The following is a 67,491-nucleotide window of genomic DNA, read 5'->3' as shown; positions in this document are numbered from 1 at the left end:
AGTATTTATTCGTTTGGTAATTTATTTGATTCTGAAATCATGAATGATAGAACACTTAAGCAATTGGTTGCTCCTAATGTTGATAATGAGCAGCTCCTATGTATTCGTTATGCTAATCTTGTTGTACCTTTTAAGCTTACGTCTGGACTGATACACTTTCTTCCCAAGTTTCATCGTCTTGCAGGTGAGGATCCTCACAAACATTTGAAGGAATTTCATATAGTCTGCAGCACTATGAAACCACTAGGGGTGGATGAGGAGAAAATCAAGCTGCGTGCTTTTCCTTTCTCTTTGGACAGTGGAGCTAAAGACTGGTTGTACTACTTGCCACCTTCCTCCATTGTAAGTTGGAATGACATGTCAAAATTGTTTCTGGAGAAGTTCTTCCCTTCATCCAGGGCCACCACAATCAGAAAGAAGTTCAGTGGCATAAGGCAAGCTAATGGGGAGAATATGCATGAGTATTGGGAGCGGTTTAAAAGGCTTTGTGCAAGCTGTCCACATCATCAGATTCCAGACAATCTCCTGATTGTTTACTTCTATGAAGGGTTGCTGCCTATGGATAGGAACCTTTTAGATGCAGCTAGTGGAGGAGTCCTGGGAAATAAAACACCTGATGAGGCAAAAGAGTTGATTGCTGAGATAGCGGCTAATGCTCAACAATTTGGCACTAGAGCAAACAACAGTGCAGTGTTCCAAGTGAAAGCTCCTCCAATGCAAAATCCAATAGTGGCAGCAGCAGGAGCATAAAGCACAGATAACCAGAGAATGGAGAACAGACTTGATGAGTTGACATCAATGGTGAGGCAGTTGGCAGTGACACAGACTGTGCAACCTTCTGCTCAACAGATAAGCAACCTGTGTGGCATCTGTTGTGATCCTTCTCACCCCACGAATGTTTGTCCTTCCCTACAAGACAGCGGTTTCCAAGTTGATCAGTCTGTTGCTGCAGTTTTTTCTGCAAAGCCACAATACCAGCAGCAGCAGCAGCAAAACAATCCCTTCTCTAATACATATAATCCTGGCTGGAAAAATCATCCAAATCTCAAATGGAGCCAGAATCAGCAAAGTGCACCATTTCAGCAGAGGCAGCAGTTTGTACCTTCACAGCAGAGGCAAAATTTTCAACAATTTTCACCTCCACAGCAAATGCAGCAGCCGCCAATGCAGCAGCAGTCGCCAATGCAGCGGCCGCCGCCAATGCAGCAGCAAGCCAGTAGCAATGGTCCTTCTTTGGAGGATTTAGTGAAGCAGATGGCAATTAACAATCTGCAGTTCCAGCAGAGGACTGAATCTTCCATCCAAAATCTGCAAACACAGATTGGCCAACTTGCAACATCAATGAGTCAGAATCAACAAGCAAGTGGCAGCTCCCTTCCCTCATAGACAGTTCCAAATCCAAAGGGAACCAACAATGTTAGTACCATCTCTCTGCGGTCTGGCAAGCAATTGGAGGAGCCAAACCAATCTGCTGTTGAGTCATCTCAAGGAGGTGACACTGGTTCAAGGAAGCAAAATACTGATACTTCTGATGTCCACATCATGTTACCTTTTCCTCAAAGAGCCACTCAGTCTAAAAAGCAAGCAGCAAAAGCTCAAGATAAAGAGATTCTTGACACCTTCAGAAAAGTAGAGGTCAATATCCCACTCTTGGATGCAATTCAGCAAATTCCAAGATATGCCAAGTTTCTGAAGGAGTTGTGCACCAACAAGAGGAGGCTGAAAAGAGATGAGCGAGTCAGCGTCATCCAGAATGTTTCAGCACTCATCCAACCCATACCCAAGAAGTGTCAAGATCCAGGGACATTTACTATTCCTTGCATTATTGAAAATTCTGTTTTTCATGATTGTATGTTAGACTTTGGAGCATCCATTAATGTTATGCCTGAATTTGTGTATAAGTCTCTTGGTCTTGGTCCCTTACGTGCTACTGGTATTATTGTTCAGTTAGCCAACAAGAGTAGTGTTCATCCTTCTGGAGTAGTTGAAGATATATTAGTTAGGGTTAACAATCTGATTTTTCCTGCTGATTTCTATGTCTTAGGGATGGAGGGTGAGACTCCTAGTAGTACAATTATACTTGGTAGACCTTTCACGAAAACTGCTAGGACTAAGATAGATGTGCATGCTGGTACTTTTTCCATGGAATTTGGTGATAGCATGGTTAATTTTAATATTTTTGATGCCATGAAATATCCTAGGGAAGAGCATTATGTTTTCTGCATTGATATAATAGATGAAATGGTTGATGATATCTTTGTTGATTTGATTGCTGAATATCCAGAATTTTCATCCTTCCTTGATCTGATTCTAATTTTAATCATGCATTGAATGATGATTTGCATAGTGGTTATGCATTGAAGTTGAATTCTGAATGGTCTGTTGAAATTATTGATGATTCTGTTTCTGAGAATTTGATTGCAGGCATAGATGTTAATGTGTTTTCTGCAGAACCTGCACCACTAAACTTCTCTCATCCACTGAGCAGCCACCTAAGTTGGAACTGAAGGTTCTGCATGACCATCTGAAGTATGCATATCTGGAGGAAAATGAGCAGTTACCTGTGATAGTGGCCAAGAACCTTCTACCTAAGCAGGAGATAAAGCTTCTGACATTGCTGAAAGAAAATAAAAAGGCAATTGGATGGACTTTAGCAGATAATGTGGGAATCAGCCCTTCCATGTGCATGCACCGCATTTTACTTGAAGGTGTTAAACCAGTGAGGCAGAAATCAGGCTGTTTATTCTCTTAGGGAGTTCAGGGAGTTCTCTTCCCTCTTTTTCTTTTCTTTCTGTTATTTGCATTTTTATTTTTATTTTCTTTTCTTTCTTTTAGTTTTTGACTTTTATAGGTAGATTTTCCTCTTCTTTCTGGTAATTATTGAGTGGTACATGGAGTAGACTTAGATCACAGTGTTTGATAGCATAGTCTGTTAGGCTTTGATCTCAATTCTTGGATTGCAATACCTGTTGATTGATATGTGATGTTGATTGCATGATTTGGTTAACCCTTGTGAGGTTTTGAGCCTGTATACATGGCATATCTTCTGGCCATGCTTTCTTTCTTGTGTGCTTCTGCTCTTGATCTTTGTTCTTTAGCACTTGCTCTGATTCTTTTTGAAACTGCATTTTTCACTTACATGCATGAATATGATTGAGGCATTCATTTCTTTCTTTACCAACTTTAGCCAGATAGCCATCCCTTACATTATTATCCCTTGATGAGCCCCTTGAGCCTTTATATCCTTTACTTCTTGAGCCACATTACAAGCCTAAGTGAAAAACCAATTAATTCCACACCCTGGAGATTTACTGAGCAATAGTTTTCACTGTGATGTTGTGTTTAAGTGTAGGGGTTTGCCCGATGCATGCAAATTAAGTGTGGGGGGTGACAATCTGATTCTTTTCTCTGCTATGTGGTTCTTCTGTGTTCCTAAAAAAACAAAAACAAAAAAATGTGTTTATTTTTATCTTTTCATTATCTTTGTGTAGTTCTTAACTTTTGCTCTTGTAGATTTCTGAGGTGTTTTACCTTCTTTTCCATATTTCATCCATACCTTCACCTCAGCCCCATTACAACCCTGCATAAAGCCCTTTTGATTTGTGCATGCATCTGTTAGTAGCAGTGGAGAAGTAGAATTTGAGCAAGCCTATGGTATAATGATTTTCTTGAGTAGATTTGAGTGATACACTGATTACCTGTTATGCTTGAGAGAAAAATATTGAGAGCATCTTGTGAGAAACCATTTTCTGTAATTGGCATATGCAGCTGAAATTAGCAGGTCTTGTGATTCGAGATTAGGAAATTCCTGTCCTGATTGACTTATCTGTGGAAGACTTGTGATCTTTGTATATTTTATGTATGCTTGATAGTAGTTAGAAAGGATTGGTTGATCTTAGTCTTTGCTTTCAATTTTAGTTTTTGCCCAGGATGCAAAAAGATAAGTGTGGGGGAATTTGATAACTCATATTTTGTTACACTTATTTATTACTCTTGGTTGGTATTTTTATGATTTATTTGAATTAAATAAAGGTCTTTTGGGTCAAATCACAATTCTAGATTTTAATTGGGTTTAATTGATTTTCGTCATAATTTTCCAAATTTACACTACTTTCGTATTTTGACCATATCTCATTCTACAGATGTCTGATTGACTCCGTTCTTGTTGAGTTTTGCAGCTAACAAATAGGGATACAATCACTATTTCAGCTACTGAAGCCCAATTCAGACGACAAGATGGTCGAAACCTGAGCTCAAGATGACGTGTTTTTATTTTGACGTTTGGACTTGTAATTCACATTAGGACCCAATGTGTTTAGGACCCAAGGCCATGTTTTATTGATTTATTTTATTTTATTCAACTTTTATTTTATGTATGGGCTGAAGCGGTGAAACCTTAGCCGTTCTGAATGACGGCTATTTAAGGGAGACTTTAGGAAATCCTTCGGCAGTCAGTTTTTGGGAGTTTTTGACGACAAAAAAGTTTTCTCTAAATTTCAATTCAATTCTGTTCTTCTTCTTCATCTTCTGTTCTTATTCTTTTTAAATTTTAATTATGTTTACCTTGCCATGCGAGGCTAAGAACCTTTTAATCAACCTAAGGGTAACGGATTCCATGGATTAGTCTTGAGGATCTGCGCTTTATTTTAAATCAGTTTCGTTTCCCTTCCAAACTCGGATTGATATCGTGCGATCGTGGATATTCAATCTGAGGTTCGCGATTGCGATTATGGAAAGGGATTAATCATCAGATTTGATGATTAGATTGATTGACCTTATGACCTTAAATCAAACGGGCTGATACTCTGCGATTATATGAGTAAAAACATCGTATTTGATCAAATGCTAAGCGATCGCTTAGAGAGGGTTGTCAATTGGAAATAAGGATTCTGATTCAATTGACAATCAATCACGATTTTGATATCTCTTTATCCGAGGAAAGACGTCCATGGAACCCTAACCTTAGGTTGGTTAATTTTTAATTACGAATTTTAATTTCAATTTTATATTTTGCCTTTTAAATTATTAAACTGAAATAAAAAAACCCCCCGTTTTATTTTCTGTTTTCAAAAACGATTTTTACCCAAACAATTTCCTTCAGAGACGACTTAGGGTTTCCACTTTACTACAAACTTTATGAACCCTAATGAAATTTTTTTTAATTTGTGCGAGTTTGACAGCTCGTGTCACAGTGGCAGACAAAATTATCTGTCACAGATACGGGTGTAAATGAGCCGCGTGACTTGTCAAGTGCTCAAGGTTTGGCTTGCTTTAAGCTTGACTTGGCATGCCTTGTTTAATAAATGGAACGGGCTCAAGCTTTTAAAAAAGCTTGTTTAGCAAACAAGCTTAACCCTAATTTAATAAGGTTTTGCTTGAAAGCCCATGAACTAGCCCATATATTATTATAATAAATAATATATTTTTATATCATTAACCCTATTTTTTATATCAAATTGCTCATATGAAGGTGCTGATGGACTTTGGGGTAAGTGCTAAATTTCCCTGGAGTAGCATGAGGTCTGGTAATAGTGCTAATAGATAGTTTTTTTTTTCTTTGGATAGGTGTCGCCAGCGGATATTAATTGTTAACATCTTTGTTCCAATCTAAGGATGGGAATGATGGTGACATGATATGAAATTCAATTATTTATCGGGTTTGTTTGGTTATTTTAATAAAGGTCATAATAAATGTTATTTGTTTTAATATTATAAATTGTTATCACTGAAATATTTAAAGGTTAGTCTATATTGCATACTTTTATTAAAATATTCTTCCCCCACATTCTCTATTTCATGAGCTGGATTAATGTTTAAAAAAAAATTGTGGAACTCAACTATTCGATCTTAAAATATATGTGGACTGAGTGAGTTTTATGATTGTTTTTTAATCTGACGAAGGAATATAGAATTTGATGCATTAATTTATAGTCTTAACATTTGGACTTACGTGAGTTTGGAAAAAATATATTTTATAATTATAAATGAGTCAAGTCAAGTTCAAGCCAAGCCTTCAATTTTTTATAAACAAACCAAGCCTAGAATTTAGTTCATACCAAGCTGAAGAGCCAAGTCAAGCTCAAAATATTTTTCATATGCTTAGCTCATTTAAGCCAAGGCTTGGCTTGTTTAAGCTAAAACTTGGCTCGGCTCATTTATATCCCTAGCCACAACACAACAAATTGGGACTCACTCATTTTAAAAAAAAATATTCAAAATCTCAAGAGATCCTGGTGGACATAAAAAAAAATGTGTATGTGGCAGACAAAAGTATTTCTTCCACAAATGTATAAATACTTTTGCCTAAAAAAAGGGAGGATTATATTTACAAAATTTTTGTTTCCAAACCTTATAAACTATTTTATGTACTCCCGGGAGTACACTCGGTTATAAATATATTTCTAGGAGTACATAGTATAATTTGTAAGAGTTTGTAAATAACAAATTTGTAAATATAACTTATCCAACAATAAAAATTGCACGAGACTCTTATTTTCTAAACGTTAACTCGGGTGTCAATCTTTCTAAAAACGAAAAAAATAAAATAACGCTTTTTAATTAAATAATTACGCATTTATTGTAGTTTTGGGAATAATTACACATTTATTGCACAATGTGATGCCCCTTTTGGGCGTCACATTGAGGCGTCTCACCCTAAGGAAAGACGCCCCAATGGGGCGTCTCATGTGTGCCCTATATATACCCCATTTTTTACCATTTCACTTCTCACTATTTCACCTCTCTCTAACCATGGTTTGTACTCCCGACCGAACGCGAAGATTTTCGTAGCGAAGCTCTGCCAACTTAGGTAAGTTCGTAATACCTGCTATGTATACGTTTAAATTACAGTGTTACCTTGCGAACATGTTAGGATTTATTGTATATTAGAGACTTAGAACATTAGGATAGCCACTTAGAAATTTTGTACCATGCTATTATTTTGTGATAGTGATTTAGAAAATAGCGATAGTCTCGTTGCTTGGGGGAGAATTTGATGAGATTGGCCGTTTTAGCTGGGGATCTGCGGTTCTGGCACACTTGTTCAGGAATTTGTGCGAGTGTACAGATGTCGGTCGATCTGACATGGGTGGTTGCCATATTCTTCTTCAGATTTGGGCATGGATACGACTCTCACTCATTGCTCCACCCCTTCCTCCTCATCCAGAGCCGGGTACGCATTATGGATGCCGGTATGCTTTATTAAACTCATTCGATTTCGCTAATGAGTTATCATGTATACTAACTGTATAATTGCTTGAACCAAGATTGATCATGTTTGTTTCTGTTGACAGGTTTAATACAGTGGCAAAGTTTAAACCTCATGAGGTTATCCATTATCGGGCAACCATGGATACACTATGTAGAGATGAGGTAAGGTTGTGGATACTTAGTATGTTGTCACCCAGTTGCCACGGACCTTGTATTGAACTCGATCCTAAAACCGTACCATCAGTGCATGATTCTTGTTCACTCCGATAACTCCAATCAATGTACGAATAAAGTAGAATTCCTTGCCAAAAAGGAATAACAGCTTCGTCACCTGCATCTGATAATTAAAAGTTTTTAATACAAACTTCCTAAATCATATATTAAATCAGGTATCAATTTAGGTATATACAAATTATATCAATTACCTTGATGATTACATAATGGGGCAGACACAACGTCATGCAATTGCGGCATTTGCGCGACCACTGGTTCATGGTAGACTGGGATTTGAGACGCACCCATCTCACCACCTTCATCTCCATCTGAAGCACTAGCATCCTCCGCCAGAAGACGTTCTTCCATTGCGATGTTTTCATCATCATCGTCGTCGTCTTCGTCGTGCATTTCCCAAGTTGGATCATTTTCATCTCCCTCAGAAATGTTACCAACTGGAGACGCATGAGCGGCAGACATTGATGGAAGACGGGGAGAATTTAAATCAACTGACCTCACCGGTAATGGAACATTCTCCGCTGCGGCGATGTCGACATACAACTCCAGAAAATCTGTCCTTGACTGGTTGAAAAATTCTTCCATTGTCATCTCAACGTCTTCATCGTCAACCACTTGCAAACTAATGTATTTATCACATTGCCATAACCTTGTCGTGATCTGAGTGATACATTGGTTGCCTTGAAGACTTAACTTCTGCCGAATTCTCTGATGCAATTCGCCAATGGTTGCGTTGCGTTGGATATGTGTCGGCCTTTTTTCACCTTCAAACTTGACACATCGTCGACCTTCTATCTTCCTTCCATTGTAATATAACACAACACGAACAAAATTAGGATTTGAACTCATTCTTAAATAGAATAAGAAATAAAATTCAAATACTAAATTAAAGATGAAGGATTATGTATGTATGATGTTAGGAATTTTGGTAGAAAAGAGATATAAGATGAGAGAAGAGGTGTGAAGAGTTGTAAGAGTGGAAGGGGAATATATAGGGTGCACAATGTGACGCCACTTTTGGGCGTCACATTATGCAGTAGATCCGTAATTATTTTTAAAACTGTAATAAATGCGTAATTATTTTATTAAAAAGCATTAAATTAATTTTTTTGCCTTCTAAAAACTGCTTATTTCTTTATTTAAATTTCTCCCAAGCTTTAATTTTAAGACTTTATCAATCTCATGCAATAGGAGAGAACTCTCTCATGCAATAGAGATAATCATATGTGGGACCACTCATTATAGAAAAAGAATAAAAGAGTAACACAGAAATCGATGTATGTATAGAAGAGAAAAATTCTCTCCTACAACATAAAAGTATATTTTCCCTTAATTTTAATATGTTATTGTTCTCTTCACTCTGGATTTTGAACCTCTCTTGTTAAAACACACACATATATATTCCTTTTTTTCTAATCTTCAATATTCTCAGATTTTTTTTATACTCTTGTACTAAACTCCTTTATAATACTTAATTTTTGTAAACTTTCTGGCTTCCAGGTATTTTCCTAAATCAACAATCTTGACTCTGTTTTAGTAAAATCTCAATATTTTATTAAAAATCAAGGTAGTCTAGTTTTACTTGAATCTGCAAGAATTCTCAGTTTACCATAATAACTATCAGCATGATTTAGCTTCTTTTTTTGGTTGTTTTTACGTGACTTCTCACAGGAGAATAAGTCAAGTTGGGCGCTTACGTAAGAAGCTCAATCGACGAAGCAAATCATAAGAAAATGGAAACTGCGAAAGGAAATTAAATTTAAAGAACTTAGGTCCCCTGGTAAGATACAAGAGTGATTTTTTTATCCAAGGAAATAGAAATAGGTATTAATTTTCAATATATACTATAAACATTTAATTTGAACAAGTTAAGATTCCTCTTTAGACTCGAGCAATCATGATTCTTCCAAGATATTGTTCTCATGCAGAGGCGGAGGGAGGGGGGGCTAGGGGTTGGCGACCGCCCCCTCAGAATTTGATGAATTTTTTTTTTTAATGACTTTTTAGTGGTGATTATGGAGATGAATGTTCTGGAAGTGGGTATCGGAATGAGCATGAAGAAGGATATGGTATAGCTATAGAGACTAGACCATTGAAGGCTTCTTCTCACAGCACTATTTTAGTAAATATATATTATGATAAGGGCTATGTATGTATAGTCCATAAATACTAATAATTATGCTTTACTTTACGTTTGAGTTTTAGGGGGCGTTTGGTAGGCTTCTTTCTCCTATTTACCCATGCAAATGAGATTGGGTTTTCATCTTTACCATGTTTGGTAAAAGTGTTTGAAAAATTCAGCCATGCAAATGATTTCCCTAGCTATTCTAATTTATGTGGAAATTGTCATTCATTTCCCACTTCAATTTGACCACCGAGCAGGTGGTATAACGCGATGACTGGGAAAGAAAAACATGGGGCGTGAAATTATTGTCAAAAAAGACCCTGATTCACTGTTGCAACAAGTGATTAAAATGTATATTTTCGTAATCTTAACCTATTTTCCCATCAATATTTTACTTTTACCAAACATAGACTCAGCAAATTTAACTCAATTTTCCTAGTAAAATTTCAGCCTACCAAACAAATTTTTTTACATTTTCCTATCAAACTCACTTTTCAACCATTTCCCTATCAATTATATTTCCCTAGTATTCAAAAAATTTCTCCTCAACCAAACGCCCCCTTAAGCTTTTTAATTTGTATTTTGTATAATAGTTTACTACTATCCCTTTTTTGTTTGTTGCTTGTTACTTAGCAACATTAATTCTACCATGGCAATATATCTGTGTATTTCACCTTGTAATAAAATAAATCACGGGATTATTGTATATCTTGTTAAGGTTATTTTACTCCTTTTTTTTTTTAACTATTCCTGTTGTCAAATTCTGTGTTGTGTGAGGGTGGTTATTGTGTGTGTTTTCTTTTGTCCTAGCCTGCTATTTAACAAGAGCGTATATAGTACTAAAATTTATATTTCTCATTTTAAAAAATAACATCATTTTGATCCTTTTTTGGATTCAAAAGTAAATTGAACATATAATCTAATTGGCGGTATTAAATTTCAGAATGTTTATTATATGTTGCTATAAAAAAAAAATTCGTCACTCCTAATTAACAATCCTGGCTCTGCCTCTTCTCATGTATCAGAATACACAAGGTATATCCATTAAGTACACGACAGGACAGAAATTAGCTAGTAGTTTCTCTCCTTTTTTATAGCATATCTCATTATTTTCGGGATACAAATTTATATGCAAACTAGCATATTTCTAAAAACTAAGTAACGAGCAGTTTTGAACATTTCAATGAGTGAATTGTATGAGCTTTTATTCAAATATAAAAATAACTCTTGGTCTAGCCATGGAAAGTTGGTTATATAGAATTGACTTGCGGAAATAAAGGTGTTCCAAATAAACTTTTCACAAGTAAGCAACTAGTGGATATATAAAGACTGGGCTCTCCTTTGAGTTGTAGGGATGCCAGATGTTAAGAGAAATAGTCAGCGCAGTGCAATCTTCTTCATGCTTACTTCACGTTACAATTATATTATTATGTGAAAAGAATCAAACTATTCGATCCGACCTACTCGGAAGCAACCAGTTATGAGGAAATTCTAATTTTCAAATTTAAGGAACTGAAAAGTCAGTCTCAACTTCACCAGCGAATCCCTCTTGAGTCTTGACTTGAATTGAAGTCAGCATATGTACTTTCTTCATATATTTACTTTAGCTGGTTTAACGGGAATCTTGTCACAGAATTGAAGTGTTCCAAATATTAAGATTAATTATCAAAACACAAAATTATTAGTGCTCTCGGTTGGTAGCAAGGGAGTTAACTAAGTGAAGAGGAAATGGTCTCACTTTCATGTCACTTTTGAGAGGGGTTTAAATATTTTCATCTCTAACTCACCCCGCACTATGAATTAATCCCATAGCCGGCTCAAAATGTCGAAACTTGTGGGAATACTAAAAGGAGTCAATTCACCTCAAAGAGATAATTAGGGTTTGGTTAACTCCAGAAAAAAAAAAGTTATTAGTGCTAGGCCCACTAATAAAAAACAAAATTTTATAGATAAATTTTGGTATCAAGAAAATGTTTAAACACCAAATTATGGTAGTTCAGTTAGTAGCAAGGAAGCTGAGTAAATGAAAAAGAAAGAGCCTCGGTTTAATCCTCATATGCCATCTTTGGGAGGGGTTTAAATATCTTCATCTCTTACCTACCCCGCATTCTGGATTAGTCTTATAGCTAGTTCAAAAAGTCGAAACTTGTGAGATACCGGGAGAGCCAACTCATCTCAAAGAGGTAATAGATCAATTCCAAAAATTAAAAAAAATAAAAAACACAATGTTTAAACAATTTTTTAAACTTTTTAACAAAAAATAATGTTGTTTAATAAATAAATAAAAAATCGACCACGGTTTTAAAGTAAGGTCCGCCACAGCAATTGTACCTGTCAATATACGATTGTAAAGGAATCCAAATATAAATTAGGCCTTTTGACCTTGGCAATGTGATTTTTGAAATGTATGACCGGAATAATTTCTGGGTCAAATATTTTGTCAAAATAATGCATAACAACGCGGTTGAAGAATAGACATTTTAAGAGATGACACACTCTATACCGCGTTCAGTACGAACAGTCAGTGGCCCTAGAACGTGATTGCATGACTGCCGCGTCCCTTGCAAAATAATATGCACAGGACGCGGTTGAGGATATATCACGTGTAAGAGAAAATACACCATCCAGTCAGAGAGAGTACAAGACGCAGTTGTTACTCAATCTTGGCCTTTTGACCTTGGCAATGTGATTTTTGAAATGTATGACCGGAATAATTTCTGGGTCAAATATTTTGCCAAAATAATGCATAACAACACGGTTGAAGAATAGACGTTTTAAGAGATGACACACTCTATACCGTGTTCAGTACGAACTGTCAGTGGCCCTAGGACGTGATTGTATGACTGCCGCGTCCCTTGCAAAATAATATGCACAAGACGCGGTTGAGGATATATCACGTGTAAGAGAAAATACATCATCCAGTCAGAGACAGTACAAGACGCAGTTGTTACTCAATCTTCTTACCCCAATTTATGTCGTCTCCATCATAATGAACTACATTACTATTATTGTTATTATTGAAATTTAGCTTCAATAATGAGTACTCTGTTTTCAACTATCCACACCACACTTAGAACTACAAGAATAAGGGTTAAGAAAAAATGAATGTGGTTTTATTGTAATTTTTTAAAATGATCTATACATTATTCAAGTATTATTTAACCGTACAGAATATATACATTAGCAAATAATACATATATAAATTTAGCTTGCCTGGATCTCAATGAGCACATTAGAATAAGCATAAGTGAAGGCAATGTCACCAACAGCTTGAAACGTCCTCCAGACCTTTTCTGATCCTGTAACGTCCACTCCAATTTGCACCCCAGTTACGGATGTTCGTCCATGTCCCCCACCTTCAAGCAAGGATAAAAAAAAATTGTTTGCATCTCATATATTATTGTCACACTTATATAATAAATGTGGAAGTGAAAACAAGGACCTTAACTTATTTTTCTTAATTTAAGATCTTAAGTTGTATAAAAAAATAAATTAATTGATTTAAAATGACATGCTTACCTGCGACTTTTGCAACGGATAGACCTGGACTTTTTAATTGATTTAAAAAATTGTTTGCATCTCATATATTATCATTCATTTTTTCTTAACCCTTATTCTTGTAGTTCTAAGTGTGGTGTGGATAGTTGAAACCAGAGTACTCATTATTGAAGCTAAATTTCAATAATAACAATAATAGTAATGTAGTTCATTATGATGGAGACGGCATAAATTGGGGTAAGAAGAAGAATTGTTTAAACATTGGAGACGGCATGCTAAATAAACAACTATTTTGGTGTATAGAATAAGAATTTTAATGTCATTTTTTTTTATTAAATACAGAATTGATGTTATTTTTTATTATTGGAGAACTAAATTGTTGTCGATCTCATTTTTTAAAGACTAAATTAATGTCACTTATGTTTTAGAAATTTGGTTTGGCTAGCTATTTTGGCCCAACAAGATGAGTCATATGTCTTTAAAGTCCATATCTAAAACTTTCTAGAGGGCATCATACAGGATCTCACTTTTCCTCATGCATTGCTGCCCCAGCGTATTTAGCATGCCTAGCCTAAAAAAGCTTGGTTGACTAGCTGACAGCTCTTAAGACTCTCTCTCCCATGCTTGAGTGGGACTTCTTATCTAAATACCCCCTTCCTGGTGGGAAGGGGATGCTTCTTCTCTATTATACTCTTATGCTGATATTTTACTTTTATGGAGAGTCATTCTAGCCACTTACACACACTCCCCCCTTTAGATGCAACAAGATAGAAAGTCTGCAGTGCTTTGGTCTTTACCATTGCCACTATGAACGCCGCTAAAAACGCATTACAAACAAATTTTCACGTTTGGTCTTTCAAATTTATCTTATGTATCTTTTTCATCCTTAAATCATTTTAAAACTCATCAAATTTAGTAATTTTAAAATATTTAAGATAAAATCTAAAAGTATGATTGTTGCATGAAAATGAAACTCGAAGTTAAGGGAATAAAATTACATTTTCGTTAAATTTCCTACAAACAAAAAACAAATCATCAAATAAGTTGTTGGATTAAAGAAAAAACTTACATGAAAAATTTTTGGTGGAAAATCCGTAGAAAGTATTGACAAGCTTAAATTCGTTGAAAAATTCAACAGAAAATTATGTGTTTTCTTGTGAGGTAGGAATTCTACTTCTTTGATTATTGGAACAACAATGCAAAATATTCATAAAAAAATCCAAAACCTACCACTAAGAGACGATTATTGTAGTAAGCACTCACTCACTTCCCGTTTGCTACGGGACATTATGTAGGATTCTCAGGAAACTGAATTTTTCTAAATTTTAAATTTTTGGATATTATCGTAAACTGAATATTTTCATCATATTTCTGAAAATCGAGATTCATGGGTAAAAAAAATTTTCTCCTCTACCAAACAACGTATTTGCAAGCAAAAGACCCATATCTGAAAATTAGGTATTAAAACTAAAAGGAAAAACCGCAAAAATAATAAGAGAAATTAAGATTATTAACAAAGAAAAAGCAATAGCTGTTGGATTACAACATCAAAACGGAACGAGAGAAGAGCACAAATGAGGTTTCCTAGTAGACTCTAGAAAATCAAAAGGGAACAAAATTTTTACCAAACAAAATGTTATTATTCATTTGCTGTTATATATCCATACAAAAATATAATACCGAGGCAATGGGGTAGAATTCTATAGTGGCGGCTTATCTGAGACTAGGAGGTTTGGAATTGACGCAACTGAGATTTACATAACAACATATTCTTAATTTTGCATTCCTTTCCAGTCTAAAAATAAAAAGACCAGGCGATTGAGGATTCTACTCAGTAGTTGATGTCTTAATTTACTTAAAATAAAATAAAACCCCAAGACTATATATGTACCTGGATTGATTTAATGTGTAAAGTTATGTTATACAACTGTTTTCTAAACTTCATTACTTTTTGCATTATTTCTTTTTATTAAACTTTGATTCATTCATTTAATCTGATTAACTTGAGTTCAGTATTTCACCCCCCAAAAAAAAAAGTAATAATATTTGCGTACTCCCAACAAATTCCTCACAACTCTTAAGGTGAACTACCAAAATAATTATTAGAATAATTGAAATATTTTTATATAAGAGAAGGTTATATTTACAACCTATTTTCGTTTACAACTTTTTACAACTATATCTTAACCGTTGATTTCCGTCAATCAACGGTTAAGATTTTTACAAATCAAATTTATTAATTAATTATTAATTCACAATAAATAACAACCGTTGATTGGTGGAAATCAACAGTTAAGATATGATTGTAAGAGTTTGTAAACTATTTGGGTTGTAAATATAATCCCTCCCTTTTATATATATACAAAAATGTAGGAGGAAAGTAATTTTCTCCATTCTAAAACCAAAATGTCACAAAACTCAAAAAGGGCCTCTAGTAATACTTTCGAATGAGAGAATACTAACAAATTTAAATATATCTTACATTATATAAATAAATATTATATAAGTATATTTCATAAGCGAGGCTGTTTGTAAATTACATAAACAATACCTAATTCTTAACTTGAATGCATGCTAGTCAAGTTGAAAAAAAAAATGCAATCATCAATCACACTCCCTGAGGAATGGGAATGGAGTTGCACATGAGCTAGCACAGTTAGATTTCTCTTATTCAAGCTCTACATGGATAGAGGAAGGCCCATATCTTATTTGCAATTCAGCAATGATGAACATTCTATACCTATCTATATTATTCTAAAGTAAAACCGTTTATTGGAAACTTTGATGATGTGTCGCATTCTCCTTGAATCTGAGGTTTGTGTTCACACTTAAAGGAATTTGAAATGTTTCCTGTTATAGTAACTTTTTAAATTGTTTTTTAGGCTTATAATTTTAAAAAAATAAATTGAAAACCGATTAAAAAATAATTTTTGACACACATAATTAGATTTCCACTATCTCTTTATTGGAAGCTGCGAAAGTTGGAAGCTGCAACAATTTATTGAATCTTATTGGGAGCTGAAAAGTTTTTTAAATTATTGAATCTTATTGGGAGTTGAAAAGTTTTTCAGAGTTATGCCTTAGTGGAAACTGATAGGTTTTTTTGCAATAATTTTTTTTTCAAATCTTTAATACGCAAAATTAAGTTTAATTTACGAAATTATTTTGTGTATAAATAAGATATGTTTCTGGATATTTTCCTGTGCTAATCGTGCACATATTTTTTCCATTCTCTGTCTTTTTATCTTCTTCGTCTTCTAATATTGTTCTAACTAACGCTCTGGCAAACAGCTCTTCTCCACCTTGCAATCATAGGGCTTCGAACAACATCTTGGAATCGTAAGCGCCGGATCGATCGCTCTCACTCTGAAATCCTCAAGGATCTCGAAGCTTCTCATTCGCGTCTCCACAAGCATTTCAAGGTTTCTTCTTCTCACGCTTTCTTGCTCTCCTTGGTTGCATCAGTTCAATAGGGTTTGTGAAATTCTTTGTGTGTGGTTACTGATGACAAATTTTTTATGGAATCTTTTTTGTAGGGTTGAACCCCTAATAGAAGATATATTGCATGAGAGTTGAACCCCCAAGTTCGACGACATCGTTGAACTCCCTCTCTTCCCTCTCCCTCTGGTCCTTTTCCCCGTCGCCATTCTTCCTCTCCAGATCTTCGAGTTATGGTACCGGATAATGATGCACATAGATCTCATCTTCAATGCTCTCTATAGCAATGTTGTTTCGGGAATAAATGATATTGTAATTTGATGATTCATGTTTTGGGTATTGCTTAAATGTAGCACATTTTATTTATTTTTTGAGTTTAGATGAAACGATACAAATAATATAACTCCTTTCAAGTTATGTGTAAATAATAATATATTATTATAATAAATTAATCTCAATTTTCATTAAAAACTTTAAGTGGATTCAAGACGAGAATTCACCAGAAATTAGGAGTACAAGGCATTTTACTTAAATGTACACGAATTAAATAGGGTTAATTCTTATACATGTTATGATTAATAATTCATAAAAAAAAACCCAATAGTTATACATGAAGTTCAATCGACGGAAGGCAAAGAAAACATTTGGTTCGTTTTGCTGAAAAAGAAAACAGTCATGTCTACAATTGATGCCTCTCATGTTCGATATAATCAACGGAGTTAAAATTTAACAAAAGTCTGTATTAAATTTCAAAATAATCATGTTCGATATAAATCCCACTTCTTTTTTAAATTTCGAAATTTGAAGTTGAAATAGGTGAAAAAAGAATTTAACATCTTTTAGTAGGAGACAACTATATTAAATTTTCACTATTTTTTACATAGGAATTGTTAACCCTCATTTTAAAAAATATTGAATACTTTTTTACCATATTTATCTAAAAAGAAAAAGACCCAAAGAAAATAGTTCAACATTAATTAGTGGCAGACATGTGCATTAGTATCCCACTTCTTTTTTAAATTTTGAAAAATTTTACTATTTTCTAAACGGGAATTGTTAACTCTCATTTTTAAAAATATTTAATGCTTTTTCCATATTTATCGAAAAATCAAAAGACCCAGAGAAAATAGTTAAGCATTAATTAGTGGCTGACATATGCATTAATATCCCACTTCTTTTATCAATTTAAAATTTGAAGTTGATATAGGTGGGAAAAGAATTTAACATCTTTTAGTGGGAGACAACTGTATTAAATTTCTACTATTTTCTACATTGAAATTGTTAATCCTCATTTTAAAAATCATTTAATGTTTTTTTTTCATATTTATCGAAAAGCCAAAAGACCGAAAGAAAAGAGTTCAACATTAATTACGCTTTTATACGAGATATAGAATTTAAAATCACAGATGAATGAAAAACATTTTATTTTAATTCAAAATTTAAAATATTTAAACTAAATAGTTAGTGCGAGAAGAGTTTAGCATTAATTAGTGGCAAGCAAGTGTATTAATATCATTTATTATCTCATTACTTTCAACATGGATAATTGTTAACCATATCAATGCTGCATAAAAAAATTTATTTTGTTAAAAAATAATTATTAGAAAAACGAAAATGTTTTTAATAAAACGCAAATAATTTAAAATAAATAAACATAAAATAAAATCAAAATTTGTAAATAAATACAATAGAAAATTATGTGAACAATTTTTCGTGGCAAACAACTAATTTAATATCCCACTGCTTTCTACATTGAAGTTTTCAAATTAATAATAAATCATTGCTTTCTGAAATATTTGTTTTAAATTTTGAATTTCATTTTATTTTGAATTTTGAATTTTAAACTTTGTAGTGGTGGGAAAACATTTGGACAATTATTGGTGGCAGACAACTCATTTATTATCTCATTACTTTCTATATCGGTAATTGTTAACCATATCAATGCTCCATAAAAAAACTATTTTGTTAAAAAATAATCATTTAAAAAACAAAATATTTTGTAAAAAAACGCAAATATTTTAAATTAAATAAATATAAAATGAAATCGAAATTTGTAAATAAATAATAATAACTCATTTAATATCTTACTGCTTTCTACATTGGAATTTTCATATTAATAATAACTCATTGCTTTCTGAAATATTTATTTTAAATTTCGAATTTCATTTGAATTTGAATTTTGAATTTTAAAATTTGTAGTGGTGGGAAAATATTTAAGAATTATTGGTGGCAGACAGCTCATTTATTATCTCATTACTTTCTTTATGGGTAATTGTTAACCATATCAATGCTGCATAAAAAACAAACTATTTTGTTAAAAAATAATCATTAAAAAAACCAAAATATTTTGTAAAAAAACACAAATATTTTAAATTAAATAAATATAAAACAAAATCAAAATTTGTAAATAAATAAAATAGAAAATTATGTGAACAATTTTTTGTGGCAGACAATTCATTTAATATCCCACTGCTTTCTACATTAGAATTTTCAAATTAATAATAACTCATTGTTTTCTGAAATATTTATTTTCAATTTCGAATTTCATTTAAATTTAAATTTAAATTTTGAATTTAAATTTTGAATTTTGAATTTTAAACTTTGTATTGGTGGGAAGACATTTGGACAATAATTTTGGTGGCACAGAGCTCACTTAATGTCCCACTACTTTTCTTTTGTTGTATATTATGAGTAAAAAAGACCTTTACTTTTCTTTTGTTGTATATTCCACTATTTTTTGCATGGATAATTGTTAGCCCTATCAATGCTGCATAAAAAAAACAAAAAATTTAAAAAAATATTGCAAAATAACAAAATTATTTAAGATGAACATTTTAAATATACATGTATAACCAATTTTAAAAAACGTATAAAAATCATAAATTAAAAGAGAAAAAGTCATATAAATATGTATAATTAATACAAAAGAATTTAAATTTTAAATTTAAATAAAATTAAAATGACCTCTATCATTCTGTAAAAAATAGATCATAAAAATTTAATCACTATAAAAATAAATTTTTTAATTTAGTATGTGAGAAAGAAATTAAACTTTCAATTTTTTATTGAATGAGTATAATTAACACGGAAAAAATATGTCATGAATGAATAACTAAAAGCTATTATTTGGAGAAAGTACACAACCTTTTATGGATATTTTTCACTACTTTTTATATGAAAAATTATTATGTCTATTAATAATACTTACTATTGGGTGAGAAAATATGTACTATTTAAAATTTAAACTTTTCAATTTGAATTTTGAACTTGATAGATGGGAAAAGAGTTCAGCATTTAATATTTCTGTCGTGGGAAAAAGATATATATAATAAATTCGAATTTAATATAAAATTATAGATTAAACAAAAAATGTATTAGAAATTATAAAAATATATTTATAGTTGATAAAAAACAATCTAAATTTTAAATTTAAACTTCATAGGTGGGGGAAAAAAATTTAAAATTGAAAGTCAAACAGCTATATTAATATATCACTGCTTTTTGCATAGGTGATTGTTAAGCCTATTAATAATACCACAACTTTCGGCATCGTAAATTGTTAAGCCTATTAATAATTGGTGTTTTTTAATTGCAGAGTTTTGTTTGTGGTAGATACTTACAAAATTCTATAGCTTTTTCACCTCCCTAAATAGCACAAAATATTAACACGATTCTTTCTTTTAGCAATTAAGCGACGACAGATGCCGACAAATTTTTTGATCTTTTTCCTCCGTGCATCGCACGGGTACTGCTCTAGTAATTAATACTCTTCTACTCTAAGTCCCAAATTATAATTATTTTTAGGGGGTGGGTGAGAATGAAATGAAAAACTTGGTTGCGCGCTTCAATTTCCGTTACTAGATAGATCGAAAACTGCAAAACACAACGAATAACACATTATTTCAAGGTTCAAGGTCATAGACTACTTTATAGTAGCACAGAGTGATGTGTCTCGCTCATCATTGAAATCTACAATACGTAGTCGAATTTGTTCTGTCTGCACCTATTCTAATAGACTACTTCATATATTCCAGCCTATTGAAGCCTCATAAATATCATTTTAAGCCTGCACATCTTATTTCACCCTTTCCATCCATGTGGTACTAAAACATATGCATTCATCTCATCACTGTTCTGTATTCATCTTCCGCGAAGGAGAGTATATTACTTTTTATAATTAGCAGAGACTAGGTACCAAAACTGAGTCCAAACTGTGGCAACAACAAATTAGTCAGACAACTCCCCAATAGCTGGTAATATTACCCGTTCCAAATATGATGAAAACTAGAATATCTAAACAAAATAAATGAAGATTTTTTTACAATAATTTTTCCATATAAATATAATGGAGCACAAATGCCCAAGATTACATATAATACACACGCCTTCCATGAATACCAGCTACGGAGACCATCAAAGAATTACACTCCAATAAACTATATTTTCACAATAAAACAATAAAAGGGAGATTTTTACAATATCAAATTTTCCATGTACTGGAGAGCCAATACCTAAGATTACATGCACAATCCATAACAATTACTCTCCGCTAATCACAAGCGACTGGAAAGGCTCCCTCTTTATTTCTACGAATGTTGAGAAGTCCTTGCTCAATGGCTGTTTCCAGGGTTCTCCATCCATTTGCATATAGGCATTTTTCCACTCTCCACCTCTTGCTTCCAATCGAATAGCTGCTGCCTGAAAGATACAAATAGAACTCAACAGTTAAGAAAAACCAGAAAGACTGGTCATTGAGAAAGAGAAATTTCACAATGCCATATAATCAGATTTGTAAAGGGAGAATATTCAGATCCACAGAGGTGGGCTAAAATCAGATTTGTAAATAAATGCCATATAATAGAAAACAGAATGCACTCTGTATGTCAGCGGAAAGGAGAAAAGGTTTTCATAATGTCAAATTTAAAATGAAAGTGAACAAAAATATGAGGTTATAAATTTGGAAGTCCGGTAACAGATGTAAGCCATATTGCAGAGTTTATGGTTAGGTCCAAAATAAAATGAAGATAATCAACACAAACGCAGAATAGTATGAGATTTCTCAAATACAACAAGCCAGGAGCAACCAGAAAGTAGCACACTTTAAGTAATTATTTAAAATGTGCCAACCTCTCATACACCAGCAGTAAGCCAATAAGCGAATGAATACTAAGTTCAAAGTTTCAGCAATTGAGAAGTAAGCAATTCACCCCAAAACACAAACAATAAAAAGTGGTACCTGAGCTAAGTGCTTCGCAGAGATCAGTTCAACCATGACAAACGATGCATGCCATCCTTGCTTTAAACCAAATATTTCCAAGAGCCCATCAGCGACATCAGCTTCAACAAAGCCTCTCTGGAAGTACATCAAAAAGCCTACTCAGTCAAGCAGTTAAATTTGAAAACACACTACAAATTCATCAAGTAAGCTTATATTCAGTAACACAATATTGGGGCATATTCCTATAAATTATTAAAACAAAAAAAGAACATGAGTGAATGCTTTGATATCATCACTCCAAGGAGGTATTATCTAAGGCAACATGTATGCAATACCTTTTCCAAATACTCTGGCTTCAGTTTACCCCATGGGTTTCTTCCACTTCCATAGCTATGAAGATTCAAAGCAACTATTGCCCTTACACTGAAACGAAATAACAGAACCTTATCATGTAAAATTGACCAAACCAAAAACTTCACAATTCTCTACTACATTCACTAGGAAGTAAATTCAAAGAATTTAGAATTCCAAGAAATAAAACAAGTCAAAACTATGAATATGGACGAAATGTACAGTGACCTGCAACTACACTATGGTAAAAATGTAATGATGCCTGTTTTGAAAACATTGATTTGTTTACCAGTTAATAATATGCACCAACTCCACCAAAAATTAAAATAAAATAATATGCACCACCAACAATTATAATATGGATAAGAAATGTACCTTTTAGGAATTGCAACCTGTTCCCACTCTGAGCAATTGATCTTTTTGACATGCATCCGCAGAATGTTTTTAAGTCCCCTAATGCCAGAAATGATATTTAAGAATATAGGATTTTTAAGCCAGTCCTAGTCCTTCATTATCAAAAACACAGAACATACCCATAAAGCAAAAGGTTTTCTTAAGGAAAAAAATGCACCAAAAACAATTGCAAGCAAAATCATACTTCTGAGGACCTATGTAATGAAAAAGTAAAAAGCAGAGGGAGATAGCAAGAGACTGGGAATGTTTCCATTAGGAAAGTCAAATCAAAATTCAGATTAAGTGGCACATCTCTGCTAATTGAGCAGCAAAACAAAAGTGAATTCTGAAAACTTCTAGCCCAGTGACTATGTCTCAAATCCTCTTAAAAGAAGAAAATGAACAATTATACCCAAAGCAAATTTGATCTTCTCTAATGCTACAAACATCATCATTCTAGAATTAACCACATAATTTTCTCTATTAAAATTTCCTACAATAATACCTTAGATGACACTGCATGCTAAATGCCAAAGAAACCATCTCTTCAGCCACTTGGAAATGAGTTTCAACAACATAAATGATATTCATAATACAAGTTCAACTCTGATGAACCAGAAAATTATATTAAAGTAAAATATGAAGGCAAGCTCCTACCAACAATTTAATACAGCAATTGCTGGAAAAATAGACTTAAAATGCAGAAACCGAGACAATTCTGCAGACAAAGAAACAAAGAAAACACTCCTAGCTCCCCCTAAGATCAACAACCCAGATCTTAGAGTTCCCCAAATTCATATCCAAAATCAGCTCAATTCGTGCGTGTCTTATCCCATTTCCCTTTTCTGCTATATAACCAACCACCTTCTATCATCACAAACTTCATAAATCTTCTTTCCACGTTTCCACTACTATTCCCTCACCATTCATAGCTTGCCATATGACTTCCCCAATAACTAACTAACATTCCTCCTTCAACCTCTTTCAGCATCAGTTTATTATTCTCAACTTCCTCTTGGGCTCTCTTCTTTGGCCCCCAAAATAACACTGATAACAAGACATAAAGGCCCATCAATACTCTCCCTCCAAAACTCACCTTATCCTCAAGGTGAAGAGAGAGGACAGGTAATGTGAGAGAAACTTCTACTTGGGTCTCATTGTTTGAAGCATCTTGACCACATTGGTAATTCATGAGTCATATAAATGGCCAGATATACATAGGATGCCTTAGAGTCCTCACTAGCCAAATTGGGCCTGCTTTCCCATTCCCCATTGTCCTGATTACAAGTCAAGGCTGTCCTGGTGTAATTCCCACCACGATGACCTATTCCTCCTTGAATTCGTCAACCCACTGATTCTGCTCGACCCCAAACAACCTCCCTTTCTTCTGCTCTTAGGGCCAAAATTATCATCTAACTTAAGTCATCAACAAAACCCATCCTCACGTCTTCACGAATTTTTCCTCGCAACTCATTCAGTAATGTTGCTTCCATCACTACATCATCAGTATGGCAAAGAGGAATAGACAGCATCCCAAATTGTTTGCCCCTAATCGAGATCTGTAAATGGAACCTTAATAGCACAACCAAACCCAACAGCCCCCAAGCGATAATGGTATGGCGGGCCTCCCACCCTTGGAACCACACCAACACCTTCCCTTCCTTAAATCATCGTATACTTCGAGAAAAAAACAACACACCTGCAACATAGGTTCCTTCACCGGCGATCATCGAGCTTTTCTTGGGTTATTCGTCGAAGGCAAGTGGATCTTTGATCACCATTAGCAACGCCACCACGTGCGCCTCTGTTGTAGGACACTTGCGAAGACGACCTAGGATATGGGGTTCCTATCCAATTCATGTGAGATACGTTTGGATGAGTGTTATTATGCGTTTGGGCATGTGGGAGAGTATTTTGAGTTTGGGCTCCCTTTGCTCCAGGCCCACTTGTCTGGTTTAATAGAATTTAGACCCTTATTGGGTAGGGCTAAATGAGAACAATGACTAGATCCACCAATAATCCATACCCATTTCGTCCCATTCTTCCCAAAATCATTTCTCTTTCTTCTACCTATTGTTTCACGTGTAGTCTTCTTCCTTTTGTTATTGTTCTTCTTCAACCTCTGTTCTTTCTTCTTCGCACGCTTCTTCTTATTCTTCTTTGTCTTCTGCTTGTCTTTATGTCTCTTGTTCTTTCTTTTTTTTTGTTTCTTCGACTCTCTGTTTCTACTTTTGTTATTTCTGTTTCCCTTGTCTTTATGTCTCTTGTTCTTTCTTTTTTTTTGTTTCTTCGACTCTCTGTTTCTACTTTTGTTATTTCTGTTTCCCTTGTGCCTGATCTAGCAACATGCGGATCGACACGGTCTAAAAGCTTTCGAATGGTTTCTTGAAGCTGACGAATAGAGTCTTCAACTCCATCTATTTTGTCTTCCAAACAAACGCTCAATGCACTTTTCCATCCACTTCATTCTGTTTTCCTTTTTTTTTTTTTTGTAATGACCAGAAGCACCTCCAAGATCGAAGATGCTCTGATACCAAATTGATGAAACCAAAAAATTATATTAAAGTAAAATATGGAGGCAAGCTCCTACAAACAATTTAATAAAAAATAGACATAAAATGCAGAAACCAAGACGAATATGCAGACAAAGAAACAAGGAAAACACTCTTAGCTCTCCCAAAGATCAACAACCAGACCTTAGAGTTCCCCAAATTCCTATCCAAAATTAGCTCAATTCATGTATGCCTTATCCCATTTCCCTTTTTGCTATAAACCAAGTTCTATCATCACAACCTTCCTGAATCTTCTTTCCACATTTCCCCCACTATTCCCTCACCATTCATAGCTTGCCACGTGAGTTCCTTAATAACTAACCTTCCCCCTTCATCCTCTTTCACCATTAGCTTATTATTCTCAACTTTCTCTTGAGCTTTCTTCTTTGGCCTCCAAAGTAGCGCTGATAACAAGACACAAAGGCCCATCAAACTCTAATATCCACAAATGAACATAACTTACATCAACATCCAGCCATGTTGAAATCCATAGAAAGAAGCCATACATCACCACAAATGCAAAGACACTTCTTTCTCGCAAACTCAAACATAGGACTCATGTTGGATACAGAAGATCTTGGTCAAATTGACTATACTTGAAGACAGGGATGGCTCTGTTCAATTACAATTATCTAGTATTATACTAGGTTGTCAGTAGCGACCTGTAGTGCCGCTAAATTGCTACAGTAGTGGCGGCCGGACGCTACAACTGCAACTCGACGCTGGCCGGTAGCGGAAGGTAGCGGCGTGTACAGGTGTGCAACGCGACGCTACCCGCTATTTGATATTGACTGTGGAATTATGTATTTCATTTTGCGGAATTCATTGTTCATTTGCATTTAATTTTGGATCCTTCCTTTATGTTCCTTGTATTTGACATTGATTGTGGAATTATGTGTTTGATTTTATGTGACTTCTTATGTTTCAGTATTTATATTTGTGTAGTATTAGATTATTAGTATATATGGAATTAATACTTCACCGCGGTGGCAATACCGCTACCCGCTACACCGCTATACCATTTTCGGGGTCGGCCACTAACTGCTCCCGAGAAGTATGGTACTATAACAAGCACAAGCTACAAAGTCAAGAGTGAATTTCTCCATTTTGTTCCAGAAGTTGTGGCATTTGCTGCAGTTGAAGTGCCTAACTGCCTATATATTCGATTACAAGGACGTACTAATTTACCGGTCCAAGGTGAATTATCATAGGACTAAAAGAAAATATAAGTAATCACACCTTCTAGTTCCATGCTTAATACTGTAAATTTTTAAGTTTTCAGCTTGCACTAAAAGGGAAAACCATGTCAAGTTAATAGATGATCTGAAACTCCTCAGTGTCAGTAAAAGATATTTCTTTCCAAAGACAAGAGACTGTAATAGACATTTTGTCAACTCATATTTCTGATTCTTTTACAATAAGAAAAGGAGACAATTCTTGTTGTACGTGTGAAATAATCATTCTCTTACTAAAAGCAATTTCAGTTACACATATTGTAAAAACCAAGAAGCAAAATTTTCACAGGAACTTTGTTTCTTCTGATTTATCACAGGGACAAAACTGCTGTAGTTGGTATATCTTACCTTAGACCTGGATCACTTGAGCAAGGGGTGAAGAACCAGCCCTGAGTGCAGCTGTAACCAGAGTATATAATCTGCAATCAGAAGGAAAAAGATTGACCACAATCCTTTATTGACTAAAATATATTATACATATTACCAGGAAAAAAAAAATCTATTATATCATTTGTAGGAGACATCGTAGCTATGAGTATGTTAGCAAAGTTCATGGCAAATAAAGTGCACAGCAAAAAAAATAAAATAAATAAAATAAAATACAGAAGGTAAGTTAATTTATAAAACACATTCAACAAATCCAGAGAATTAATACCTTGTTTGCAATTGGACCCTTTGCAAGATAAGGTTTTTCATCGCGTAGATGATGGAAACCATAAGCCACTCGGGCATCCATTCCTGTAAAATATAACAGGAAGTTCTAAGAATGCTCACAAATAAAGATTAGAGACTCAATTGAGGTATCTGAAAAGGTTTACATTCTAAATGAACACCCTAAGCCAAGAAATTTATAGCATTTTAAGTATCATTATTATACACACACTCATGACATGCACTCACACATACAGACAAATAACCAAAACAACATAAAATCTCAGGTATAAAGGCATTCTCAATTCACTTCAGTGAGGCAATCCCAATGGCATGGTCACAACCTACTTAAGCTTCTAAAGCCATTGTTTCACAAAACAGATGTAGGCCCAAAAGCCAAACTTGAGACATGAAAAATATGTGCAGCGTGTATGTTAAGTAACTTTATTCTTGAAGTACTCTCGATACATGAATAGCAGGCTGATACGAATCTCAGGAGAGCCTCGCCTCAAAAGCTGGTAGGAGAGCCCAAAATTCATATAAACCCCACACCAGAACCATATGTTTTTGATGTGAGACTCCAAGTCCTATACCTTGCAACTAGATCGTAACATCCTACCACGCTCCGCAGCTCTGGGCCCACGCAGCCAGGCTTTGCGATAATTTTTTACTAGCTCTTGGCAAACACTGCAATGCCGGCGTCACCAGTCGCGCCGCTCGATTGCAACAAGGAGGCATAATGGAAGCTCTGATATCAATTGATAAGAACCTTGAAAGAGTCTCACCTCAAAAGCTAGCTTGCAAGGTAAGAGAGCCCAAAGTCCATATAAAACCCACACTATAACCTTATGTTTCAATGTGGGACTCCAAGTCCCATACCTTATAACTGGATCGTAACAGACAGAGAAATTTGGCTTTAAAATAACATTTCATACGATTCACATATAGCATATTCATGTAAAGTAACTTCATTCTCAAATCTAAATGATTACTCTCAACTTTGGACATGATATCAACCGCACAATAATCCATTTTAAGCACCTATATGACACTACATATGTACGGATAAAGCACCTATGCTGAAGTAATTATAGAACACGCCATCATAACTTGTAATATTCTCAGGCAGTTCTCCCTCAACTTCTAAGCCCTGCAGAGAGCAAACACAAGAAACTTCATATATTACAAATATGCTAATAAATTCGGTAATGAAAAAAATGAATGAAACGTTTAAAAACTAATTTTAAAAGTCGTTTGTTGACCCAAATAATTTGCAGCCTGTTCCAAATTTAATACTTCATTGTAGCAAGTTGAGTGTACTGGAAACAACCATTCATGACTCACAAATGAAATCCACAAGAATTTATCTTCTATTCCAACATCAATATGTTTACTTCAAATTATACAAACCAGATAAAGTGCTCCACAGTAATTTATTTGCAGAAGTTTTTAACACTTACTTTGACTATTAAATGAGAACCAAAAGAACATACAAAGGAGTTAAATCCAATAATGGATCAGTTCATTTGACTTCTTAAACAGAAACCTCAGGCACAAATGGCCCTTAAAATAAGTTCATAACAGTTATTCATCCAATTATTTACGAAGAAAAAAAAAAATTAACAGAGGTCATTGTCACCCTTAAAGCTATGATACTTCACATTTTCACCTATATAAACTATAAGATAATAGTTTTTTAAAAAATTGTTTTGAAAATATGGTTGGAACCAACTACGACCATAGTGACACTCTAGAAAAGCACTCGACATTGCCAATAATGTAAACAAGGGGGAAAGTGCATTGTAAAAGTATCTCATGATTAAAATCAAAGTTATCAAATGCGGATTGTGGCATGTTGCGGCCCTGGCCAACCCCGAAAAACGCTATAGCAGGTTGCGGTTACGGAAATAGCGGAATAGATTTATGATAGAAATAGTGAAAAAAAGAACATTTTTTAAAGGCAGAGATAATAGAAGTGATAGAGAGAGACGTAGATAGACTAAAAATCCCTTTAAAAATTTCTATTACACAATTAAATTTAGGACAAAATTGACATTTTGTCTTATGACAGCAATATGGTCGTGATTTGGCCGCAAATGCGATCGCAATGGCCACCATTGAGCTCCGGCGCGGCGCAGTACGGTTTCTTGCGGCCAGGCACCGCAACCCCATACGGCGCGGCTCGCGGCGCTATTGCGGCGCAATTAACTACTATGATTAAAATTTATAGTATCAAAATGAAGTTTAAGTTAAGCCATCAGAAACATATATCATATAACCTACAATCAAGCCTCAGTGATTCAATATATACACTTGAGAAAAAGTAATTCGATATAGACTACTTTGGTAAGTAGTCATCACTTCATGAAAAATTTGAAACATCACCAAAGACTACTACTGACGTTTTCCTTTGCGACCTATATATGAAGGCTATGCATATGCATTTGGACCCAAATACCCTATGTTCAAGGAAACATTGCCATTACAATAGAAGCCTAACCAGTTCATAGCACAGTGCTAAATAGATTAATAACAAGAAACCACACCCACAACCTGATCAAGAGTGAACTCTTCTGTGTGCTTCAAACAATAAGGTAGCTTCAAGGGTGTGCCTTCTGGCATTGAAAGTGAGACTCGCCAACTGCATTGAAAGTAAAAAGTTATACCAAATTTACATATGAACTACATAGCAAAGAGAACTGAATTAAAATATATCTCTGAATAAAACCAAAATTCTAGATGTTCATAGAAGTCCACCCATGTTGACAGAGAAGACGCAGAGTGAACTTTTAATTTTATAAAGAACCAATTCAACACAAAAGCTTAAGTTGTTATGTGAAGGCCATATTAATGATTTTATATGTCTCTAATATACCACCTCACACATGAGTCCATTGGACATGAAGGGTAGACAATGCACAGGAGGAAGTAAGGATCAAGCTCGTGACCACTTAGTTACTGAGGCTCTAATAGTATGTCAAGAACCGATTCAACCTAAAAACTTAAGTTGTTAGGTGAAAGTCACATTAATAGTTTTATATTTCTCTAACAAATTTATTGTCCTCATGTTTTTCATGAAACTACTAATGGCTAAAGTTGAAAGCTAAACTCAGTTGATTTAGTGAATTCCTATCCACCACCAAAATTAACTCTGTCAAGGAAAACATACACAGAGCATACGAATTCAGAAATGTTTCCAAAAATTACTATTTAGATTTGAGGTGGGGAACTTCTTCAGAAAAATCCAGCATTGGCCAAAAATACTACATTAAATAGGGAAATTATGATATATGTTAATTTTTTTACAGTAAATAGGCAAACCTTACGAGTTAAGCTATTCTCCAAGCATGTCAACCTACTTAGTAAAAGGACTGGCTCCATTTTTCTTATGAAAGCACTGGTTGCTAAATGAAATTGTAAAGAACCAATTCTTTTTGGGTTGAATTGGTTCTTTACATGGTATGAGAGCTTCAATGATCATAAAGTCACGAGTTCGACCCTCATCGGCCCCCATTTGTGGAATTAAATAAGCATAAGGTAAAAAAAAAAAAAAAAAATGAGCTTATGTAATATCCACGCTTCAAGCCCAAAGGGCTCTCGCGTGAGAGGGTGTGTCAGAGAATAATATAAACCATTAAAAAGGCACTTACCTAACACCTTAAGGTTTTAGGTTGAAGTGGTTCTTTACAAAAATTTAGGGGGGAAAAAAGGTGAGGGATGTTTTAAGAAACTATAGAACGATGATCCAAGAAGGAATAAGTTATGCTCACGCTAAGCGATCCGACTCACATTGACCTAGTACCCAGGTGGTTTGTCCAATAGTGGGCCAAGAAATATTGAATGGTGATGTAGGCGGTTAGGGGGCAGTGGGGTGTTTGTGAGAAATACAAATAACCTCTGGGTATTTTTCAGTCTGTAATAACCAAATTTTGTTAACACAGGACTCTGGTTGATTCAATAACAAATATCCATAACATAACAAGAGGATCATATTAAACATGAGGTAGAACTCGATAAATAGGAGCAAATCAATGCCTCATAGCTATGCCACAACATAAACCCTGCAGGCAAATGCCTCCAAGCATTAGGCTCTGATAAATATTATAAAAATTCTAATTTGCAGAAAACCACTTAAAGAAGTTTACAATAGCACACTTCAAAGTGTCAATTTAAAAGATAAGGCATACCTATCCAAACGATGAATTGGCCCAGTACTAGCCCTGAGTAGACTTCTCTTAATAGCCGCCTTCCATGCAAAAGGAAATGAACCCCCCTGATAAATATCAGAAAGACAGATTAGCATAGTAGACCCAACATTCACTTAACCCACAATTCCCAAACATATGAATGCTTACCCAACGGAAACTCCTAGACAGGTCATTTCCTGTCCCAAGTGGTATGATTCCTACCGGAGGAACTGGCTGTCGACCTTGTGTGCGAAGTTCTGTAAGACATCCTAATACCCAGCCAACTGTACCATCACCTCCAGCAACCTGTCCAATCAACCAGTTTCATTCATCCAATATGACTGCTACTATAGTAATAATATAATATCTAATATGTAAATTCAGTACACTTTATTGCCATTGTGGCTGAGCAACATCTTGACACGCAATCACATTTTTTTATTTAAAAAAGAAAGTGATAACTACATAACCATTCACATGTCAATCATACTTTGGCATATAATTATAGATAATATGAGGTACAGGAATCACAACAACTTGCAATTATATAGTGCAGTCTACCATTTGAAATATAATACATGTTGTAGTGCACCTATCAACATACCATAACCCTGATTCTTTCACGAGTTTCTTTGGCACAAGAATCACCAAGACCTGCCAACATCTCCAGGCAACCCAATCCATACCGTACAAATTCATGAGGCTTCACATCTGATAGGTCAAAAACCTGAGGTGTATAACCAAACATCAATAATGAACGGAAAGACGAAAAAAATTTAGAGAGGAGAATAGGAGTGAAAATTTGAACAACAAAACCACATCCAGCAATTCATGGATGTAACTTGAATCTCATATAAGTGCGAGATCGAAAGAAAAAAAAAATAACAGAGGATAGTGATTCTCAACGTAACAGCAGTGGCTAGTTCCTAGCCTACGCTACCAGAATGCTTCAATACAAAACTTACTTTCTCATATTCAGTCTCTTATGTTTCAGCATATCTCGTAATAGATCCAAACAAAAATTTCACGATTTCCTCTGTCTAGTGACGTTTGATTAAGAAAAACATGAGCTCAAGCGAGCAAGTGACAGAAATTGTAAACATGCATGAGAAATTTCATGAACGAAGAAAAGGAAGAGGAGAAAACGGAGACCTGCTCTTCACTCATGAGTTGCTGGAGCCTCTCCTTAAGAACGGGGCCGAGGCGGCCGCCGCTGCGGGGATTGATGAAGACGACCATGGGAGAGGGCGGAGGGGTGGCGTCTTCGCCGTCGCTGCGGTTCTGGTAACGTGTCTCGCCGGCGGCGGGGTCCTGAAGGCGTATGGAATCGCGCATTGCGAAGCGGAGGTACTGAGGCATGGTGAGCTGCTTCTTCAAGTCTTCCTTATCAATCCGAATCCCGGAGAGGCCGCAGCCGCGAAACGACTCCATAATCGACGACCTCATCGCTATCTTGTGGGTGTCGCCCGTCGTCGACGGCGTTTCCATCTCTCTCTCTCTATCTCTTCTTTCTCTCTCTCTCTCTCTCTCTCTCTCTAGGACTGGATTCTTTTCTGCAAGGCGAGGCTACCACTGCTGGCCCCGCTGGACAAGTGTTATAAAATCAAAAGAGGAATTTATTTATTTTATTTATTTAATAATAAATAGTAACAATGAAAATGAGTCTTAGCGAAGAGTATGTATCTCTGACTAGTATTTTTTGGACTTCATTGGCAGAGACGAGAGTCCAATGGGGAAATTTGGAGTTGGAGAGGGTGATTTCAGTTTCAAAAGGTTATTCCCCCGTGGAAGTGGAACCGCTTTTTATCGTGTTTTTTGAAGGAAATGCCCTTCCGTATGACCGTTATTTACGATACAGGCTGCTTCATCACCCCCGCACCAACAAAATGCCTTCCATTATTATTACTTCCTGTAAATCCTCAACTATTTGTCCTGTCATTAAATTTATTACTTTATTTATTTTTTTCATGAATATTAAGAAACGTGTAACGGTTCCAACTTTGAAAAATCAAAATCTCTACTCATTTTAAAAAAATAAATATTTAAATTACTTTTTAAAATATTATTTACTTTTTTAAGGACATGGTCATTTGATACTGGTATTAAATTAAAAAATTAATACAAAGATTCAAATCATTAATTTTCGTCAATCTGACTATTACAACTTATTGAGAATTAATAATTAATTAATAAATATGACTCAATAGATTATGACCGTTAGATTTTAGTAAATAATGAAGGGGTAGGATACTGTAACAACCAACTAGAGTTACTATCAATGTTACTACCAATCAATTTCACTGTTAAATTGATTATGTTGATCCAACGGTTATATTTACTTCTACATTTGTATAGTTATGATTCTCCATGTTTAATGTGATTAAATATGAGGAATCATAACTATACAAAGGTAGAAATAAATATAAAGTATTAAATATGGGAAATCATAATCATACAAAGATTTTTATGAAAATAAATATAACCGTTCGATCAATATAATCGATCTAACAGTAAAATTAATTGATAATAACTCTAATTAGTTGTTATAATATATTTTTCCGAAATAGAGTATAATTTTTTATTAAAATCAAAATTAACTACTAAACAAATATCAAGATAATAAAAAGCAATTTGGGACACAGTCCATGAAATGTGTCTGCACCCTTTCTTTTTCTATTTTTTATTTTATTTTAAAAATATTATTTTTAAATAATTTATTTAATTAACTTGTATTAAAAGGTTAAAATTAATTAATACTTAAAATATACGAGTGTTTATTTAAAAAATACATTTTAAATAAAAATAAAAAACTTAATAAAATACTGCAACCTCTTGCAACGGCCGGCGTCAATCAATGCCAAATGGTTCCGAGTTAAAATATTTTTTAACTCTAATTCTATTTATTAAAGGTATTGAAACTAATTTATTGAACTCGAGTCATTTAAACACAGTAACTCGTAACTACCACCATATGATTTACGTACATTTCTTGTACCTATACCGTAAACTATAAAAATAAAAGTGCGGGTGTGTAAATGTCTGCAACTGTGTTAAAAATGGGGATCCATTCTGTCCCATGCAAATGCGTCGTGGGGACTGCGGAGTGGGGAGTGCATCGAAGTAGGTGTTTAAACCCCCAACCAACAATATGGGCCCCCTTTTTCAAGCACGTGTATGGGGAAAAATAAATGAATAGGAAATATTTACTTTGGCTTTGGAATTACGGACACTAAAAATTGAGAGTAGATAATCTCATGTATTAGTTAATATTATCATATATTTACCAAAAATATATATTATCATATCAGAAATCATAACTATATAAAGGTGAATCAATAATGATGACAAAAGGGAGATAAAAAATATTAAAATATATAATTTTAAAATTATCAGCGTTTATGACCATATTAATTAATGTTAAGCGAGGCTCACGAAATCACATTCGAGTTTACACCATAATATTTTTCCAACCTCTAGTCGAAGCCAAACTCTAAACTTTTAGAATATCTCATAATTCAGCGTGAGTGTTGTTCACTGTCCTATCCGATAGAAATAGCTGTGCGCTATATTTATTAATTTAACTGCTAGCATAAGAAATTGGTTTTTTTTTATCCCCCAAGATGCAAAGAAAGATAAAAGAAATCACGGAGGAGAGACAATCATTTATTATTATCATTATTAATTTCTAAATTTTGAAATTTTAGTTAGTAGTAGTTTGGTGGATGACGAGATGGCCCAAATTTAATGTATTCTTCCTCTAATTAATGGAGATGGTGAGCGATTGGGTAGTTGAAGGTTAAAACTTAAGAATGATTGAATTTATTTTTTGTTACTAAATTGAGGAAAATTCGTACACGGGCCATGTTCATACTTGTTATTAGGGGTGCTAAATGAACTGGGAGTCTTTGGCTCGGCTCGTGAAGACCTGAGCTTACATGTCTAAAATTGATTGTTGTCACCAGGCTCCAATTCAAAAGCTCGGCCTTAGAGTCTCTTAGGCTGGCCTAGTATATTATTATTATTATTGTTTCATTTAATGTTTTTTATACTACTTGTAATGACTCTCTCTTTCTCCTCATCCATTTCATCCCATTTTATTGGTTAAACAGAGTTTTTGAATGATTTTATTCTATATTATGCTATCTGGATATACATTAAATTTATGAATATTTATGAAATTACTAGTGTTGTTGCTTGTATATTCTGTTTGGATAAATTTTTGTTATATTATTTTTTTTAAACAGGCTAAGTCAGGCTTTTATTTTTTGAAAATAAACCAGGCCACAGGCCCGATAATTGTATGTATAACAAGTAACAGGTTTGATCATGCTAGCACATTTAAACACAGACTTAACCTTTTAAGACCAAAACTCGACTCGACTCGGCTCGACTTGTTAACACCCCTACTTATCATGCCCATGCCATACGTGATCTATTGATTTCAGCAAATCCTAAAAGGGACGTTTGGTTAAGGAGAAATTTTTTGAATACTAAGAAAATATAATTGAAAGGAAAATGGTTGGAAAGTGAATTTGGTAAAAAAATGTAAAAAAAGTTGTTTGGTTGGAAAAAATTTTACCGAGCAAATTAAGTAAGATTTATAAAGTCTAAGTTTGGTTTAAGGTAAAATATAGATGGGAAATAAGTGACAATTACGAAAATATCTTTGTTTTCCATTGATTTGGTTATTCATTTTTTGTGCCTTTCTGATCATAAGCGTTGGTCTTAATTGTATAGCTTGGTTTAGGATTTACAATTGTTGAACTTGTGCTGTCTAGTAACAGTGACTTCTCAAAGTTGTTCTGTGACTGCAAGGACTACATAGTTGCCACGTGTCAAGAAACAACTTGAGTGAGAAAATTGATGACCTTCTCCAGGATGGTGGCATCAGTTATGTGGAGTTTATGGTCGCATCAGTTGGCTTCTTTTCTGGTTGAGAACCCTTATATATTTGGTTGCTTTCAGAGGGTATAATGGTCTGGAATATTTTGTCAAAAAGTGATTTACCCGGCTATCCACAAAAAACTATATCCAACATCTCTTTCTAAACAGTGAAAAAAGCTAGCATTCGAAGACAATATTGAAAATGCTATGCAAATAGCATGGCTGGGGAATCTGAGTGAATCTGTTGAACCAAACAAGTGCAAAGTAGATTGCTTACTTCATTTGCATAGAAAAATCTTAAAAAACCGTAAACCAAACACCACCAAAAGAATGTGAAGGCACGAAGGGCCTCTGGTAGTTTGGTTGAAAACACAAGGGTGATTATGGAAAAAAAAAAAAATAGAACAAATTCTGATTTCTTGGCTTGGGAGAGGTGGCACCGTGTCGATGGGTATGGCCCACGCGGTTGATTCCGTTTGTGATGAATAGGATTTGAAAGGCCCCCCTCCACGAGGATTCAGACTGATAGTATAAATACAGAGCATTCGTATTGTAAAACTCAACTAATCTAACCAAAATTTAAGTGATAAATATAAAATATAATATATTAAGATTATATTATTTTAAAATATAAATATAAAGGGAGAGGATTTATTTATTCCAATCTAAATGTTATACCCAATCTTATTTAAAAGAAATTGAATCGCAATTTTATAAATATTTTTTTTAAATATTTTACTTAAAATTTTGATTTATTTATATTTATTTAGAACATCTTTTTATTATATCACAAGTGTAACTTAATTTTTTTATTTGGACATATGTTTTTAAATTTACTTTTTAATATATTCTGAGAAATTTATTTGAACATGTATTTAATATACTTTAATAATTTTGTATAAAGTTATATTTTAGATGTATTTTGGTGAAATTATTTTTTTTGTAAAAATTATAATAAAATAAAACAACATATTCAATTCAAATGGATTTAGATTGGACTTGATCGAATCAAATTTACACTTTAAACCAAACCAATTAGACAAAGTTATAAAAAAAATCAATTAAATCGAATTTATTAAATTTTATTTAAAATTAATCTAATCCAATTCATGGACATCTCGATGAAACTGATACTTAAAAAAAATTCTTGAGTATTTTAAAAATATCATATTCAACTCATTAAATTTTAACTGATAGTATAATTAATTTTTTCGTTGAAATAAATTTAAAATACTATACTATAAAACTTCAATTGAATTTCAATCTATATTTGAAGAAATTAAATTTTTTTAAGTGACTGTACTTTAAAAAATATAAAATCATATCCGTTAATTAAAAATACCTAAAATATAATACTAAATATATATATATATATACATGTATAATAAATAATAAAACTGATACAATTTACGCTATTTATTTTTTTTAATAAATAATAATTAATTAGTAAAATGCATTCTCGGCGAGGCAAATCCATACTAGAGAATATACCTGCCAAACCAAGTACAATACTTGTCTTCTGTCAAAGTCTTAAATGTTGAACATTTGAATCGTCAGTTAAAAGAACAATTGCCAGTTGCCCTGACCCCGCGTCCACTACTCTCTGTCTTGTCCCCATCTATGGGTGATCAATGCCCATTCACTTGCGCTACTCATTTTGGTTGGCTTTCTAGAATCTTGACGTAATGATACTAATTTTTTTTTAAAGGATTAATGTTTATAATTTTAAAGGATATACAGTTATATTATTTTAAGTGAAAAAAATACATAGATCATAAAATCATGGGAGGAGAGAGTAAGGGTTTTTTTTAATTTAAATTTTAAATAAAAAAAATACTATTTTTAACTAAAAGAATCATCTCTTAAAAGGACAATTTTTTTCCTTTTTTTAAATCATTATAGTTTTTCACTTCAAAGCCATGTTTGTTATGCAACTTTTTAAATATCTAAACCAAATTTTTATTAATCAATTAGTGTCCTTACACACATAATTCTCTTTTTAAATGCAGTTCTGTCATCGAAAAATATCATAATATGTGAACCTTGGGGTAGTTGATTGCCAAAAGTCTAGACGAAGGGACCAACATTAATGGATCACTTTTATTTTTATTTTTTGATCTGGAAGGAATTTTTAGTCTGATAGTATGTAAATAGAAAGTTCTTTCTGAGCCTGTTGTCATGATAACCCAAACAACCTTACTGAGGTAATTTTCAAGCCCGAAATTGACTGTTTAGACCTGTTTTGTATTTTCTTTTCTTTTTTCCCATATTTTTTTTGTTAATTTTCTATAAATTAAGACTTCTAATTAGGATTAGTAAACTTTAAACATGTTTTGTTCAGAATATTTCAATAACCAATATTAAATACAAATTTTTAAATTTTTTTTTATCAAACCTTGTGTTTGTTTATTTCACATATACTACATAAAAAAAATCATAGTAAAATCTGAAACAGTATCATCATTCATTGTAGACTTGATTTGAAATTTTTTAAATTGCTGCGAAAATCTATGGTTGCAGTCTCATCATTATACATGGTTAAAGATGAAAGTTATATTTACAAATTATTTTCGTTTATAACTTCTTACAATCATATTTTAACCGTTAATTTTCATGAATTAACGGTTATCATTCATTTTGAATTAATAATTAATTAATCAATTTGATTTGCGAAATTAATAATCGTTGATTGATGAAAATCAACAGTTAAGATATGATTATAATAGATTGTAAATGAAATAGGTTAAGTATAACCTTCCTCGTTATTAAATAGCTTATAATTAATCATGTACTACTTGCCAACTTAAAATCATATGTTATAATGTTATACATCATGCACACCTGATTAATAAGACTACATACCAATCTGTGTAACCTAAGATGTTTCGAATAGTAGCTGCGTTATGAGATTAATAAGAATTCATAATCACCCCCTACTCACAGTAACGATGCCCTTTTTTTTTTCATGAAATTTTTTAAAAAAAAAGAGCTCTTTTAATTGTTGAAATTGCCGTATGTACATTTCAATACGATATTCAAACTCATTGTTCTTCTTGAATCTCCATCTGGCAAGCAGAGTCAAGCAGCATACAAATTCCAGATAATTTCTTTTATGTTTCCCCGCTTCTATCCTTTAAGCAAATGAAAAAGCAACCCATACGCTGATTTTAGATATTTGCATCCAAATGCCAATGTTTAACCAATAACAGCGTACTGTCGGGCCTAAAATCCTAGGTAGTAGCAAGAAAAAATGTTTGGCTGAAGGATAAAATTTAAATGTTTTAATAAATATCGAATCACTTCTTTCACCACATAAATGCAATCTATCTCTCGTAACAAGCTTCTGAAATACCAAATTTTATCTTATGAATAAATTTTCATAGGCTTGCAACAATCCAGCAATGCTAAGAGGAAATATATAACAATCTATGGAGAATAAATGATATAGTAATGTTTTATGAGAAACTATGGTCCTTGTGGATAGCTGGTCTCCAAAATTGAATAATATGATTTAGTCCAGAGTGATATCAATCAAGAGAATGGTACAAAATATTTATACAAAAATAAAAGAGAATGGTACAAAATATTGTTATTTGTGAGAGCATGCCAGAAACACCCCACAGGCCAACAAGTGTCCTTACCTTTGCAACTGTAAGTCCAATGGGGCATGGACGATGTGGGGATCGTGTGGCAAAAACTCCCATTCTTCCACCTTCCAATCAACTAAATATAAATTCGATAACCTTGAACCAATATTCCCATTGATATTATCAAACAACTTTTTAATAATATTTTCAAAAAATTCACTTTCTCACCATATTCTTGAAAATCATCATGATATGTATCCCCTATCAAACGCACATAAGAGAATTTGGTATTCCATCAAAATACAAAAAATGAAAACTAAGATGATATTTTCATAATTATAATGAAAACATATCAATAATAAAAACATAAAACAAGCCAAACCCCTTCTAAGCTTACGATTCTCCTTTTATAGATTTTTTTCTAAGAGCAAGAGCATTTATGAAATAGAAAATTAAAATTAATTATGCTTAAAAATTTATCAGGTACAATAAAGACATCACTGCAGCTTGTCTTTCCATGTCAAGTAATTGCAAGAATTAAGCTTATTGTCCAAGACAGCAGAAGTTGACACCTTTTCTACATTAACATTACCATCGTGATCAATTCTATAGGAGACATCGAGTCCCTCCAAAATCAGGTGATAAATTACTTCCTTAGAATTTAGAGGATTCTGCTCTCTTTCATGGACAAAAGTTGTTTCATCTTGGTGCTCATCTACATCAGAAGTATTACCCAATAGTTCATCGTTTTCTTTCTTCAAGAGAGCATCACGAGGCCGATTTCGTTGACTCAATGACCTAATATCCCAAGAAAGGACCTGCTTTATCAAGCTTTGGAACTCAACAGGTGATGCGTAGAGTGTTTTCTTTCCCTGAAGCAGTAAGGGAGAATAATCACCCATATGATGTGTATAAGAGGAAGAAAAAGAAAACTGAGAATTGTAGCTAAAGAGAGATAACAAACCATGTGTTCAATAACAAACTCATTTTGCCATATACAACAACCAAATCACTTTCCCACTAGGTAAGGTCATCTATATGGATCAAACAAAGCCATTGTGTTCCGCAAAGAACCAATTTTTTAGAGAGGCCATTTATATCTAAATCATTTTTAATAGTTTCACCGAGTTTTTCTTGGTCTTCCTCTACCTCTAATTAATGATTTATCCCTCATCTGATCAACTCTAGTAACTGGGGATTCTATTGGTCTTCTTCTCACTCATATTACAATATAAGGTAATGAAAAAAAAAAAAAAAAGTTTACCATCAAATTGTAACATACTTGAGTTTAGAAGAAAAAGGTTGGAAATAATCTTGAACTAGAAAACATCACAAGTAGCATGAAATACTTGCAAGGCTAGTTAAGGAGCTAAAACAATAATTTAAAATAATATGCCACCAACTGAAATATAAGCCAGTAAAATCTGCACTAAACAATTAGGGTTAAGGTTAAACAAAAAGTAAGATTAATCAAAAGCTAAGACATAAAGGAAGTATGACGATCAATGAGGTCGGTGGTCTTTGCTCACCTTGCATGGAGGTGTACCTTCCCCTAATTTAAACTTTTATTTACAAAAGAGAAACTATCATAGCCCTACCTCTTTAATTTAAAATATGTACCCTGGAAAGCAGTTGAAGCCATGAAGGTTTAATTATATGATCAAGACCAATGGCGTGCATCTCTTCCAGATTCCAACCAGAGTTTCAAACAAGTGATTAATCAAGTCTTAATTAAGTTTTTAGTCCCTCCCTATATTTTCAGGCAATGTTCATTTTAGTCCTTGATTTTCTAATTTATTCAATTGAGTTACTTAATTTACCATTTCTTCTTAATGTAATCCATACCTTTAACTGTTATCCAAATTAAACAGTTAAGGGCATGCTTCGCTAATGTTGTGAATTTGTCGGGTTAAAAGAAAAGACTTTGTTGTACATGATGCACGTGCTCAATATTTAAAGTAAGTCGTTAACAACTCACTGCCATCATCCAGCAACTTTTGAGTGTTGAAGTGAAGTCCTCCGAAAAACTAACGGAAGCTACTGAAAGTAAGTTATCCTCCTGAAAAAATTCAATTTTTTTTCATAGAATGAGATAATCATTTACTAAACTTCTATAAAGAGATGTGGCAGAAAAGTATAGTACTATTCAGACATATTGCATTGCTGACTCTAATGGATCATTACCATCAACCAATTTGGCACTGCAGCTTCTGGGATGCTGTCACAATATGGTAAATAAGGCTTGACATCAAGCACTGGCTGTTCATGAGATTCAGAAAATAGGCATGATTCCTCATTAAAGCATCATGATTGCAGATTCATGAAAAGCATCAAATTCATATTTAAAGCAAATAAACAATAACCGAAGTGGCACATAATTCAAGTAAAGTTAGCATCAGTAGCAGAAAACGGAGACTTACAGTTCCATCAACCAGGTCCACACCAGAGAGTAAAATCATATTTCCCTCTACAGCCTCTACCTACAGAACATGGATAGATCAAAAGAAAGTTATGAAACTAGGAACATCATTTAATTTTTATTTCTTTGCAGATTATAAAGTTGAAATTCTAGGGATTGGATGGAAAAGCAAACCAAGAGAACATGAGAAAATATAATTCATTAATGAGACTCTGAATAGGTGTTATACAAAATACTCTTCTTTTTTCTTTTTCTTTTTTGAGGAGGGGAGTGGAGTTACAATACATTGGTTGAGTAAACTAAATGGAGGATGACCTAAGCGCTTATGATGAAGCCAAATCAAAGAATCAGCAGTTGATTGACCATGAGACATCAAGATGTGATCTGTTACTTTATTTGCGGGAGATTGTGACACCAGATAGTACAGCCCACCTTGCTCTTTAGCACTACCAATCGTCTTCCCCGTGGCAAGATCCTAAAAAACACAATGGGTAGGATAGAAGGTTACAGTACAATTCAAATCTTTTGTAATTTTATGAATAGAAAGAAGATTCGTGGAGAGTTTAGGAACATGAAGAACATCCTTAAGATGTAAGGACTGCTGTAAGTTTATGTCACCAGAACCCGCAACTGATGTATGAGAGCCATCAGCTACGGCTATTGTATGAGTTCCAATGGTAGGATGATAAGAAGTAAAAGAGTCAGCACAACAAGCATATGATCAGTAGCACCAGAATCAACAACCCAAGAATGTTTAAAATCATTACATGAAGAAATGAAAGAATAAGTTTTGGAGCTCATACCAGTCATAGTCAAAGTACTAGTATCAGATGGCTTACTCAAAGAATCAAGGAGGGTTCGGAGCCGTTCCAACTCATCTGGACGAAATGTAGAATTTATTTTAGAGGAAGTAAAATGCTGTTGACCATGCATCCTATCCATCTTTTCTAAGACAGTTTGTTTTCCATGGAGGCGAAAGCATAGATCCTTGATATGACCTGTTCTTTTACAATAAGAACACCATCGATCATCTCTCTTAGGTCCAGAAGATGCACCATCAGAAAACTTTGTAAAGGAACTCCTTTGAGAAGAGGCCATACAAACAATGTCCGATCAAAGTGGAGAGCACAGATCCAGAACCGGCTTGGAGAGACGATCAGAACCGTGGTGGTCCGCGGCCAAGAACCACCGTAACGCGCTGTCACGCGCCGGTGAAGCTGGCGGCGCGTGGTATTCACGCGCAGAGACAAGGGCGGCGCGTGGAGGTGCGTCTAACCTCCGATGGTGCTGGGTTTTTCAGGGCGGCGTCGTCCAGCAAGCTCTGCTGAGTCTGTGGCTGGTCGGAGTGAAAAATCCACCGGAAAAGTGCCCAAACGTGATGAACAGGTTCTGACCTTTGACGTTCGTTGGTTGCTGTACGAGAGATAAAGATAAGGAGGAAGAACAGTGATAATAGTGATCTGCTCGGTCCAAGAGGTCCCCGGAAAAAAATTTCCGGTGGCGGCTGATGGCAGCGATGGACGAAAAAGAAGAATAAAAGGTTTCGTAGGCGCGGAAGCAGAGCCCTCAGGATCGAGAGCTCTGATACCAACTTGAAAAAGGGTATTCTGATATATTATTAATTGTAAATAATCTGTATAAAGGGGTCTCTATTTATAGAGAATACTTGACCTAATTTTGACCTAATGGGCTTGGCCCAATACAACAAATAAATAACTAAATAATAACTAAATAATTATTATTTACAACATGTAACTATCCCATACTTTTTCCATCCATTTTTAAGTGAAATGACATGAGATAGTCACAAGTTTACACAAATCAGCGATGTTGTTAGCCATTGAAGTGCCTCAAAACGTAGTAGTTTTATGTTGGATATGCCGATCATGTGCGTTTTCCAAAAAAAGGGACGATTAAAAGTATTCAATAGTTTCTTGATAACACACCACATCATATGATGGGAAATTGAATTTAACCCTAATTATAATTTATATTTCTCAACATTCCTACATATTGAATCCGAACTTTGTTTTTTTTTGGAGGGGGGAGTTCATTTAATGCATATAACCATCATAAGCGCTGAAACTGAAAATATTTAATAAAAAAAATTGAATCACTTCTTTCACCACATAAATGCAATCTATCTTTACTTAAAATAAAATAAAATGCAATCTATCTCTCGTAACAAGCTTCTGAAATACCAAATTTTATCTTATGAATAAATTTGTCATAGGCTTGCAACAATCCAGCAATGCTAAGAGGAAATATATAACAATCTATGGAGAATAAATGATATAGTCATGTTTTATGAGAAATTACAGTCCTTGTGGTTAGCTGGTCTCCAAAATTGAATAATATGATTTAGTCCAGAGTGATATCAATCAAGAGAATGGTACAAAATATTGTTATTTGTGAGAGCATGCCAGAAACACCCCACAGGCCAACAAGTGTCCTTACCTTTGCAACTGTAAGTCCAATGGGGCATGGACGATGTGGGGATCGTGTGGCAAAAACTCCCATTCTTCCACCTTTCAGTCTTGGAACCCTCACCTACCCAACCACTGATCCGTATGAAAAGATTTAAAGGAAATAAAAAATGAGGCAAGAAGATGCCACATTGATTAGATATTAATGAACACTAGAGCCACACACCTTTGCCTTGAACTTTGAGTTAGATGGTTGCTTCCATAGCTTCTCAAGATCTGTATTTAAATGAAATACATATAGAACCCAAATATGAGAATATTCCGCTAGACCCTCAAGAGATGCTGGCGGAACACGAGTTGTATTAAAAACCAAACATGCTCTGGCAAGTGGTACAAGTAATGGTTGCCTTGGCGTCCCGTTCCTGTACTAATGTGAAGCAATGGTTCATGAATCATGAATGGGGTACTAAGCAAAGAATTTCATAAAGAAAAAGGCAAGATGTGCACAACTGGATGTGCAGTTTACCTAAGGACTAAACAGAGGAGGAATCCAATAGGAATTATCTACCTAAAGATGTACCTGAACATGAACTGAGTACTACTACGAAACCCCCAAAAAAGAAAAATAAAAAAATAAATTGATAACTATTATTAGTGGGGTTGTCCATAACCACCTTCTGAATCTAAAGTAAGAAAAGGGAGATTATGATTGTCACACAAACAAATAAATGAATAAATAAATAAATAAATAAATTGCTTGAATTGACAATTCTCGAAGATTAAAAATTTATCCACCTCCCACAAGCTGGCCTTTAATTATCAAATTTGAAATGTACAATTAAAGAGGATGAGCCGTGGACCAAAAAATCCGCGAAAGTTGCCCTTGCCCCTACCCCTACCCTCGCTAGTTGGGGTTTAACAAGGAGTGGAAATGTACAATTAATGAATAAACATTTTACCTGGTAGAAAAGCATGACTGGATGATACCAATGGGGGTCATGGGATAATAAGTTAGCTTTACATTTTCAGATTTAGGTTGCGTTAGTTCTTTTCTCAAGGCCTACAAATACATTAAGTAAATGAATCAGCCAAAGAATTAAGAAGAAAAAGAAATAAAATGAAAGCACAAACACTTGATGCAACAACGGACGATTGAAGACCCAGGAATGCATAAATTAGCATAGAGCCAAGTTAAGATAAAATAAATAAATAATAATAAAACAAAAAGAATTCAATTACCAATAAGACATGAGCCAATTAAAATCTATCTAACAGAGGTACGAGGTTAGAGTTGAGAGAGAGAAGCATGGTTACCTGTTGAGCCCTAATTCGGCCTTGCCTCTCAGAGGCGCATTTGTCCAATGAAGACTTGAGAGATGCCTCAAGCTCATGAATTTTGGAGTTCAAAGCATTCGATTTTCTCTTGAATATGTATGCTGCCAAATTCAACAGCAAGACGGGTGGTAAATTCAAAAAAAGAGGGATACGGAGACAAAAGAGAAAGAGACGAATGAATGAATGATTATGGTAATTATAATTGATAGAACATTAACATACCAGAGATGGAAATAGCAGCGAATATCAAGGTTATGCTCACTGTCAACCATTTTGCTTCTGAAATGTTACCACCCATCACCACCTTCACTCTCCAATTCTCAAAACCTCACTACACCAAACACTAAACCTTAACCTCCTCAAAATTCGGATTTTCTAATAATTTATATAAATTAAATTCACTAGTTATGCTTTCCAAAGTGATATATTCACTAGTTACTAATAAAACATGTTTAAATAAATTAAAGGTACCGGTGAATCTATTAAAATACTTTACTCAATAATGTCATATTATTGACCATGTCACTAGTTTCTATTAATAATTAGATGACAAATTTATAGAGAGAATTGATTTTTTTAAATTAAAAAAAGTAATAAATTATTGAAAAAATTATTAAGGAACAAAAGTTGCAAATTAACTTCATTTGCAATTAAGCCAAACTATTATTATAATTATTATTTCTTTACATTTTTTAATTTATACAAAAAATATTCAGATTATTTTTTTTTCAAAAAAATACTTTTAAAACATTTTCTAATTAAGTTTTTTTCTTTTATAAAAAAAATACAGGGTTTTATTTCTAACTTCTTTTAAAAAAAAAAAATTAATTCAAAGTATTTATCCTCATTATACATTCTTTCTATGGCGTTTCTCTGTGTTCGAAACGGCAACCGAGATCATCGGATCTATCTGAAGGGGCGAAGAACTATCATCTGGTTCGTGAATTCAGTGTCGATCAGATACATTGACACTCTTTTTGCTCTCCACATTGCAAATCCATTACACTCGTTGTCTTTTTCATTTTATTTTATTTTCCTCTTTCCGTCACTTCATTCTCCGTTTTCTTTTCTCTACTTCTATTTATTATATGATTTTTTAAGTTGATGCATTCTGACACTGTAAAACCTCATTTTAGTTTTTGGAAAATCAAACTTCGTCTAATCTTCTAGTTGTTCATTAAAACCTGAAAAGCCTATTTTTATTTGACTAGGTAGAAAATGGGAACTTCAAAAATTTTGAGATGAATGTCATTCAAGATTAGTCAGTACAACATGCATGTAAGAATGTTGAATGTGAAGTGGAGTGTGAGTGTGACTCATTTACACTTCACTCCGCAATTTTGATTAGTAGGAAATTGAATTGAAAAGTGATTTTGGACTCTATCAAGCGACAATTAGTGCAAATCAAAACATTTCTATTCTACTCACTCCATTTCGACTATCTATTTTTTTACATTTCGATTTTCCAAACGAGTATGACCTAAAACTAGAAGCAAAATTTTGCAGGAGATTGTTTCCAGCAGCACAAAAACACAGAAACTTCTGAAGTTCAACGTTTAGGCATGAGGAACAATTGTCCATTGGAGGGACCAATAGTCGAGGAGTTCACTTTTCATGCAGGATCAGCTCCCTTCAAGAGTTGTCATGCTTCTACCATTGTTGAGGTCATGGAGCACAAAAAATTATTTGCCCATGAAAAGAGATATTATGGTTTTTTTATTGGTATATGAAGTCAATACTTATGTAGTTTTATTTCTGCAGGTTGATAAGGATCATTTTTTGGTTGCCTATTTTGGAGGCACTTATGAGGGGGCACCTGATGTCAAAATATGGTTGCAGACTTACAAAGTAAATAAATACCGCTGTACCCTCATGTCTTTCAATTCATAGGAAAGTGGGCATTCTCAAACAGTTAAACTAATTTTGGTGTCTAATTTTGTCATGCAACCTGTAAAGAAACTTGGGATACACTACTCCAAAAGCTAGTTCAAAGGGTGGGAGTGTCCAAGGCCTTATAAACTCCACATTAGTTGCACATACAACCAATGTGGGACTATATATCTCAACACGCCTCCTCACGCAAGAGCCCTTTGGGCTAGAAGCGTGGAATTGCACAGGCCTAATTTTTGGTTTACCTTTTTGTGCTTTTTATTTTAATTCCACTTTAAAGTGGGGGGCGGTGAAGATCGAACTTGTGACCTTGTAGTCACTCAAGCTCTGATACCATGTAAAGAACCTTGGGATACACCACTCCAAAAGCTAGTTCAAAGGGTAAGAGTGCCCAAGGCCTTATAAACTCCACGTTAACTCTCCCAAAAATTTAAGCTGTTTGGTGGAGGCCAATGAATGTTTTTATTATATCTCTGACAGATTTATATTATATTATATCTAACAAATTTGTCACTTAACTCTCGTGCTTTTGGTATATTCTACTGCCAGGGTTATCCCAGCATAGTTTTCTTTTCTTTCTTTCTCTTTTTTACGTTGTGACACTAGTTGACTGCTTTGCCTATCAAAATCAGCATGACATAGGGAGTTTAGGTTTTGTCTTGCTGGTCAACTATTGAAATATTTTTTACTGTACAGTGCAGCTGAAATCAATTCATACAAGCACGTGGTAATGTAGTTATTAAATAATTTTACAATGTGCCTAAAAAATGTGGAGACAAATTTTGATTTCTAATCAGTCATAACTTATGTCTGTCTTCGTACCTTCGACATCTGTAGGAGAGGAATACTGAACTTTAAATTTTGAATGCTCCTTTAACTTTCTGAACACAAATTTGGTGGATAGAATGGCAGGTGGCAATCACCTGTAATTGCTGATGAAGAACCAAATGTTCCTATGTGGAACCCTGTACTGTTCAAACTTCCATCAGATGTGCTACTTCTGTTCTACAAGATAGGCCAAGAAGTTCAGAAGTAAAGTTTATTAACTTTTTGTCTTTTTACATCTATTTTTCTCCTGTGCAAGCTATCATTGCTGCAATGCTTTCATATATGGTAGTTGAGACCTATGAAGCACGGACACTTCTCCTTATTGAGGTGTTGGAGTGTTGAACATGCTTCCAACACCTCTGCGACATGTGTTGGACACTGTTTATCATGTGTCCTATTAAAAAATTATTTTTGGTCATCTCAGACACATATATGTCTGTATACCTGAAGGACATTGGTCTTAACAAATTTTTTCAAAAAATTAGCATTTTTTGGTTTCTCGGTTGCTAGTTTTATGGAGTCTTGTATGTTTAGGAGGATGGCTTCTACCATGGTGCTCAAGTGGTGCTGTGTCTGGACACGAGAGTGTTGACACTTGCGGGATTGAGTCTTGATTGGAAACTCTGGGGTTGAAGTTCTTGTGTTTAAGCATAGAAGAAAATGGATGTGAGATGTTGTAGTTTTTTATGACACGGGTGGTGTTTGTTCAAGTTGTTTATATAGCCGTGTCCTATATGTTGGCAATTATCTGTGTATGTGTCTGTGTCCGATTCCATATTTCATAGGTTGAGATAGCTAGGTTTCCCCTATCCACTTTAGCATACAATTATGAAACTTTTTGCCTCCAATTTCACTATCCTACATGTCATTGTAGACCTAAATGCATATTTGGGATTTCCATTGTAACTCTTTTTAGTGAACCTTTTTCTTCCAACTATTGTGGCCCTGTTTGTTTATATTTTTTTAAAGAGAAACTCTTTTTTAATCCAAAAAACATGTTTAAAGAATTTCATGATATCATCAGTTTCAAATAAGAACAGTTTATGTTTTTCTTCAAAGACAGAAAGAATAACTTTTGAAAAATGTGATATCTGTGCTTTTTTTTAAAGCTTTTCGAAACACACCCTATTCATTGCAGATTCATGAAAACACATGTATTTGTAAATTATGAATCAGTTTATTATGATATAACAGAGCATTTTATTATCCCTAGTGAAATTCATTAATGGTATTGACTTTGACTCCAGATAAAATTATGCTGTATAGAACATCATCAGCATTTTCTAATGTGTTACTATGTTAATGTCAATCCATGCTTTAATCTTGTTACTTCTCCTTAGTATAATCTAGGTAAGTAGGCAGTTAGTGTTGGGTATGACTCATACTTCACATCCAAGTAAGTAGGCCTGGTATTGTTATGGGTCTTTGACTTATTGTAATTTTTTCTTTTTCTTAGTAGTTTGGGCTTGGGCCCATGAATAGTTGTTGTTAGGGTTTTCTAAATCCTATTTATATTCCCTTGTAAACCGAGTGACTTGTAACGAGTGGCGGTGAAGTGAATATCAATATAGTACAGATAAGCTGGACATAGCCTACATTAAGTGAACCAGGGTAAATCACCGTGTCAATTTTCTCTCTCCCTTGTCGATTTGTGTGCTGTGCGATTGTCGATTTCCAACAGTTAGAATGATATATTCTTTGAATACTAGGAACAAAAAAGTTTCAGCAAGAAAGTTCGTCAGTATAAATAAAATTATTTCTTACTGGTAAGAGAAAAACTTGTGACTTTATATGGAAATACTTCCAGGATGACTAATATATTGGAAAGATGTATTAACTTTAATTTATAAATCATTGTAAATGGACCCCTGACCCTGAGTGTGAGTTGCAATGCTGCCATTAGATTGAAATTTTTGAATGGGGACTTTTATAATGAAGTTTTTTATCTCAGTAAGTCATAATACACCCCTCCTCTCTTATATATAAGACTTAAGGTAATTTTAAGTTTATTATCTGCCTACTTGCCATATGAGCAGAATGGGTTTGTTTAATTTCAGATGGAGTGGATTCATCAAACGCTCATATGATAAAGGCATTACTTGGACAGGGAGAGAACAACTTCCTCCTGGTATATTAGGACCTATTAAGAATAAGGTACTACAGAATCTTTCATTTTATTTTATCTTTAGCAAGAGGTTTGGAATTTATAGCTATATAAAATTTATTCTTTGCTAGTTCTGAATTTGATTACTATTTCTCAGCCCATTTTGCTAGAAAACGATCATTTACTTTGTGGATCATCTGTTGAAAGCTGGAACTCCTGGGGCGCCTGGGTGGAGGTTTTAACTGAACTCATCCCAGTTGATTGGTTGTTTCAGAGATGTGTTGAAATATTAGCTTGCTTACATTTATTGCTTCTTGTGTGCGATAGGTCACAACAGATTTTGGCAGGTCATGGAGCAAGTATGGCCCAATTTATGTTGAAAATGAACCTCTGAGTGTGATTCAACCAGTTCCTTATCAGACTGCAGATGGGAAATTACGTGTTTTACTACGATCCTCTGATGGCATTGGTAGAGTATGTATGTCAGAATCATCTGATGGTGGCAAGACTTGGGGATATGCAAAACCTACTCAGCTCCCTAACCCAAATTCAGGTCAATTTTTGCAAACCATATTACTTGCAGTTTTTGCTGCATAATTATGACAAGTGTATTTAACTGAACTGTAAGAACTAAGTTGATCATGGATTAGTTTAATTTTGAAGTTCTTTACTGCACCCTAACTATATCTTTTTTATTCTTTGCCTTAACTATTTCATGTACTAATGGCGTATCTCTCTGATTTCATTAACTAGGTATTGATGGGGTTAAGCTTAGAGATGGCCGTTTATTGCTTGCTTATAATACTACATCAAGGAGTATGCTTAAAGTTGCACTCTCTGAGGATGATGGTGATTCCTGGTCCGAGGCTCTCAAATTGGAGGGTACATTGGGAATGGAATTCTCGTATCCTGCTGTTATCCAGGCTAGTGATGGGCGAATTCATATTACCTATACATATAATAGGACACAAATTAAGGTACGAACTTAGATTTTTTTTTATGGTAGTTGCCTTTAAATTGTAGGTTTCAGTTATATTTTGAAAATAGTTGAATTTCTTTTAATGATTTAATCTGCAATTCCTTTCATACAATTCCTGATAATATCAACCCCCCACCCTCTTTTTTTATTTTGGCAGCACGTAGTTCTTCGGCCAAAGTGATGTGGAGTAAATTGTTATAAATAAGCAGAAACAACTAATCCTATATGTCTCTAATCATATGGCCTTTTCTATCATCAGTAGTTAGTTGTAAGCACATGAGCAACTACTAGGCATGGATACTCTTGGTTTATTACAAACTCCTAATTTCCAATTTGTATATTCGGTAACAAAGTGATGATACAGAGATAGCAATAGACATGGAAATAGTTGCAACTGTAAAATTTATTTTCGACAGTTTTATAGTTTGAAATTGACTCTCTGCCTAAGTTGTAGATATATTTGCTAATTAAAAAAAAGAAAAAAAGAACTGGCAAAAGATTTTAGCCAAAAGAAGAAAATAATCGCAAAAAATGCTGAAAAGACTTTGCGAATAGTGCATAACTTTCAGCAGGTCCAAAATTCAAAATCATACAGAGAAGGCCAACTTCGTTACAGATTTGCTACACCATACTGCTACTGAAACAAAATCAACCGAACAAGTTATGATTGGAATTTACCTACGCTCTCACAAGGGCTCTATTTAGGTATGAAGAATCCATTCTCTGTAATATGAAATAGAGATTTTATTTTTGAAATTATGATAATATTTTATTGTTTAATTATTATTAGATATGTGACTTTTATTGATGAACACTTCTCTTTTCTTCTGTTTTATTATTATTATTTTTGTTTTTATTAGTACTCTCAACTTAATTATTTTCAAATATAATGTTCAGATTCTTTATTGTTTATTCCTTCTTCTTTTTTTATCTGTTTTCAAATTTCAATTTCTTATTTTTTAGTGGGAGTGTTTTCAAATTTAAAATGAGTAGGTGTTGTATATAAATTAATTATTAATTACTTTTTTAATATATATTTTTAAGATTATATTTGAATTAAATATTAATTTTATATATCTCTTTTGTAATTTTAAATAATTTTCTTTCAAATATTTTTTAAATTTATGTATTTCAAAATTTTACTTAAATTTTAAAATACCTAAAATACCTTGAATAATAGATAGTTACTTCTTATTTTAGCCTATCTTGGTAGCTTATGGGTAAAATTTGACCCCCAAAACCGACCTTCGTCCGGTTCAAGTTTGTATGATTATTCTGTTTCTCATTTTACGTGGATATGTAGTTTAATATTTCTCCAATATCTTCCCTATGTCAAAAAGTAGTTTAAAACTTGGCTAGTCTTGTCCTCATTTTTCAAAGTTATCTATTTTCACATTATTAAAACTAAATATGATGGTTACTCATCTACTCTTGTATAATAAAATAAATAAAATTTTAATTTTTTAAAGTGAGATAATTTTTTATGATATTCTCTCATTTCTTAAGACGCATCAGATTATCTTATTTTTTCTATTTTTTTAAAATTCTTAAATTATTAATTATATTTAATCTCAAAGTTATTATAATTATAAGGGATAAATGATAATAGGATAGGATATCGTGTTTATTTTTTTATTTATATTTAAAATACACGCACGAGAAAGTGTGGAAATCTCTTCCAACGTTTGTACAAACAAGAAAAAATGTAATTAGTTAGTAAGCATAAAAAATGGTACTTTTTCGATGATAAAAAATAGGGTTGAAGATTAACGAATTTTCTTATTTTAATTGTATTAACCCAACCTTGATGATAAGTAGTATGCAAATATAACTTGACAGCACATAGTACCATGAAACAACGTCGTGGGGACATTGATTTAAATGAACGGCAGATGATGACATTTGAACAATTCGAGGGTTGATATTCAGTCAACTCCCTAACTCAACACAACAAATGAGTCCCATGTCGTACATAGTTTGCGTTGCAGAGTGCACAGTGGAAGTGGAAGTGTGGAACAATGTCTCAGTTCTCTTCCTTTGTCCATTTGGTGTTCTTAATCTCTATTATCATTCATAGAGCTTACTCATTTTCTTGGTATGGATGCGCCTTACCTCTTTCACAGTGTCTGTGCACTGTTTGCTTTATCTATTTCATATATTTATTCCCCAGGGATCAATATTTTACCTTCTTTGGTTTAAGTATATAATTCTTTTTATGTTGATGCATTTTGCTCAAATGGGAAGTCAATAAACTCTGTGGGAGTCTGAGTTTTTCAATCTTCTAGTAATGATCTAAAATGAAGTTGCAAACTTCTGCAGGGGAAACTCCACAAGCTCAGTAGCAGGTAGTTTAGGCAATAACAACAACGGCTACATAAAAGGGTCTGTTGTGGAGGAATTCACTTTTCCTGCAAAGTCAGCTCCCTTCAATAGTTGCCATGCTTCTACCATTGTTGAGGTCGTAAATTACAAAGAAGTTTTTGGTTTGTCACCTTTTTTTTTTCAAAGTAAATATTGGGTTTTTGTTATCAAGTACACTAGGTTATTATATATTTTGATTTCATCAGGTTGGGAAGGATCACTTTTTGGTTGCCTATTATGGGGGCACATCGGAGGGGGCACCTGATGTCAAAATATGGTTGCAGACTTACAAGGTAGATATAAATAGTTAAATCTACCATATATATAGTTAAATACAATGCTATATTGCCAATTTGCCACCTGTCTTTTTATTCACGGGAGATTGGGCATACTTACGCAGTCATAGTAATTTTGATGTCTAATTTGAATCCTAAACCGCATGCTTTTTGCAAATTTTCCTGGTCTAGTTTTCTTTCTTCGTCTGCCTAAAGTGCAGGTGTGACATGTAGATTGCTCTTGCAAAGCACATTTATTGACATACTAGGAGTAGGAGGATCTAATCGGTTGTCATCAATGGAAATGCATCTCCCTGTAGAACTGAAATTAATAATTTTATTTACTTCTTTTGTTTATTTACAGAAATAAAAAAATGTAGCATGGGAAGTACATAAATTTCACAAGTGGCTAACATGCGAAGTGTGAATAATTTGATTTCAAGTCAGTAATCATCCTTGTATCATAATTGTTTCCTGTTCCTATCTTTGGAGTTTGAAACTTTTGAGGGAGGGACTGTTACTTAGCTCTAAAGTTTTGACTGTTCGTTTTACTTTGTGAATGTGAATTTGGTTTGCAGAATAGCAGATGGCAATCACCTGTAATTGTTGATGAAGAACCAAATGTTCCTATGTGGAACCCTGCAATGTTCAAACTACCATCAAATGTGTTACTGATGTTCTACAGAATAGGCCTAGATGTTCAAAAGTAAAGTTTCGAACCTTACTATCTTCTTTTGTATATAGCTTGCATATATATATATATACATATATATATATGGGACAGGATCCGTTTACAAACTTTTTTGAATTTTTTTACAATTTACATTGTATTCTCCCGGGAGAACATAGTGTAGTTTGTAAAAGTTTGTATTCTCCCGGGAGAATATAGTGTAGTTTGTAAACAAAAAAGTTTGTAAATATAACCTGCCCATATATATATATATATATATATATATATATATATATATATATATAAAAACATAAACCTTTTTTTTTTTTTAAAAGTGACATGTTTTTTGATGTATGGACAGCAGGAGATTACTTTCTCCAGCAACAGGAGAAAGTATTTCCCCTTATATATATGGATTTAATGTTTCTACAGTGAATGTAGATAATTTATTTACATTCGCTCCCAAAACGATGTCGTTTTGAGTTGAAAAATTAAAAAATTATAATAAAAAAGACTATTATAACCCTGAAATAAGTTTAATTATAAAAATACATTGATTTCTGCCTTAAAACGACGTCGTTTTAAGCTCAATGTAGATAAGTTATCTACATTACTTATCTACATTGACTGTAGAAAAAGCAAAATTTGATGTTTCTTATATTGTAGGAGATAAAATTATCTCCTATACACACATAAAAGTATGGAGGCCCACATGTGGAGAGAAGACAGAGAAAAAGAAAATATAAGTCTCACCCACTTTTATGTGTATAGGAGATAAAATTCTTTTGGAATAAAGCAATTGGGGATCAATATGAACCTAATTATTCCTAAGGAGTAACATGACAATTGAAAGGAGGGAAACAATTATCATTACATCACCCCATCTTGATCTTCGATAGAAAAATAACTTGGGGGAATAATTGCTTCACTCACCACGAAACCTGTTCCTAATCAAACTAGCGTACTTACCATGTCAATTGTGCTATTTTTTCTTCTTTTTCTTTTTTCTCAAAATTTTGGTGCTCCCTGTTGCACCTATGTCCTGCACAATGAGAGGTGGTCCTCAATTTCCTTAAAATACTCTTCCTTGTAAAAGGGAAAGTGGTCTGTCTCAGGTCTATGGTAAAATGCCAAAAGATTCTGTTTAAGTGTATGCATTATTGTATGCAATTATAGGACCATTTCTCAACTGTTTCATTATTCTCCAAATCTACCTAACGTATTGTACTTCTAGATTCATTTTTAGAGATAACACATGGAATATGATCTCCAACTATGTCATTTTGATTGTAATTTCCATGAGTACTTTTATACATTCTTATGGTTATGACTGTGAAGGTTGCCGGTTCAACAATGAAAGTTAGAAGAAAAGCGCATTGTAATACCCTAAGTGAAATCCATGTAATAATATTAAGTAGTTTTCAGCTAGACATAGCATCATACAATATGGAGTATCTACATTCCCAAATGTGATAATCCATTAACTGAGATCCATGTTTAGGTACTCAATATCCCTCCTTAGTAAAATATAGGTAACCTTCAATTGGCATTAATTTTTGAGTAATAGACATGGCACAAATATCTTTAGGAAATGCTTATTTTTCCATTATTTAAAGACATAATGATTTGTAATCAAGAAACAGGAAATATCATTATACTGAAATCTATGTTTTATAGCAAATAATTGTTTAAAATGTGATGAAACAAGTTCAGGATTCATTTTATATAATATCCCAAAGAGTTTTAGCCGTGCCTTCTAAAATTGAAATGTTTCAAAGAGGCCTTCTGTATTGAACTAAGTTGTTTATCTTAATCAGCCATGGTAGTCATCGCACTCCAATGTGTAGGACTCTACTTAATTTGAAACGTATGAGAAGAACTAGCTTATTTAATTTCAGATGGAGTGGATTCATGAAACGCTCATATGATAAAGGAATTACCTGGACAGAAAGAGAACAACTTCCTCCTGGTATATTAGGACCTATAAAGAATAAGGTGAAACAAAAGCCACTGAATGGTATTTTGTCTTTAGCTTGGTGTTTGTAATTCATAGTCAGGAAAAATTTATGTTCTATGTACTGAATTCACTTACTGTTTTTCAGGCTCTCTTGCTGAAAAATGGTGACTTACTTTGTGGATCTTCTGTTGAAAGCTGGAACTCCTGGGGATCATGGGCAGAGGTTTCTATTAGAACTGATCTTAATCATGCAAATAACCTTGTTCAGCTGGTTTAAGTTCTATAGCTTGTTGCATGGGAACAGGTTACAACAGATTTTGGCAAGACATGGAGAAAGTATGGCCCAATTCACATTGAGAATAAGCCTCTTGGTGTAATTCAACCAGTACCATACCAAACTGCAAAGGGGACACTGCGTGTTTTGCTTCGATCTTTTACTGGCCTTGGTAGAGTTTATGTGTCAGAATCCTTTGATGGTGGCAAAACTTGGGGGTATGCAAAGCCTACACAGCTCCCCAACCCAAACTCAGGTTAATTTTCCAAACTATTTATGTTCCTTGCATTATATCCAGGCAGTTATCATGACCGTATTATATTGGAAGGCAAGAACAAAGTTGATCTTGAATTGCTTTACTTTTGAAGTTGTTAACTAAGTTTTTCTTGCTTGTTATGTGCTACACATGCATTTCATTTCCTCATGCATTAGTGGCTTACCTCAGAAATATCTTGTTATATTAGGTATTGATGAAGTTAAGCTGAGAGATGGCCGTCTATTGCTTGCTTATAATACAATTTCAAGGGGTGTGCTTAAACTTGCCCTCTCAGAGGATGATGGTGATTCCTGGCATGAGGCACTTACATTGGAGGATACCTTGGGAATGGAATTCTCATATCCTGCTGTTATCCAAGCTAGTGATGGGCGAGTACATGTCACCTATACATATAATAGGACACAAATAAAGGTACAGGCACTTTATTCTGCAATGTCCTGGCGTGTATTTCTTGATATGACTAACCTCCTATCCTTATTTTTATTTGGACAGCACGTTGTTGTTACTTGTTAGGCTAAGGTGATGCAGCTAGGCCAAATTTTTTCAGATAGGTAAGCAGAAAAAGCAAGTACTTCATGTCTCCAAAACGTATGGCCTTTTCCTATCAGCAATTACGGATAAATAACGCAATTACTTCTAGGGAGTTTGCAGGAGTAATAACTTGACATGTAATTTTTTTGCTGTGTTTGATGCTGATTAGAACATGTAGAGGACGATGCCCTTCACAAAAAAATTTAGATAGGATCATAAAAATAATCTTGCTTCGGTTTGGTCCAAGAGATTGCGTATTTATATCTCTGCTCTGTTTCTAGTAGACTCTCTCAACACACACGGGCTTACCAAAAGTGCTGGAGTTTATTTTTGTATGAGAATCCACCAATACGAATAAAAGGCCTCGTTTATGAATTGGGCCTAAGCCCACAGATTGAGTCTAATTTAGGGGATAAATAAAAACAAAGGGAAAAAAAATCAGAAGTTTGTGGTTGACCCCAAAATTCAACGCCCAAAGAGAAAAAGAAGTAAAAAATAAAAAATAAAAAATCCTCGGAATGTACATCCTTAAGGGGCTGTTTGGTACAAAGTTTTTTTAGGATTTCTGAGAAATTGAAGTTGGTAGTCTTATTTACCCACGTTTGGTATGAGATTTTTAAAAAAAATTCAGGAATTTAATTTTTTCGGAATTTTATTTTGTGTGTAAATTTTTTTGAAAATACCATCCAACAATATCACCCACGAGGTGGTATTCTAGGATTTCTATGACAAGAAAATTTTTAATACAACCAAACATAGTAACAAGAAAATTAATCCAATATTTTCGGAAATATGTTAGATTACCAAATAATTTTTTGATTACATTCTCAAACTTTTTCCAATCATATTCTTAAAAATCGTGATTTTCGTATAAATTTTTTTTTTCACCTATTAAATGCCCCCTAACCTAAGGGGAAAACTTTGTTGTAGTCTCATAGTCTATGGGAGTAAAGTAAATTTTTAGCACTCACGCTCCCTTATTAAAATTAAAAATAATAACATTATTTGACATTCAGAAACAAGTAGGTGGGGTAAATATAATTAGATAAATATTTATTTTAGAGTAAATATTCTTTTTGATCTTCAGAAAATTTTACGATATTCGATTTAGTTCCAAACAAATAAAAAGGCTATCTGTGGTCCCTAAAAAATTCAAAGTGGACCTATTTTAGTTCTTTTGAGGGACTAATACGGGTCTTTTCTGAATTTGTGAGGGACCACGATTTCAACTAAATGGGTTCATTTTGAATTTCTTAGGGACCGCGAATAACCTTTTTATTTACCAGGAACTAAAACGGACATCATAAATTTTGCTGAGGACCGAAAAGAATATTTATTCATTATTTTATTTTAGTAGGCGATACACTACCGTACTATACTACTATGAGATTACTGGGGGGGGGGGGGGGGGGAATTCGCCAAAACGAGGGATATCTCCCTTCAAAAAAAAAAAAGGAAGAGGAAGAATTGAGGGGAAAAAAAGGAAGAAGTGGGAATTAATATTATTTATTTCTTCCATGTAAAATACGTGGTTGAGTTGGATGTTAAAATTCAGAAAGTAAGTACGTGTCAAAAATCAAATGGCTATGATATATATTTTCAATATAACTTGAGGACTGGGAAAAGTTTTAACACATGAAACAATTGCATTCCTTAATTTAAAATTTACTTTGATGAAACTAATCATCAATTTATATGTTAATTTCTTTGGAATAAAAAAAAAGGATTACAGAAAGAAAAAAAAAATATTACAAAAAAAATCCTAATATTGTGAAGAGGCAATTTCCAACTAATTAAATATAGATGCATGTTTAAGGGAAGGGAATTGTAAAATCCCCGTCTCCTATATAACTCAGATATTACTATTAAGGTTTAGATTAATTTTGTGGCGAAAATTCTCAACACGACCCGCTAACATAACATGAATATGAAACGAATCCATTTTCAAATTTTTGCCTTGTTCATGTTGACAAAAATTGACATGAAAAAATTTGTGTCGTGTAGCGTGATAAACCGCAAAGCCAAAATTGACCCACCTTAATTTTTTTACAAGTTATCCGTGTTGTGTGGTATCATAAACAAGTTATTTGTGGCTTATCGTGTCTTGTCAACCCGTAAGTAACATAGTTTGGCATTGACAGATTATTCGTGTTGTGTTATGTCGTGTCAACCCGTATAATAAGCGATACATTATGATTTTACAAATTATTTGTGTCATATCGTATCAATTTGCAAATTAAGCGGATCGTGTTCGCATCGAAGATTTTAACTCGATTTTACATTCATGTTGAATATGGATATGTTCGTGTCGACCCTAATGGAGATCCCTATTTAATGCTACACTAATAATCATATAGTTACAAAATCTAAAAGGTTGAGTTATTTTTGTGGTTGACTCGTAAACAAACCTTTTAAATCAATAACATAGAAAGTAAATTAAGTTTTTATAAGGGTATATCGTTCATTTTTTTGATTGGGTGTTTAGCTATAAAGTAAAAATTCATTGAAATGTGAACGCAACAAGAGATTCATGAACGCTGTAAGATCCATGAGCGAATCACAGGCGTGACATAATATAGGACGCGCAAACTTTATCAACGTCAATTCGCCATGCAATTACGAGAGGGATTCGGCCACCATCGCTCCAACACAGTGTCGGTGCCGTTTTAAGGGTTCTTTCCGTTTGTTTTATTTCACATTCACACCAACGCACTTCGCGTTTTGCATTAACTACCACGTACTTTTTTTTTCTTCTCGTGTTTATCTCTCCTTCATTTGTGGACTTTGACTCGACTGTTTATTTAATGTGCAAAAGATATTCAAGGAAAAGGATATTAAAGTATGAACCACAGAAATAGAAAAATATCGGTTTTCTGTTAACGGAGAAGAAAAAAGTCAAGGGCAAATAGTACTCCTACTAGCAGTTCATATGGTGACATAAATGCTCAAGCCAATTCCACTACTACAAATAATAGTTTAGGGGTGGGGGTGGGGGGAGTAGCCTTATAATGTGTAAACTATTGTATGCATGTTTTTTTTTTTTTTTTTTTTAAAGAATATATATATATATATCTTTCCCTTCCAACCGCGAGACTCAAGGAATCAATATAAATTGCCCTGCTTTTCACAAGGTTCTGACATGAAAGTTTCTGACTCTAGTCAGCTTTTTTATCTCTTTTTTTATTCCCTTTCTGGGCACTTGGCTCCTCAACTGACATGTCCATTTTCTTGTACATAGCATATGCTACTGTTATTACGTGAAAAGATCAATGGCAATACTTAAATATTAATATTTATTTCATTTAATAAACATACTGGTACTGCCAGAAAAAGGTAAAGTGATATAAATACAGAGAGAGGATATTCTTACTACTAACTTACTACTTCTTTAATCACCATTGAATCAAAGAGAGAAAATATTAAAAAGTTTTTGAAAAAAGAGAAAATGTTGATCCAATGATGATTAGATAGGTAGTGAGTTGGCAGTAAAAAATTTTGGTAGTAAGAATATCCCTCCTTATATATATATATATATATATATATATATATATGAAGGTGGGGTCCATATATTTTTTTTCTCTTTTATCATTTTATTTTCTCTCTCCTTTTTATTACGAGTGTAGAAAAATTTTCTTACATCATGCAACATTATACTCATTAAACCCTCTATATATATATATATGAGACATGATCTTTTGACATCAAATTTTAACTGTTGATTTTCATCAATCTAATGATTAAAATTTATTAAAAATTAATAATTAATTATTATCTGTGACCCAATAAATTGTAATCGTTAGATTTACGAAATCAACAGTTAAGATTTGGTGTCAAAGGATCCTACCACTCTCTAAATATATATATCAGTGTAAGAATAAGAAATTTTATACCAAATTTTGATAATTGAGTTGCTTGCATCTATCAGTTCGTATGTCTAATAAATCAAATCCATTAGATCTAAATAATATCAACGAACAAAATTAAAAGTATAATTTATATTAATGTATAATAATCTAATCATATATATATATAATACTTTTTAAATTTTAAATATAAATTAATAAAAACAATTTTTAGAGCGACTAATATTTTAAAATGAAAGAAGTATAACTATGTACGTCACACAGCACGAGATCAGGCAAAATTTATTCATTAATTTTGTGCGCGTGCGCGAATGACTTGTGACTTAATATCTATTTTTATATGAAGGACACTGGAAAAAAATTATGCGAATCAAAAGATAAAATTAGTTTGTATAATGTAACTATAGTTAATTCAGGTATATCTATATAATTCAGAAAGTTGGGTTTCAACTTTCAACATTGGATTCTCATTGTAACCATGCATGCTGAGATTGGAATACAAGTTCAACTCTGAAATAATTATCGGTATTGAGCGACAAGGGCAGCTGTTGAATAGTGTGGCTTCAGCCTTCAGGACATGCACAATGATTAATAGGAAGTTTCATAAAAGCTACCAAAGAATGTCAGGTGGTAGAATGTACTTTTCAAGCTTGACAGTGAGATGAATTGTCACAATGCTTATGAACGCTCAGGTTTCAGTTACCACAGTTAAAAAAGGTGTTATTAAATTATAAATAGCAAAACAACCATTGATTTAACTCATATAAAATTTGTTTTCCTTAATTAGTGATTTCAAATTTGAGTCTTAAATATATATATATATATATATATATATATATAGTACTTATCGTTTCTCAAGCTGCTTGTTATAATTTTTATCTCCGGCTACTAAATCTTAACCGTACAAAGATAGATCAATGGTGATGAAGAAAGAGAGAGAAAAAGGAAATAATAACCATTTAAAGATGAATCAATTAATATAAGGAAATAAATAAATAAAACGACGTAGTTTTTGGTTAGCCAGAGATAAACTTATCTCAAGCTGTTTGAGAATATGATTTGTAAGCATGTGGCACCATTGATCTTTTTTTATCTCCCGGCTCTCAGATGAGGTGTCAAATTTGAAATTTGACACCGGTGATCAAATGATCTTATCTCATATATATATATATATATATATATATATATATATATATATAAGAAGAGTCGCTTTTGTAATGAATCCAAAAAAACCGAACCAAATTAGTCCGATAATTCATAAGATGTATACTTAGGGGGAGGGAGAGAGAGTAACGGATAGGTAAAACTAGACAGAATTGCATGATAAGGGTACTTTAGGGAGACAATAATTTTCGGAAAAGTTTTAATGCTGTTTCAAGTCAAGTCATCGTGGCTCATCTCATGCATTAAACTGCATCGCTTTGCTCTTAAATCATGAACAGAAGAGGTTATTATAATTACAATATCATTTATTTCAACAACGACAGGCAACCGCGACCTGTAGATTTTTTTTTGGATTATTGTTTTTCATATTATATGAGATAACTTTATTTTATACACACATATAAAAGTATGTGAAATCTATATAGAGTCAAATGAAAAGATGATAAAAAAAGAAAATATGAGTCTCATATATTTTTGTGTATGTATAAGAGATAAAATTATCTTCTATAATATGATAAACACTAAATTTTTCTTTCTTGAAATTGATTAGTTATTTATCAAATTTATTCAACGATTTTTTATAGGACCAACGACCTTGAAGGTGACATCCTAACCAAGGGAGATAGATATTTACTTTGGGCCTGGCTTGTTCTTGACAATTAATTAACCCAAATCAGTGTTCGGTAATCCCTGAAGCTCGAATTATAGCCCCTTTTCAAATTAACAAAGTTGGTTTCCAAATTAAGACCGAACAGAAAAATTAAGGCGTATTTGAATTGTGTTTCCCAAAAGAGTTTTTTAATTTTTAGAATAAAAAGATAGATTTGATAAGGCCAGTTTTGTCAAAAAAAAATTGTCATGTCTCAGAGCCCGGCCTCAGATTCAATTAGCCCGGCCTTTTTCAGGTCAGCCTGCGGAAGAGAAAGTGAACAATAACAACAAATCAAAAATATAGATAGGGAGGTAGAGAACACTAAGAATTTTAATGTGAAAAACCTCTTCAATGTGAAGAGTAAAAATCACGGGACCAAGTTTAGAAAAAAAACATCCACCTTGAATAATGGGATTACACAAGATTCACTCCGGCTAAATAACTAGAGATTTTTACCTTCTAAATGATGGATCTACTCACAAGTGCCTCACACAAGTGTTTCTCTCTATAAAGGGAATAAGGAATCCTACTCTATAGAGTATTCTTCTTCTTCAGCGATGGTGCTGGGTTTTTTCCTCACAGAATCTTCGTCTCTGCCTTGCGCTTTTCTCCTGCGCGTTTCTCTCTCTTTTTCTTCTTTACTCTTTCGCTCTATAACAGCTCAGCATCTAAGCATTTCTTATAAACAAGAGATTAGCCCATCCATTAATTTGGGTCGGATCCATCATGGGCCACGAACCCAGCAGAATTCTAAAAATTATAATTGTTTTTTTTCGTTTTTAAAACCAAATTTAGAGAACATGCATGAATTATTTTTGTTTAATATTTTGACTTTTAACTTTTAAAACACAAAAAATACAAAATTCTATTTCATTAACTATTATATAAAACAGTTTTAAGAAGAAGAAAAATAGAACATAATTAAACAGCCCTAAGTTACCTAGGTTTGTCTCCCACTCCCAGTTTAAGCCTTAAGTGTGCGTTTGGATGGGCTTCTAGCCCTCCAGAAGCTACTTTTTTTTCAAAAAAAAGTACTTTTGAAATTTTGTAACTTATTTGGATGTGGCTTTTAATAAAAGTAAAAGCCAGCTAAAAAGTTAAAATTTAACTTTTTTGAGAAGTTAAAAAATTTAACTTTTGAAAAAAAAACAGAAGTTAAAAGTAACTCAAAAATCGTCCTTTCCAATTTTATCCATTTCTATGCAACGTTCTTCTTCTTCTTCTCTTCAGCCTTCATTTTCTTTCTCGTTTCCCAACATTTCATACCTTCAATCAACTACAATATACATCACTTCAAAATTAAACAACCACGACACAGCTTAACAGTACCCAGCAAAAGTAGCGATAATTTTGGTAATTTCTACCTCAAATGGACCCTGAGAATGTTGATGGGTGGTTCGGTATGCAGATGACCGTGAACAAAAATAGCGATCAAATCGGTGTAACTGGAAAAAGGGTATGCAAAATATCCTTTTTTACTTACTCCAACCAGCAGCAAATAAACATATCAAAATAGCAAATCAACAATACCAAACCAAACCAGCATCATGTGAAAATTGAAACATGAAGTCAGCCTAAACCAAACAACAGCAATTATGTAGCGGAAAGACGTCGAACTAGATGGTGGTGTGAAGATGGGCATCGAAGGGTTTGGAAAGGGTGACTCTTGCTATCCCTGATATGTTTTAAAGAATAGGAAAGAAGAATTAGGGTTAAGGAGACAGGGAAGGAGAGATTTTTTTGGGAAAAAAAGGTTTTTTTTAAGAGCATAATGGTAATTTTATACTTTAAAAGTGCTTTTTTATTTTAACATCCAAATGATATTTTTACTCAAAAGTACTTTTTAAATATTACATCCAAATATAAAATAACTTTAACTTTTAAAATAAGTTCTTTTAAAAGAAGCAACTCATAAAAAGTTCTTTTTTAAAAAGTCCATCCAAACGGACCCTAAATGATGAAGGTCCCTAATCTGAAAATTTTAAATTGCCTTGTTTTCAATGCATGTCTATCTCACTCTCTCACACATATATTTTAGGTTTTGTTCATGTGTGTATCAAGGGCACAAGTTAAGAAATAAAAAATTAATGTTTACTTTTTTAAGTAATTAAAATGAATAATAAATTCTAAAAACCATATTTCTTATAATAATTATTTCAGTATCCATTTTTATCTATATAAATATTGATATTCAAGATGAGTTGTTGGTATTTAATAGACTTTCAAATAATTTTTTGATAAATAAACATATGTTATAAAACCAACATGCATTAAATATTTTATAATTTAAAGGTATAGTATCTAATATATATATATATATATATATATATATATATATGTATATATATATATATATATAAATCTAATATATTCTTGGACACTAATTTAATACAAAAAAAATGACTATACATATTCTATAATTGAAAATAAGATGTGAAAGCTGGGATCTAGAAACTACTAGTTACTTTATCGTCGTTTAATGGAGTGAATATAACAAAATGCTCTTGTTATTGTCTGCCTCAAGGTCTCCTGCTATTAAATATGCATGCCATCTAAATCTATAGATGCATTAAGATAACTAAGGATAGATCATATGAGTTAAAGTATTTCTATGGTAGGAATCCCGGTCACAAGAAGCATGACTGCAGGACTTTGCAGAAAGATGAAAAGAATGACACTGTAAAGCCAGACCAGATTGTACCGAAGAAGAAAGAAGACAAAGCACCACTGCGGTGGTTGTCAATGCTGATGCCAAGATATTTATACTCGGTGAAGATAATTTTTAGAATGTTGCATATGACGACTGAACCTGGATGTTCACCCTGGTGTCTTCTTTCACGTTACTCCACACAAAAGTTTTTTCTCCTCTTACAGATGTGGTGATTTTGGAGTCGCGAAGGTGAAGAATCAGGTGACCAGCAAAATTGTTGGTGTTGGTGATGTTATCCTGACCACGGATGTCGAGTGCCGACTTGTTTTAAAAGATGTAAGGTGTGTTCCTGACATGCAATTAAACTTAATCTCAGTAGGCAATTTTAATGATGTTGGGTTAGTGAATTACTTCGGAGGAAGTAGATGAAATTTGTCCAAGGGAAACTTAATTGTAGCCCGAGATAAGAAAGAAGGTTCCTTGTACGTGATGCAAGGTAAGATTAGCGGTGGAGAAGCCAACTCTGTCCGAGTTGGATCTAGCATGGAGTTGTGGCATAGGCACCTCGGCCATATGAGTGAAAGTAGGCTCCAGATCTTGAATGAGAAAGGTTTACTGACCGGGTTAAAAGGCCAAGTGCTGGAGAGTTGCACGCACTGCCTAGCTGGAAAGTAGCATCGAGTTTCTTTTGTGAGATCGAATCAACCCAGATGATTCAGGTATGTTATTGACTTTATCCATACCGACGTATGATCCATGTCGAAAAGATCCCTTGGAGGAGCTCAGTATTTTAATTTTTTATTGATGACCATTCCGACAAAGTGTGGATATATTTGTTGAAATCTAAAGACCAAGTTATCCAAGCCTTCAAAAATTTAATGCAACGGTGAAAGGGAGACTGACAAAAAAATGAAAGTGGTCCGATCTGACAATGATAGTGAGTATTGCAGCCTATTTGAAGCAAACTATAGAGCGGTCGAGATTCTACTTTAGAAGACGCCCCCCCCCCCCCCCCCCCCCCGAGACTCCTCGGCTGAATGGAGTTGCTGAAAGGATGAACGTGACTACTGAAGAAAGGGTCTGAAGCATGTAATCACATGTCGTATTGCCAAAATCATTCTGGGGTGAAGCAGTCCGAACTGCTATTGACTTGATTAATCTCTCACCATCACAGCCACTAGAAGAAGAAATTCTAGAGAAAGTCTGGATAGGTCAGAAAGTAAGCTATGATCACTTAAGAATAGTTGGATGCCGAGCTTTCATGCTTGTCCCAAAAG

General features: G+C 33.6%; 5 protein-coding genes across 5 annotated transcripts; 3 read left to right on the top strand and 2 right to left on the bottom strand.

The window, feature by feature from the left end:
* Positions 1–768: 768 nt before the first annotated feature.
* LOC133293048 (uncharacterized) lies at positions 769–2,331 on the top strand. Its single transcript, XM_061491560.1, has 2 exons — positions 769–897; positions 1,387–2,331. Exons 1-2 carry the CDS (start codon positions 769–771, stop codon positions 2,329–2,331), a joined length of 1,074 nt encoding a protein of 357 aa, XP_061347544.1.
* Positions 2,332–20,768: 18,437 nt separating this feature from the next.
* LOC133292986 (diacylglycerol kinase 7-like) lies at positions 20,769–32,806 on the bottom strand. Its single transcript, XM_061491491.1, has 12 exons — positions 32,241–32,806; positions 31,693–31,815; positions 31,257–31,394; positions 31,089–31,174; positions 29,455–29,542; positions 27,976–28,051; positions 26,906–26,988; positions 26,599–26,669; positions 22,446–22,523; positions 22,055–22,142; positions 21,738–21,854; positions 20,769–21,199 (listed from the first exon to the last, which is right to left on the bottom strand). The coding sequence occupies exons 1-12, from the start codon at positions 32,574–32,576 to the stop codon at positions 21,041–21,043; spliced, it is 1,443 nt and encodes a 480-aa protein (XP_061347475.1). The 5' UTR covers positions 32,577–32,806; the 3' UTR covers positions 20,769–21,040.
* Positions 32,807–40,029: 7,223 nt separating this feature from the next.
* On the bottom strand, positions 40,030–46,076 carry LOC133293010 (uncharacterized). The gene is made up of 9 exons (XM_061491522.1): positions 45,962–46,076; positions 45,719–45,840; positions 45,364–45,464; positions 44,631–44,826; positions 44,436–44,528; positions 41,980–42,039; positions 41,744–41,818; positions 41,538–41,618; positions 40,030–40,431 (listed from the first exon to the last, which is right to left on the bottom strand). The coding sequence occupies exons 1-9, from the start codon at positions 46,035–46,037 to the stop codon at positions 40,057–40,059; spliced, it is 1,179 nt and encodes a 392-aa protein (XP_061347506.1). The 5' UTR covers positions 46,038–46,076; the 3' UTR covers positions 40,030–40,056.
* Positions 46,077–47,301: 1,225 nt separating this feature from the next.
* LOC133293047 (uncharacterized) lies at positions 47,302–50,955 on the top strand. Its single transcript, XM_061491559.1, has 5 exons — positions 47,302–47,403; positions 47,501–47,587; positions 48,534–48,661; positions 50,515–50,611; positions 50,719–50,955. Exons 1-5 carry the CDS (start codon positions 47,302–47,304, stop codon positions 50,953–50,955), a joined length of 651 nt encoding a protein of 216 aa, XP_061347543.1.
* On the top strand, positions 50,721–58,123 carry LOC133293007 (uncharacterized). Its single transcript, XM_061491518.1, has 11 exons — positions 50,721–50,796; positions 50,889–51,114; positions 51,315–51,538; positions 53,860–53,998; positions 54,108–54,194; positions 54,755–54,882; positions 56,745–56,841; positions 56,949–57,026; positions 57,108–57,333; positions 57,542–57,765; positions 57,847–58,123. Exons 2-11 carry the CDS (start codon positions 50,989–50,991, stop codon positions 57,865–57,867), a joined length of 1,350 nt encoding a protein of 449 aa, XP_061347502.1. The 5' UTR covers positions 50,721–50,796; positions 50,889–50,988; the 3' UTR covers positions 57,868–58,123.
* The last annotated feature ends 9,368 nt before the right edge of the window (positions 58,124–67,491 follow it).

The sequence above is a fragment of the Gastrolobium bilobum genome, unplaced genomic scaffold, assembly GCF_033153095.1.
Source record: "Gastrolobium bilobum isolate Gb01-03AN ecotype WA unplaced genomic scaffold, APGP_CSIRO_Gbil_v1 utg3588, whole genome shotgun sequence".
In the NCBI taxonomy this organism is placed as follows: domain Eukaryota; kingdom Viridiplantae; phylum Streptophyta; class Magnoliopsida; order Fabales; family Fabaceae; genus Gastrolobium; species Gastrolobium bilobum.
Note: the sequence above shows the minus strand (reverse complement) of the source record. Positions and strands in the feature narration are given on the sequence as shown.

What these genes read in the sequence shown, in the direction of transcription:
- LOC133293048 (XM_061491560.1), top strand. Translation starts at nt 769, where the DNA reads ATGGAGAACAGACTTGATGAGTTGACATCAATGGTGAGGCAGTTGGCA. An exon ending in ATCCTTCTCACCCCACGAAT is followed by an intron (nt 898 to 1,386) that starts GTTTGTCCTTCC and finishes CTTCCCTCATAG; the next exon opens with ACAGTTCCAAATCCAAAGGG.
- LOC133292986 (XM_061491491.1), bottom strand. Translation starts at nt 32,576, where the DNA reads ATGGAAACGCCGTCGACGACGGGCGACACCCACAAGATAGCGATGAGG. An exon ending in TGTCTAGGAGTTTCCGTTGG is followed by an intron (nt 31,175 to 31,256) that starts GTAAGCATTCAT and finishes GATATTTATCAG; the next exon opens with GGGGGTTCATTTCCTTTTGC. An exon ending in CCAATTCATCGTTTGGATAG is followed by an intron (nt 29,543 to 31,088) that starts GTATGCCTTATC and finishes CTTTCAATGCAG; the next exon opens with TTGGCGAGTCTCACTTTCAA.
- LOC133293010 (XM_061491522.1), bottom strand. Translation starts at nt 46,037, where the DNA reads ATGGGTGGTAACATTTCAGAAGCAAAATGGTTGACAGTGAGCATAACC. An exon ending in CGCTGCTATTTCCATCTCTG is followed by an intron (nt 45,841 to 45,961) that starts GTATGTTAATGT and finishes TGAATTTGGCAG; the next exon opens with CATACATATTCAAGAGAAAA. An exon ending in TGGACCTGGTTGATGGAACT is followed by an intron (nt 41,819 to 41,979) that starts GTAAGTCTCCGT and finishes TCTCATGAACAG; the next exon opens with CCAGTGCTTGATGTCAAGCC.
- LOC133293047 (XM_061491559.1), top strand. Translation starts at nt 47,302, where the DNA reads ATGAGGAACAATTGTCCATTGGAGGGACCAATAGTCGAGGAGTTCACT. An exon ending in TATGGTTGCAGACTTACAAA is followed by an intron (nt 47,588 to 48,533) that starts GTAAATAAATAC and finishes TTTGGTGGATAG; the next exon opens with AATGGCAGGTGGCAATCACC. An exon ending in TAGGACCTATTAAGAATAAG is followed by an intron (nt 50,612 to 50,718) that starts GTACTACAGAAT and finishes ACTATTTCTCAG; the next exon opens with CCCATTTTGCTAGAAAACGA.
- LOC133293007 (XM_061491518.1), top strand. Translation starts at nt 50,989, where the DNA reads ATGGGAAATTACGTGTTTTACTACGATCCTCTGATGGCATTGGTAGAG. An exon ending in ATGCTTCTACCATTGTTGAG is followed by an intron (nt 53,999 to 54,107) that starts GTCGTAAATTAC and finishes TGATTTCATCAG; the next exon opens with GTTGGGAAGGATCACTTTTT. An exon ending in TATGGTTGCAGACTTACAAG is followed by an intron (nt 54,195 to 54,754) that starts GTAGATATAAAT and finishes TTTGGTTTGCAG; the next exon opens with AATAGCAGATGGCAATCACC.